Here is a 72,089-nt window from a genome sequence, read left to right as displayed (position 1 = left end):
GCAGGAAGTTGGGCAAACTTTGTCAAGTCATTAAATCAAAAAACGTTTCTTAAAACAACTGATCTCAGTCACTGCCATCTCTGGGAAGTTTGCTCCTGAACCACTTGTTTTACAAGGTGATGTATGCAGGTATCTAAACACCACCTGAAGACTTGCAAGGAGAAAAGGCTTCTTTCTAAGTGTCATGACTCTGAAAAGCTACAGTGATAGAACAATGTTTCAGGACTACTTAGGTAAGTGTCTCTGACAGCTTGCACCGGTGCTATTGCAAGGTGGTCATGTCACGGGAGTAACTGCGGTGCCCCTGACAGCACATTTATTGTTATGATTCTAGGAACTGCACTAGTTTAAATGTGTCAGTGCTTGCAGAGGCATTTGCATAGCATTTTCCCTTCTTGCCATTGTAATTTCTTTATTTTCGTTTTAGGGCTGGGGGAGGAGGGTGGAAAGGCTGGATGTACATTGTCAACTAATTTAATGAACTGTCATCTATCCAGCGAGTTTACTGAGGAGCCTACAGAAGTGTGAACAAATGGGATGTCACCAGAGCCACAGATGCTCAGGTAAGATCACACCATTTATAAAACATGCACACGCACGCACACAGACACACGGATCTGCTACCTCTGAAAGCCAGTTGGGCTGGGTGGGGTAGTACCTATGTACATATGCATAAGAAAGGTCTTTTCTTCCCCTCTTCCACCTGTTCCTTCACCTTTTCATAGAATCATTTAGGTTGGAAAAGTCCCTTGGGATCATCGAGTCCAACCATCAACCCCACTCTACAAAGTTCTCCCTTACACCACATCCCCTAACACCGCATCTAAACGAGTCTTAAACACATTCAGGGATGGTGACTCCACCACCTCCCTGGGCAGCCTATTCCAGTGTCTGACCACTCTTTCTGTGAAGAATTTTTTCCTAATGTCCAGCCTAAACCTACCCTGCTGCAGCTTGAACCCATTCCCTCTTGTTCTATTACTAATTACCTGTGAGAAGAGACCAGCACCAACCTCTTTGCAATGGCCTTTCAAGTAGTTGTAGAGAGCGATGGGGTCTCCCCTCAGCCTCCTCTTCCTCAAACTAAACAGTCCCAGCTCCTTCAATCGCTCCTCATAAGATTTATTCTCCAGGCCCTTCACCAGCTTCGTCGCCCTCCTCTGCAATCACTCCAGCACCTCGATATCTCTCTCGTATTGAGGTGCCCAAAACTGGACACGATACTCAAGGTGTGGCCTCACCAGTGCTGAGTACAGGGGGACAATCACCTCCCTGCTTCTGCTGATCACACTATTTCTAATACGAGCCAGGATGCCATTGGCTTTCTTGGCCACCTGGGCACACTGCTGGCTCATGTTCAGCCACTTGTCAATTAGAAGCCCCAGGTCCTGTTCTGCCAGGCATCTCTCCAGCCACACTTCCCCAAGCCTGTAGTGATGCATGGGGTTGTTGTGGCCCAAGTGCAGGACCCGGCACTTGGCCTTGTTGAAGCTCATACCGTTAGTGTTGGCCCATCAATCCTATCTATCCAAGTCTCTCTGTAGAGCCTCCCTATCCTCATGTAGATCAACGCTTCTGCTTAGCTTCATGTCATCTGCAAACTTGATCAAACAGGATCTTTCTGAAAGCAATAGGACTCGAGATAGTCCAAGGATGTGGAGTTCTGCTTTTAATTGATCCGAATCAGGATGGGTATTCTCCATCGCAGTTTTGTTCAGAATCCTAAATTCAGCAACAGAGAGTGGAGGAACGGCTTTTATGTCTATAATCACTGTGAGGTGGGTCTTTCAGCAAAACAAAAACCCAGCGTAGTTAAGAATTATTTCATATAAATAACCACATTTCTAGAAGTATCCTCTCTATCTAACTATCCACTCTAGAAGTAAAACCGGAGAGCTTAATGACTCAGGTCCAAAGCCATACAAATGTAGTCAATAATTATGAATTTTATTACATTTGTAGGAAGTTAAAAATTTTCCCCATCTTGTAGGAGTTGTGTAGACTGGACGCAATGCAGAAAGTAAGGAATCTTTTAATAGACACCAATAGAACAATGAGTACTGACTTAATCCCCAGGCAAAAAGATCATCAGGACCCAATAAAGGTTTATGGGAAGTCAGTGGGAGAAGGTTTGCATTGCTTTGCAGATAGAGGACTTTACTGCCCAGTACTTTGTCTCTAATTACCTTCCACTAACTCTAGAGACGTGGAAAGTATTGAGATTATCTTTCCCATTACAAGTTTTCCTGACAAAAAGGACCCCTGCCTTGTTCGTAATAAAAGGGGACATAATATTTTCTTGCAAAAGGAAGGGAATCAGGTTTTCCTCTGGCTTTAAAAGCATTCACAGATTTATAGCGGAAATGACAGGAACAGGATGTATTAACCGTATGACCCCAGCAGACTGAGTCTACACCCTTGATTGATTTAAAAGTTTATCTGTGTCCTCTGAATAGCCACAAAGGGTCAAGTCTTGGTCCTGCTCAAATCAATGAGAGCTTGACTAATGACTTTAATGGCTTCAGGAACGGGACCAAAGTTTTGAGCCAATACTCATAAGCAAATAACAAAGCAGAGCCTATAGCACGAACTGCAGACAAACGAGTCAGGGTAACTGGTACAGTGCATCAAGTTTTCTTTCTAATTCCTGTACCACACCGCTCACACACAAAGAGAGGAGCTCTTTTTTGTTTAATTAAGAAGTCTTTCCCAGGCTTCCCAAACTGCATGGTCTGATCCTCCCAGAGATTCTTGCCTTTAAAACAGGTGGGGAGTGAGGCAGAGGCACAGGTAGGACTGGGTAGACTCCGCCTTCTCATGCATGCTCCGTGGGCTTGGCTGCCTGGGCCTTTAATATGAAAACAAAGGACTCTGAGGTGGAAACTCTGCTGGACATCAAAGCTTGTATTTTCTTGAACTACCAGCAGCGCTACCTGATGGCAGCACCAGTATCACCCATACAGCTTTCCCAGACCCTCTTTGAATATCATCCAAGAGATGGGAAAGTTCAGCACACGGCGAGGAGGTGAGTATTCACTGAAACCAGTTTCCAATTTCTGTTCAGTGCTGTCAATCAATGCGGCCTCTTAGCATCCTTTGCGGGCTCTCCTGTGCCTCCATTACGATTTCGTTTCTTTCTTCTAGCCAGTTCTCTGCTTTGTTACAGCATGTAAAATGGCATCTTGCAGGATAGTGACAAAAGCCGATTTCAGCTCAGGAAGTCCAGTCTCCTTAGATTATAGAAAATGGAAAGAACTAGGATACTCCAAAGATTTACTTCGAGCTGAAAACACCCCCTAAATGCTGTGATTCGTCCCCATAGCAGGGACCTGGGAATCATAGACTTTGCAGGGTAAGATCAGTTTCTGAGAACATGCCTCCAACTTATTGCTCATTGGCACTTTGAACGAGCTTTGATAATTTTCCTCACTAAGCGTTACTAATTGCTTGCTCACATGATCATTTGCTACCTGTGAGGCTGTAGCCTTCGTGTTTTCTGTGTGGCATCATTATTCCTCTTTTTTCCACCACCTTCAATTTTGGCTTTGCCCATCCTTTTTGGCTTCACAGTGCCTTCAAACACACACTCCTGGGTGCATAGCATTTCCCCAGTGTGATCTATAACTATTACTGCCACTCCCCGGCCCCTGTTACCAAGCCAATTTTATATCCAATCGAGTATTTTACCATCAGTCCCATACTTGCTAACCTTATAGATTAATCTGTTATGTGGCACTGTATTGAGAGCCTTTTCTAGTCCAAGTAAATTATGTCTCCTTCTTCACCCCTGTCCACTCTCATTGTCACTTCCTTAGAGAAATGAATCAAGATTGTTAAGCATGACCTCCCTTTTGTAAATCCATGCTGACTATCTCTAACCAATCTATATTAGATTGATATTAAATCAGGACAGAGACTCAAAGGGGGCCTGCTATATAAATGCAAGCTAAGGTTGCTTCGTGTGGAGATGAGAGATGGGAATCGCTGATACGCTGAAGTTAACAGTAGCAGGCCTGAAGGTTTGCCGATAACTTATTAGTGGCCAGATCGCTCCCCAGGGTCGCAACCAGAACTCCTCCAGAGAAAACAAAAGCCTTTATCTGCACTTGCCTAGTGTCTTTCTATTGCAGAAGTGAATGGGATCACTGAGGATGAGGAGAAAACTGGGTTCTGCTTATATTCATCTATGTTTAAGTCAAAATCACATAGACATCGCAAAAAAATCATTTTCAACAGAATGCTATCCCACAACTTCCGAGAAGAGCTGCATCTGCATTGCCTAAGGCTCATGTCAAAAGGCAGCATGGGCGTTTGCTTCTTGTACGAGCACAGCCAAGAGATACCAAAAGAGTCTCCCACCTTGGCCAAGGTGCTGGAGAGCACGGGTGCTATGTCAACTGCAACAATTTTCCCTATATCCCATCAAGACTTTTGGTATCTTGCTTCCCCTGAAGCATGTGCCTGCTCCGAGCACCTGTCATTGTTGCCTGATGCCAGAGAAGCAACTTTTTCCATGGAGATTAACAACAGTGAGAGGTGGGCTCAGGGCCTGCAAGGTACAGCGGAGTGGATCCGGCACCACCACGTCCCCTTGGCTTGCTTGCTGGGGTATGAACATGGCAGCCTGCACAAGCAGGGTGAGGAAAGGGGCTCTCAGCAGTGAATCCTGGCAGCAGCTGTAGGTATATTTTGCTAGCTATTCCTCCGTGACTGGAAACATCTCCCTCAATGCTGTAAGCATAACTGAGGTCTCTTTAGTTTGAGTGGGGGGAAAAATAATTGATCCCGACAATCCGTCTTGAGCTTGTTTGACAACGTATGCCTCAAGCACACTGAGATCCAGAGGAGATTGAAGACATCCCTTGGAAAACTGACCTTTGGCCTCCTGCCTCATAGCACGCCCAAGGTGCACGCAGGGAGCCTCCTAATCTACACGCTGTGGAGGCTTATTGCCTATATCCTATATATACACACGCATGGTTCCCTTGCACCTTCAAATCAGAAATGCGGTAGTCCATGGATGGTGGGAGAGATGTTGCCCTGGGAGAGTTCAGCCCAGTCGGTGCTGCTGCAGGACTTAGATATTCTGGCAAACATCCACCGAAACAAAGGAAAGAGGCACCCACGTCAGTTTGGCTTGCGTTCAAGGCCTTGACCCTGTAACAGCCAGTACAGACATGCTCAGAAAAATAACTGGCAAAAACAGTAGGTACAGTACAGAACCCTATCTATAAAGATAAGGGTTATAAGGGTATAAAGAAATAGTTGGAGCATGTCTTCCCTGTTCGGAAGAAAAGATCGCTCACCTGCTTTATGATGAGAGAGTTCTGAAGGGGAAGTAAAACTATCATGTATTTCTTAGGCAAATAAAAAAGCAGAAAAGCAAAAAACCAAATCAAAGCAGTGTTCAAGTTGCTAGAATTACCACATTGCTAGTATCTGCTGCTAAAACATGTGGTCTTGTCTTTGGCATAAAGATACATCACAGCTATAGGGAGTCCCACAAGCAAATAAATATGGTTTAATATCAAGTGCATAATACGAAGTTATACAAACAATCCAAGTTACCTAACATCTTTAAGGAATCAGCTATTGGATAGGCTTATACCCCAGAAAGTTCCATCAGCCAGCAAGTTATATACCATACCTTCAAGCAGAAATTATATAGATATTTTTCTGAACAACTCGGATCACGGGTGACAGATCAGATGATGATAACCATCCCTTCTGATCGTAAGACCCCATTGAAACAGTGACTGTGCTGACACTAGTAAGAAATTACGGAATTACGGAATTTTTACAGAATTTTTTTTCAGAGTTGGAAGGGACCTCTAGAGATCACCTAGTCCAACTCCCCTGCTAGAGCAGGATTGCCTAGAGCACATCACTCAGGACTGCACCAAGGCGGGTCTTGAAAGTCTCCAGAGAAGGGGAGTCCACAACCTCCCTGGGCAGCCTGTTCCAGTGCTCTGTCACCCTCACCGTAAAGAAGTTTTTTCTCATATTCGATCGGAACTTCCTGTGTTCCAGCTTGTGCCCGTTACCCCTCATCCTGTCACTGGGAACCACTGAAAAGAGTCTGGCTCCATCCTCCTTAACCCCACCCTTTAGATACCTGTAAATGTTAATAAGGTCTCCCCTCAGCCTTCTCTTCTCCAGGCTAAAGAGTCCCAGCTCTCTCAGCTTTTCCTCATAAGGGAGATGCTCCAATCCCTCAGTCATCTTTGTTGCCCTATGCTGGACTCTCTCCAGTAGTTCCCTGTCTCTCTTGAACGGGGGAGCCCAGAGCTGGACACAGTATTCCAGTTGTGGCCTCTCTAAACATCTGCTCTATAAATGCGTAATTTGTAGAGTTAAGGATCGAACAAATTAGGAACAAAAAAAGTGAACAAAAAATGTGAAACAAAACCAGCAGCAAAATCGTCATATGTTTCTGCCTATGATTTCCAGTATATTTTTGTGAGCACATAGTGAAGTTGTGTGAAGGATCAAAAGTATCTTTTCATTATTATGTTGGCTCAATGTTCTCCTGCAGCAGGTGAGTTCTACTTACAGGAATCAGTAGTGCGCTTCAGAGAAAGCATCCCTGGGAGGAGAGCGTGGGAACTGACATTTGAGGCAGGAGATATCCTTTAACTTCAGCATTAAGTGTCTGCAGGGCATTTGCCTTCCCTGCTTCTTCGGTTCACGGCTTGAAGATCTCCATACACTGAAACTGAACTGGCTCCACACCACGAGCAGGGACTCACACCAGCCGGACGGCTCGAGCACCGCATGGCAGAGTCACGGCAGGGGCAGGGCGGGACACGGGACTCCACCGCAGGCCTGCCTCCCCATCAGCCATCACACTCTGCACGCCGTCCCTCCTGGTGGCAGGGAGATGATGACTCCGGTGAGTGTGGGCAGAGCACTGTATGTCTGAAGACGCCTGGGGCCATCTAAATTAAAATCAAGTTGCTTAGAATATTAAAACTCATATGACAGGAAAGCACACCATGAAAACAATTTTACCAAACCTCACAAATATTAACTGCACCAGTGGATCAACATCAGGCTCAAGAAAAAGAATACAAAGCTCATAAGTTCTTCTATTGCTTTAATGGCACGGTGCTGAGGTGTGCATCATGTCAAATATACACCACATCAGCTTCGTGGCGGTCAATGACAGACTTTGTCACCTAGCTATGCATTTATTCCCATTACTTAAATTCATCTCACGATACAGACAAGAGGTTTTTTTCAAACTAAATTAAATCACTACAATACCCTAGACCCTTACTTAGTCCATGAACACAAACCTTCCTTCCTCATAGAGACCCTCTGAAACTGAGCCACTGCTGCAGATGGAAAGATACCTTCCTGGAGTCCACAAATCCCCCTTAGAATGAGGAAATCCCAAATGCCTCCTTTGAGAGATTCTTGCTTCGGCTTAAAGTCTTCTCCACTGTTATTTTGGCCACGTCCAAAAGAAGAAAAAACGTTGGAGAGAGTGATAAGTAAATGGAGCTAAGAAAATGGACACTTCTAAGGAACTAAAAATGTGTAGAGATAGTACTTAGTAGTGCTACTTAGTAATGATACTGCTACTATTAGCAGTACTGGTTGCCTTAGCATCGGTAGTAGTGGTGTGGTACTGTAGTAGTAGTATCGCATCTTCTATCCCATAGTAATGTTAGTACTGGAGATTAAATAGCTAAGGTGTTACCAAGATAAGCTCAAAGTACTGCTGGCTTTTCATGTGCTTATGGAAGTGTGCTTAACTGGGAATGTTTACATCCAACTTCCTTGACCCTGTGCTTGCTTCTGCCCTTCTTGATCATTGATAGACTCATTTTTTCATTTGTGTATAAGATTATGCACTGTCAGAGATTAGCAAAGTAGGCAATTTGGAGGCTTCATTTTGGCATATTGACTGTTGACCTTGTAATCCTATCATTTGATAACTGCATATGATACCAGCTTCTAATACTCTGTCTGGGCTGACAGATAAAATTCAAGGCAAAAATCAGTAACTATCCAAAGACCCGATCACCATGAAGATGGCCTGCCTTTTTACGCCATGCCCAAACTAATACTGCCTAAAGAAATCTGCATGAGGAGTTAGAAGTGGTTCATCATGGTGGGTCACTGGCTCCTAAAATGATTCCCTTTACAATTTGCTACAGTGGGAACTTGGCAATCTTGTAAGGGGCATGCGAGCTTTCCTTCAGTTGTCTAAAATGGCTGATAAATGCTGTGGTGTTGTAAATAACAACTTTTTCTTCGATGATGTGGGTGAGTTTGGGGGCCTGCAAAGCAATCCTCTGCTCCAAACTATAAGAAGACGTTACAGACCAGGGCTCAAAGAGTACCAAAATGCTGATCACTATCTCAATACAGTATAATAATAATAATAATAACAATAACAGAATTTTTAAAGAGACTTATTTATAAATATTAGTTAGAACTGAAATCTGATTAGATCTTCATACACATCCCTTCGGTATACCTGACAGTGCTCTGCTCAGAAATAAAGGTGAGTGGCACGTGCTCAGTGAAGCTGACCCGTATGGCGAAATGGTTTATGAAAAATGACGATGTATGGTGAGAATACAAAACTTGATAGTAGGTTTATTTATTGATTGAAAATAAAATTCATGAACTGTGAAGCTGAAAACTGCACCAGAGGGAGCTGGTCCAAGAGGACACTGGGGGAGGGAGAGAGAGAGAGAGAGAAAGTATGTGTGTGTATTACATGTAAACTAAGTTAAAGGTTGCCTAAAGGCTTCTGATTCCACCAGCAGAGCCTCTGAGGATAGGATCTGAAAGCCTTTAATGCTACTAAGGCTTTGTCAGTAAGATATTTGCATATTTTGCCTACAAACCCAAAATGCTGTATTAATTCATTTTTATTTACCTTTCTGCTGCTTCCAAAAGAAACCTCGCAGGAAGCCATTAATGACACAGCTTCATAAGAGATAATTTTCTGAGAGGTTTTGCAGGTAGTGACTGAAGGGGGAAAAAAATGTGTGTCAAATTTAGGTTATTAACAACATAATCCTTAAACAGACGGTATCTCAAAGACTAATTCATCTTCAAATTTGACTGTAAAAACTGCGTGATCCTTCGCTCTGTGTGCATGTGAATTTATATTGCACGTCTTTTTTTCTTCATGTTTACTAGAAAGGGAAGCGAGAGAGTTTTGAAGTGCTGGGCTGGAGGCTGGAAAACACAATTTCATCTTCATGCTATCGCACCTTCCATTCAAATTCAGGTCCCTTTCTCCACAGTCCACCAGCAAAACCACCGGGCGAGCAGCTTTCTCTTGCAGCCCGTGTGAAAAGCCACGGCCCGTTGCCAGCAGCGGCTGCCTGGGGAGGGCTGTTTGGGCAGGCTGGGATGGTGGGGAGCTCCCTGCAGGACACCCCGGGTCCCCAGCAAGTGACATCCCAAAGGCTTTGCTCGCTTGGGGCGCATTCGCTGTCTCTGGCACCACGTGTGGGGAATCCCAATTGCCACAATGACCTGCTGCGAGCCAAATCATGCTGCTGTCTGAGACACCGCGTGGGTTCCCCCGCACAACATCGGACCTGGTGTTCCTGATTTGTCTGCGAAGCACAGCATTTGGGACGAGAATGCTGTATTGTGTTATAACTTAAATAATACTTTTTTTTTAGTTTAGTGCCAGGTTCTCAGTAGACAAACCTTTGGACAAACTGAGTAAGAAACAATTGCTCTGAAATCTGTGACCTCCTACAAGAAAGCGGGAGTCCCACTTAAGACAATTTTAGCAGCATGATTTGTTAATGACAATATGGCAGAAGCAGTCTCAACCCTTTCCCCACTTAAGCATAAAGTACCAAAACCTTTGTGAGAAGTAAGATCCCTTTTTCTCATGTGAATTTATAACATTCAGTACAAGCTTCTTTTAAACTTTCCTGTTGTTGGAGGTACGTTTTCCCTCCCTCCACTTGCATCCTTTTAAGATATATAATTTATTAGAGGTTTCCTCTTCCTTCCTGTACTTTTCTGCTCTGGATGCTCTATTTATAGTCTTTGTAATGTCAAAATTACCTCTGAGGAAAAACACAGAGAGTCATATATGCAGAGAACGTAAATGGGCTCTGCTCCACTGCCCAGTCCGGCACCTTTGCAACGCATTTGTCCTTTAAACAGAGGAACCATTTCTCCTAATTTATCCACACACTAATTTGTCTACTTTTAACCTATGTTTAACCGTTTTATCGACATCTAATTTATCTCCATACAGTAGCCCTTGTCTCCCCACATGTGCTGTGTAGACCCAGTCTCCCATTGCATCCCTTGTTGGGCTGGCACATACGTCGTGTCCCTAGGTACCAGCGTGTGCCTGTCACGGATGGAGTGATGCACTTCACTCGTAAGAGAGAAGCAGCAATATATTTATTGATATAAAACAGGGATTTGACAAAATTTGATAATAAATGGGACAGTTTAACAAGATTTGATGGCAAGGTACACTTGGTTATTTACTGCATAGAGAACAGGGTCAGACAGAACTGTCAGGGAGACCCTCCCATTGAGTCAAGGTTCAGAAAGGACCCCCTTGCTTTCTAAACTCCTTCTCAGAGAGGAGTCAACATGCAGCTGGATCCAATCCTAGTCCCAGGCTTGGTCAGTGATTAATGTCTAAAGGATTATATATGTGCAATCAATCTTTTATATCACTTAGCTAAGTATTCAAAGTTTAGCACACTATTAGTCACTTACCGAGGATCTGCTGGGGCAAGGAACCTCTGAATGTCGAGGGGTAACCTTGAGAGGCATCCCTACTCAAGGGGAGATCCTGTCGTGCAGCCCGCTGCCGTGCAGGAGAGCTCAAAGGGCTCTTGGGCTGTTCTTGGGGGTAAGATGATTGACCTATAGTCATATTTGCATAATGACCACAATACCAGCATTGCCCAAGTTAGCCCTTGGCTATTATGTTGTTATCTGTCTCCCCGAAACCATGTTGAGCCAGATGGAGCAATCATGACTAGATGCATCCATTATGACCAGCACGGGTGGTTACTGCTTGGGCAGGGTTATGGGAGATAAAGGTCAGTTTGGTGCCTGGGGAGGAGCACGCCTTCACAGTGCCATGTCCTGGTTACAACCCATCAACGGCTCTCAGAGCCGAAGCAAAAGGTTGTATACGTGAATCATCCAAGGTGCCGGCCACCTGGGCCCTACTGCCCTGGAGGCTGGGTGGAGATCGGGGAGAAGCAATGCATTCATTACACGACCACCATCCTTCCACCACCTCCTGGGTGAAGCCAGGGAGATTTTGTGCAACTGTGAGGCTCCTTTGGGGGGGCAAGGAGGAAAGAGAGACACTGGTCCTGCCCTGGCACCTCTATCCTCTGCTCCCCAATTGCACCAAAGTGGGTCTGCACCCAGATTTTCCTTTTTGTTCAGAAAAAGACTTGACCCATATTGCCCTGGAGGAAGACAGAACATCTCTGTTCCTCACTGAGCAGTTATTCCCCGGAGCAGGTGCTGGTGTGTTTTCCTGGTTTTTTTTTTCCCCCTGCACGAACCAAGGAAAAGTTGCATCTGGAAAACTGCAAGGTCAGCTCGTGCTGGTGGCTGTTGCTGGAGAAGCAGCCTTGTGACACCATTAAGCAGGCCACTGCCGTAGCTAATTAGTAGCAAACCTCACAGATGTTTCTTAGATCACGACATAGAGAGATAGTGGAGAAAGTAAGAAAACCAGATTTCTGGGTGGGGGACTTTAAGCTGGGACATTTCCTAAAACAATTAATACAGAGGAATAACAAAACCAAAAAGCTCAAGAATGTGTGAATGTCGGCCATTTCTTCCTCCAAATACAAGTGCTTGAGATGTCTTCAAAAACTAGCAGCAGCTCTGTGTGCCCACGTCCTTTCCTGCTGTGTGCTATCCCGGGGACGTGGCAGGGGAAGGGGCCCCAGCTGGGAAATTGGGCGTGAGGAAAGGGGGTTCTCCAACGTGCACATCTTCACTGAGCGTGCGCGGGTAGCGTGCGGAAAGGGCTCCCTGTGCTGATGTTCATGCCATGTAATTCTAATATGACAATTATTTTATAATCCCTTAATATATTTTTAACTAATTCAAAGTTTGGGGCTGACAGTAGATTAGCCATATAGCTCAATTATTTAAATGCTTAAGCCTTTTCTGACATGCCAAAAAAGAGGGGAGTATATGTATTTCAGCTTTAATGCCCCATTATAATTTTTCCTGTTCCTTCAAAAATGGCTGCAAAACAAACAAATAAATAAGAAGCGACACGTTCAGGGCCACAAACTGTTTCTCTTTGCTGCTTCTCAGAGGTCATTACCAAGGTTTAATGCTCACAGGTCCATAAAATGAGCAAACCGCAGGCAGGGACACAACGGGGCTTGGGCCTGGGTGGGCTGAGCTCGGTGGGCGCTCGCACGGCGTGTCCCCACGGCCTCGCACTGCCAGGGGGACGGGGGGATTTGGGACGATAGCCTGGTATTGGTCATTCACCTTGCTCACCAAAACATGCCCATGCTGCTCCACCAAACATACTTGAGGTTTTTGGGTTTTGTTTGTTTTTTGTTTCTGGTTTTGTCGAAGAGATACGGCACGGGTATTGACTAGAGATTTAACACCTTCAGTGCAGGCACTTTTAAGCCCATAAGGAAAAGTAGAGACAACCAGAAAGCTTCCTGGCCCTTGTAAAGTTTCAATAAAAATAAGATGGTTATAAACAGTGGTCAAATACCTTGCTTAAAACTGTTCTTTGACGGTGGACAGGGTTTTAGTTGAGTCAAAGAAAGTTGTCCGATGACTCCTTTGTGTTTCATTTTAACATGGTTTTATGACACTTTCTATTTATGTTTCTATCTCTTCAGTAAGATAAATAATTTAATAGAGAGGAAAAAAAAGTATATATTCTGCTTACGAATGTAGGTGCGACAGATACACAGCAGATCTAACCACGTACAAATAACTGTCATAAAGATTTGGCCTCTTCCACCTGCAAAACCTCACCGGAAAATAATGAAAATCTGATTTTGATATAATAACTTCCAAAATAATTACTTCATCTGCTAGTGAATTTATTATATCAAATTGTCTGCTTGATTTATCTGCATTAATTACTTTTTAAAGGAGTAGTAATAAAAATAAGAAGTGGAAGTATCATATGCAAATGTGATGTCTAAAGAGCAGTCATCATATTGGAAAAGAATTAGCTATTCATAAATGGCCAAGTTAAACTTACTCGGCATAATAGAGTAAAACTTAAGCCATTTCAGGCAAGTTCCCCTGCTCCTGTTAAGACATATTTGAAACAGATCTGATACCCTAATTTTAATCTTTTCCCTCTGGGTAACCATGTTAGGTGTTATTCAGGTTAACATCCCCCTTTTTACATTTATTTTCTTTCTCTTTATAATGTGAAAAAATAAAATTGAAATGTATTCACACTCACACTTGTAAGAGCTTTGGAAGTTATGCGGCAAGATTTTTGGAGACCTTTTCTCCCGTCAGGTTTCACTAACACACACATTTGCCAATTCCCTTCTAGGGGTTCCTTTCAGGAGACCAGCTGCATTAATTTAACTCCTCTGCTGTGATTTGGAGTTAGCAGCCACTACACCTGGGATAAAAGGACCTGAGTGCCTGCTTCTGCCTTTTGCCATCATTTGCTTGGTCTGAAGACAACGGTGGCAGCACCGACAACGTTAGGAAAAAAAATTAAAAAAAAAAAATAAAAAAAGAGGAGTACTTCAGGCTTTCACTCTAAGAAACAAAAGGCAATTATCCAAAGACAAAGAGGAAGGGAGAGGTTGTTAAAAGCAAGCTAAGAAGCTGTGTCTGCTGAGAAAAGATGTAAGCTTCGAAAAAGCATCTTTTTGACCTAAATCTTTCCTGTGGGGCTCCTGCTACAGGTGTTCAACTTATGGCTGTGGCCAACCCAGAGTGTGTGTGTTTGCCCACAAGTCTCTATATCCCTCACTTGGCCTGCCGCTGCCTCCTGTCCCGAGCGGCCCTGGGGAGCCCTGTCCCCATGGGAGAGGCACCTCTCAAGAATAATGTTTTGTGCCTCACAATATAAGTAACAAAGACACGCCTCAGTCTTGTCTCCACAAAAATTCTCTCTTTTCTTTGTTTTGTTTTGTTTTGTTTTAATCTGGGCTTTCTAAACAACAGGGAAGCAAAGGGCATTATTCAGCTCCTGCACAATAAAGAAAAACATGCGGCTGAAGTACAGCGTACTTAGTACTTTGGCTGAAAAACTAAACACCTCTAGCGCACACGTAAGTGCCATTGAAAACCATATAAATTTGCAGATGATTTCGAAAGCGTCCAAGTCACTCAGGAGGGGTGGGAATTTCCACTGCTGGAAATGGCGGGGTGGGCTGGGGCTTTATTCGGCCAGTGGTCAGTGCCCTGAGGGGCACGTTCCCTGTGGGTCCGCTCACTCCGCTCACATGTGAGGTTGCAAAGGGTGGGATTCGTTGCATCCTGATGAGACAGGGGACTGCGTTGGAGACGCCCTGAACAGTCCCATACACCCTGAACACCCTTCGAATTTGCCTTTCCACTCCTGGCACCTCCAGAAGAAGCTGCAAGAGGCGTATAATACACCCCGTGACTGCATGGAGACAGGTGCTAGTATGATCGTTTAACACTGTGGGAAGTAAAACGCATCGCAAAAGGAAAAAGATAGCTAAACAAAGCGAAAAAGACTCTTTTTATAAATACATCAGGGTGTCTCAGATTCATCTCTGTGATCTATAAATTATGAGCCATTGCCTAATACAGCTTGTACCACTTGGTGGCAACACTTCCATGTTTGATTTATTGAACCTTTCTCGTAATCCTTCTTCTGATACTTGAAAGGACAAGTGTAGGCCCTGATTTGTGCAATTAATTATGGCAGAGGATAAAAATAAAAGTTTTGAATGGCTTTGCTACTGTTTTCTGTCCAGGAGTCATACTAAATAATTTACAAGAGGATGTTGCTTTAGGTCCTGAGGCATTTCTAACAGAAAACTTTCACATGCCACAGAGACATCACTGAGCAGCCTTTTACAACAAGCTTATCTTCAATACTGGCAGAAAACAATTTCTTCCACTGGGCAACCAGAACTATGAAAGGAAGTGTTGACCAGCTGCTTGCAGAGCATCAGGTGCTCTGGAAAGACAGGGTAGACGGCTACAACTGTGCAAGGTTCTCCGTTGCAGCTGTGTTTTAAGACTGCAGGTCAGCACCTGAATGGCATTCAAAGTGACAGGCCTGGAAGCTGCAATCTTGCACGGTGCCCAAGCGACAGCCAGGCTGTGGCTCTTTCTTGCGACTTAAATTTGATCTGAGAGACTCATTCTTCCAGCAAAGACCACTCAGTGTCCCTGCCTGCTCACCTCTGTGCCTCCCCCCCTGCACTAAACCTGACAGGTAACGTCATTAACGTCAATAATTTCCAGAATTGCAGAATGTGCAAGAGAAATCTCATTTACTACAGGAGAAAGAGGAAGAGCCAGCGAACTCACCAGCGGTAGGCTTGTACAGCCCATTTGTGGCAGGCAGTTCTGCCACATGTCACGACAGTAAACATGCCACCCCAAGGCTATCAAGCACCAGGCAAGACAGCCTGGGAACAGCACGGGGTGATACTGAGAATGGGGATGTTCCTGGGTCTCTGTTCACTGCCGCGAGCAGATTCTGGGTAGTAAAGCAGTGCACAGCCAGTGCAGGTGAGGTCCATGTGCTGCAATAGCCTGCGGGACTGCTCTTCAGCCCAGACCACCATAGCCTCAGGCAGCTCAGGGACCATGCAAAAGGCATCGGCGTTTACCTATTCCTCACCTCCTAGGAGACAAAGCACAAATCTAACAGTCCTTGAGATCAGCAGCTGACACAGCACATAGAGACATCATTTGAGTCTTCTGACCACAGGGGGAAAGTCTCCTAGATACTCTCTTGCCCTTCGTGCCTGCAGCACTGGGCGATGCAGGTCATGGGTGCTCTGTCTGGAGGGGATGGCAGTGGGGTCCGTCCGCTCCTCCAAAGCTCTGAGCCAGCTTGGCGAGGACGTGCCATCGCAGAGGCTGGGGAAACCCCCACCTCCTCCAAAATGGCCTCGTCTACATCTTCTGGCCATGATTTGCTGACGAGGGGAATGAAAGGAAGCTGAGGCTCCAACAATTTTCATGTGCTCCCTGGGCACATTTTCAGAGACTAAGCAAAGGAAATACACTAACAATAAGGGGGGAAATGTTTGGCTTATGATATTAACATATTTATAGCAGCAAGAATACTATAGGTCCCAACCTTATATAAAATTTTGATGGACTGCCAGTTTTAAAAGCGAAAGAAAAGTTTGCAAGAACTACTCATGGTATTTAATATCAATAATAAATATATCTAGGCTCAAGTACTCGTATTGCAAGTGCTTGAATTTATGATCACATTAGTTAACTCAAGTTCTTTCAGATGTGTTGAAAGAATTAATGACTCAACTGAGAATTTACTTACAATATATTCAGAAATCAACACAGCTTTGCAAATGGGAGAAAATGTTCAACAGAGGTAGTAAATGCTGACTTGTGGACGGACACATGCACGTCCTCTTTAACCAGGACATGAACTGGGGGAGGGAGCAGAGGTTCCTGCCTTCAAAACCCTATATGGTCCCAAAGGATAACTTCTGATATCCCACTGTATATTTCTTTATCGTTCCCTCCCCCCCCGCCCAACTATTAGTTCTACTTGTAAATGAATGATTGAAGATGACCTTTAATTCAAGGTTTCCTAGAAAACAGAGAGCCCAAACAGCTGCACAGCTCCTCTGGATAGGAAGGAAAGCAGGATGTGGTCGCTGCTCTAAATCTGTTCTCAGCTCTACCTTGAGGCAAGATCCACGGGGGCACCAGGCTCAGAATTGCAATTCCTGATTTCTAGACAGGAAGAAGAGGAGGAGACTCCACAGCCTTAGGCACTAGATCAAAAGGTCTGGGCATCAAATTATAAGTGTAACCTTCATGAAGTATTGGACAGGGAGAGGGTACAAAAGGAGTTACCGCCACTGCGTTGCTGTGGAAAACGTGAGTTCAGCTCTTTGCTGCATGGGGAGAGGAGCGCTGTCGTCCTGGGGGTCCTCCTGAGGTATGTGATCACCATGCTAGACCTGCTGCACAGTGCAGGCAGCACAGATACCTGCAAGCGTATCGGGCCAGAAAGACGAGGGCAGGGGACAACCGCTCACAGCAGTGTCAGGCTGAATCTCACTCCTCGGGCCTAGTCCCGCCCCAATGAGTGTTAGTGGTCCCCATAACTGTTCACTGGAATAGGACAACCCCAAACCTTACCCTTCCACGGAGTACCTTGACCACTTAGGCTCCAAAATCACACTTATATTACCATGATACAGGGCATGTCATCTAGTCTGGTCAGTCCCTACTCACTGCTCCAAGAAAAAAATCACTTCTACCTGTGTCGCTCCTGGCAGACATTTCTCCAACCACAGCTCCGGTAATGGCATCTCCACAACTTCTTCAGGCACTCCAGTGGTTCAGTGTCCCAGCCATAAGAAAGTTCACTGGCAACTTCCCTGCTGCAATTTTATCCCATTATTTGTGTGGTGTCCATCACAGTTATACAGAATAAATTACTTCCTTATTCTTTGCAATAACCTTTCCTGAATTTTAAGACTTCTATTGTGCTTTTGCTTCCTCCTTCACTCCTCTCCTCACTCTCCTCATCCTTGGAAGAAACAATCCCAGCCTGTCCACACAGGTCGTGTTTTCTAGGTCTCAGATCATACTCATTTTTTCAAGTGGACTAACAGGACTTTTTCCCACATCTTTCTTTAAGTCAGTTGAGACACAATAGTCCAGTTCAGATAAATTTCCTCCTGAATCCATGAAAATGTATTTATTCCCTCAGAAACAGAACAGCTTCAATGGGTTAACCAGAAAGGTCATACTCCCTCACCACAAGGACACACACTGTATAGTCTCATACCCAGGATCTTCTCCTAGTGGGTGAATGAAGCCACCTTGGGTGGCTCCTTGAGTAAGCTTGGTGTCAGCCTTCAGCATCCTGCGTTTGTGCCAGATTAGGGCATAGGGGCAGCTCCCTACCTTCCTGCCATGGCCCACATGGGACTCAGGCCCAGAAGAATCATGTCTGCTCAGCGCTGGCAAGACTGGGGCAGCTCTTGACCAACTAGAAGGAGATCTGCTCGTGCTCTGAGAACTTTGCTAAAATGAATATAGACAACTGAGGTGGTAGGCAGGAGGTTGGAATCTCCAAATGTAGGTCTCTGTCATGCCGTGTAGCACTTGGGCACCCAGGGCCACTTGTATGCTGATTAGTTATTAGAGTTTAATCAGCTGAACTGCTCAACAGATGGTGGCTCAGAGTCCTCCGTCTCCCTGGCCCTAGGAAGGATCCACATCCCAAGCACTGTGTTGATAAGATTGCACCATGGATCACAGAACCAGCTTGGTTCTAGCCATGGCATGTCCATGTATTGGGATTGGAGCGCAGGGAGGTAAAAATAATCAGCCTTTCCCAAATCAAGGAAAAATATTGCAGGTGAGGACCGACAATGGGAGCTAAGTAGATGGGGAAATAAAACATTTGAAGACAGAGAAATCAAAACAACTTTCTGTATTGACACTTGTTTTTAAACTAAAGACATAATTATCCTGTTGCAAGCCTTGGCTACAGAGAAAAACATCTTGTTGGGAACTAATTAAAGAATTAGCCAGTGTTTAGCTTCTCACAGATAAAGGAGCATAAGCTTTGAAACAGAAGTGTTTGCAGTGAGCTTTTGAAAACTCTCTGAAGACAGCTGAGCTTAAGTCTGTTAAGCCTCTTCCTTCACCTATTAAATGTCAGTTCAGACATCTTTTTTTTCTTCTTCTTTTCTTTTTTTCTTCTTATAAGAGAAGCCCCCGGTACCTCTTAAAAGGCATTTTCTCCCTTGCCTGGAGCAGGGGGTGATGTGCAATGGTACATCACAGTGAGGAACACAGAGCATCCACTGAACCACTATAAAGGCGGGACAAGTATTGAAGTTGGCACGAAGTACAGTACTTAGTAAGTAAAAAACAGCCTGCTGTCACTGCATCCCTCCCAGGTTACGTCCTGTCCAGACCTTTCCCAGGCACAGCCACCTTGCCTGGCTCGCCTGGATTTGCACCATGTCCCTGACAGAGGGAAACTCTGGGTTCTATATGGGATGCCCAGTCCCTTTTAAGGAGCTGACCAGCTTCTTGGTCACGTGTGGAGCAACTTTCATCCAATTTTTTTCCTTACCTATGACCTCTTTTTCCTTGCTGGGATATGTTTTATCCGTGAAAATTAAAACTTTGCTTATGTAAGTGGAGAAGCCGAATGTTTTGCAGCCCAGTTCCAGCTACTGGTGCTTTTCTGACTAGCCTGCTGGGCGATTGGTGAACTTGGCTGTATCCCCTGTGCGCCACTGTATGTGCCAGAGAATGGTGATACTTATAATATGTAGATCCCGAAATCCCTCTGCCAGTTGCCCCCTAACCTAACACCGTGAGAACCTTTATTTTCTAAGTACTTACTTCAGGCATCGGGTCTGCACTTCTCCCAGTGCCTCTGCTGCCGCCTGTGTCTTGGCAGGGCCCAGCAGCTGACATCTGACTGAGCCCCTGGGAGCATTTGGGCCCCGCTGCCGAGGTGGTCCTCCCTTTGAGGGAGACAGACCACCCACCTGCAACCCACAGGCACCCTCAGTGCAGCGCCAGCTACGCACTCAAGGGTCCTATCAAATGCAGTGGATTTGCTGCACGAAGTTTGAAACAGCAATGACGTTGCCACTTTATCCCCTTTGTATACTGCGTATAATTATTTTGTATAATAACTTTCTGCTCTCTGTATGGACTAGCCACCAAGACAGGGTGCTTAAATGCAACATGAGAGCTCTAATTCTCTCCTTGCTTTAAGGATCCAGTTTCTCTCCCTGCCAGAAAAATGCCATTAAATCTTCTTTTCTTACTCATCTGGAAGTGTTTTCGATTCAAGTTCAAGAAGAAAACCAAGCCTTGATTAGTTTCTCTTTTATTTCACATGAATACAACATATATTGAAACACGAAGATATTTCCAACATAAACTGTGAATTATTTTCTCTGTCTTTGGGGGGAAAACAAATAGCAGCATTTTCTTCAAGTTATTGGGGTATCAGCAGCCACTAAGGAGGAAGGCAGGGGTTTCCCATAGCTGATCAGGAGACTTTACAGCACCGTTACAGGGAAATACTAAGCCCTCTTGGGTGCTTTGCATATGGTTAGAAATAGCATGATTGCCAGGTTGCTCAAGCCTGAGTTTTTGGCCAAATGCCAGTTTCTTTTTTTATTTTTTTCCTTTTTCTTTTTCTTTTTCTTTTTCTTTTTCTTCTTTTTTTTTTCTTTTTCTTTTGCTTTTTCTTTCTCCTTGTCTTTTTCTTTCTCTTTCTCTTTTCCCTTTCAGATTAAATATGGAAGTATTACGCAGTTTTCCTGGATTTCCAAAGTTTTTACGTTTTGTTTTCAGGTTTCCATGCTCATGGTTGTTTCTTATCTCTGCCATTAGGTCTGGCCGACACCTCGGCCACAGGCTCAGAAGGCTCCTCCAGCCCCTGAGGTCTCAGAGCAGTGGGGACACATTTGTGGTCATGAGGAACACTGCCTGGGGCTGCTGAATCTCATCCCGGGCCATTCATCTCATGGGGGCTCATCCCCAACAGCCTGGCAGCCGGTGGTGAGGGGTGGGGGGGTGACAGGTAGGTGGGCAAAGGCCTTGAGTCTCAGGTAAGAGCATTAAGCTCTTTGGGAATACCATTTTGGAGATGTATTTTTCAGAGCTATCAATCAGGTCCATCACAGGCAGCCTCTGTAAAACGGTCCGGGGCTGAGCTTTGCCCCACGGAGGCATTTGATGAGAGATGAGATGCAGCTGAGTTAAACAAATCCAGAGACAGCAGCCGTGCGATAACAGCAACGACAGCACCGATTTTATTTCCCACTTTGCCTTTTCCTGACAGACAAGCAGTAACGCCGTGTTGCAAAACAGCTGGCAGAGGACTGGGCAGGAGGGCTGGGGGCTGCTGTGGTTCACTACAGAGCTGCAGACCAGCCTAAGCCTGCTCCGTCCTGAGGACGGCACCAGTAAATTTTAGTTATATCATGAGCAGACGCTATACTTCTATGTCTTTCTAACCGTCTCTCCTTCAGTTTACTTCAGAGAGAGAGAAAAAAAAAAAAAAAACTTCAAAGATGCACCTTTCAGGAACAGTAAATATTTTAACTATAGATCCATTCCCATGTCAATCCTGGCAAAGGGAATGAGTCCCTTCTGTACACTGGAAAATACAGCATATCTTTTCTCCAGTAACAGTGGCGAGGGAAAGAGACTGAGAGGTAAGCTGAGCCATAATGAAGGCTTGATGGTAAAATTACTGCTGTCTAAATTATGCCACTTTCATAAGTAGTTTCATTTTGCAGTCCTTTTAGGAAAAAGAACTGGTTTATATTACCAACATTAGTTGGTAGCAGGGAAGCGACTTGTCAGTTTTCTGAAATTAATTCACACACACACACACACACATGCCGAGACCAGCGGAGCCTCGGATGCTTTTATCTTCTCCCTTCCCACAGGCAGCGGCTGCTGAGCCTCTGATACAGCACCACAGAGATGTACCTGGATTCTTGTACCGGTATCAGAGCAAGTGAGCGGGAACAGTGGCAGTAATGGCATTTTTCATAAACTTTAATAGCTCCACGCCCTCTGCCAGGGAAGGGACGACCCAACCTGAAGACTGGGGGTGGTCGGCCTCCGCGCAGGCCCCCGGGGTGCTGTGTGTGCTTGGCGCTGGGCGCTCTCCCCGGGAATGGCTGGGGCTTGGCCTCAAAAGCAGCTTTTCTCCACTGTGAACACAGAATTCATCATTAGGACTGTCCCAGCCTGGGCAGCAGCCACGGCGGTGGTGATGGCAGAGCTGTGGGGCAGCCTCGCTCTGCAGAAAGGATGTGAAAATAACATTGGGCCAAAAACCCAGCTGTTTGTTGTAAGAAGTTGGGACGCAAGTTACAGACGGGGTGGCCAGTGGGAACTGGGTGGTCCTGTGGTTCACCCTGTGGGGGGCGGCAAGTCTGTTTTGACAGAGGGATACCCGGGGGAGTCTTTTGTCTCACCCAGTCTTCTGTAAAGCTCACCAGCACCAGTGATGCTATTGGCACCCCATGTAGCTGGGTCCAGGATGTATCTGTGCTCACAGCTGAGCGACACACTTGGGCACCGTCCTGGGAGACAGGAGATGTGTGAATGACTGTCCTGTGCCAAGGGGGAACAAGATCCTGCTCCTCCCCACTCCAGCTGCGAGGGCTGCTGTGGAAGGGGCAAGGGCTCTTGCCAATTTCCGTATGCAACACCATCCTAAATTCTTTATTTTTTAAAAAAGCGTATTTTTTTCACTGCTTCCATGCACTGGAGGGATTTGAATCTTTAAGCGCTCACAAGTTGTGGGCATTACAGTACTGGGTGCCCCAGCACCCACAGGTTGCACCCTCAGTTCCCAGAGCAGTTCCCTCCCTAACACCCACACCTAAGAGACAGGCACTTCTGAATGCTACATCAGCAGCCTAGGCATGCAAACACCTCAGCCAGGCCACCACTGATGCTGAAGATGGGGTAAAATACCTACTTTTTGCACAGCTCCAGCTCAGCCTGCAGTTCTCAAGGCAGGTGCTGCTCCAAAACTGAGATTTGTTACTTGCCAGGGCAGGGTTTTTACTGTTGTGCTGCTGCCTTATCCCTCACAACAGCTCCCACACCTATCTGTGTAATGCTCTGGTTTGAAAAAGAAGCCTGGATGGAGGATGGATCCGCTGCCTTCTGCCCAGCATCCTGATGGGAGCCGTGAATTCAATCCCCTCTCCCAGCAGCAAAGCCAAAGCCTGCGGAGCATGGTCACGGCTCCACGTCGTAACCCCTAAATGCATAAGTGTTTGGGCTCCCACTCTCAGCTTTCTGCACCAGGCTCCCCAGCTGATGCCTGGGCTCCTCCACACGGGCAGGATGATGTGACTGGTCATGGCACTCGCTGGCAGACGGCAGCTCAGTGCCAGCGGACGCTGCTCCCAGGGTGCTGGGCAAACATCCATCACGCTCTGGAGCCCACACCACTGCCCTGTGGTCAACTCTTGTGCTAGCCCAGGTCTGCTCTCACCTATTGCTGGCCTATGTCCTGTTAATAGATAAACATAACAAAACCAGCTTGTCACAGCACCAGCAGCTCTGTAGGGCAAAGGGGGCTTCAAATAGCTTTTTCCACCACTTCTGAGGAGTGCCGCCCCTTCTGCTGCTTCTTTGCGGTATTGGATGATGATTTCTCAGTTGAGAAATCTTCCGTACTGCGTACAGCATTATGGTGTTTGAAAGACCATGCAGCAGCAATGCTTCATGGATCATGGGACAGCAGGGACCAGGAAAATGCTCTAAGTCCACAGTTCTGGAAGTTACTAAATAGTACCAGCTGTATCAGAGAGGCAAGGCTTGTAAGGGGAGATAGTATTTTTTATTAATCAGACTGACACATTTGGGAAAAAAGGGACACATAGAGGCACAGAAACCCTTCTGTTTAAATGCACTGGCTCTACTGTTTGGGAGATCTCTTTCTCCTTAACTGCCCTAGTTTAAACCTCCGCTCTGATTTTGCTACTCTGAGGTGTTTTAGCATAAGACACTCAACAGCTACGCGCTGAGAAAATGTCAAAATTAAGGGACCTAAAACCAGCTGCATGTATTCAGAAATGATCTTCAGAGCTCTGTTAGCTTGGACTACAAGGTCTTTCTTTCCATGCCTCTCACCTCCATGGCACATGGGTAAGACTACCCATATAGGAGACTTTAAAGAAGTAGCCAGATTAACACTTTCTAGGCAGCCACATTGTGACTCCCCTTCTGCTAAATCAACCTCCAAGATGTTGGCTAATGTTGGGGAGCACAAACTGCCCCTTCTCTCACCTTGAGCTGGAAGATTTACCACTGTGGGTGTCCAGCAAAGGAGCTGGACCTACATGCTGGCACTGACCAGGTTTGCCACCACATGAGAACTGTTCTTGACTGCGGTTGGCCTAGTGTGGTTTAGTTAGCATCTCCAGCATTGTTTAAAATAAGCACACATGCAGATGAAATTATTCCCTCTTTCCACAAGACAGATTTAAAAAAAATAAATTATATCTACGCTTTGTGAAAGAGGGTGGGTTTTACCAACTCTGCGAAGTGGAAGTACTCCACAGAGACAAAATTATGTGGGAAAGGGGAACCAGCTTTTACTAACCTCTCTTCCACTGTCATGCTACTTTGTAATTTTCAGTGCAACCTCTGCTTTAAGATGCATTCTCAAGAGTCATGGGAATTGTCAGTACAAGTATATTTAGCCATATCCCTTTGGGTAGGTGGGGGAGGAAAGAGACCCCTAAATAGCTGTAAAATAACAATTACTGCAAGCATATTTGCTTAGAGAAAGTTTAGTCAGAGTTCAGAGAAAAGACAAGTCCTTGGCAGCTGGATGGCCAATGGCCAGCTTCTTCTCAGGCTGTCCCTGCAAATCTTTACTCGGCGAGGAGCATGCTCAGATGAGAAACCCCTCCTTAGCTCTTCTCCATGAGCTCTAAGCACTCCTCAGTGTAAAAGAAGTGCTTAAAGTGGCAAATTATCTAGAATTCTCTCCCCTCTTTAACCAAAAAAAAGAGTCAAATCCAAGCCCTCCCCAATAGCAAGTGTCTTTTACAGGGGGCGGGGGGGGGGGGGGGGGGACACAGGGGCGGAAATTCCCACTATTCACAATATTGCAAAGGAATCAAAAAAGTTCACAGCACTTTAATAGACGAGTGAAAATGTCCTGGCTTTCATTCAACTGCAATGTTAGTGGGAGTGGGGAAAAACCTACGCGCGGCTACAGGAGAAAACTGTGGGACTCAGGCTGGAAAAGTAGCAGGGGGAGGATGTGAACACTGTTAAAAATAAAACTAATCAGACGACAATTGAATCATGAGAATGTTATCTGGTTCAACAGGAGTGTGAAAACAAATAGGCATTTCAAGAAGAGGGTCGCTAACAAGGTAAATGACTTCAAAATAGCAGGAAGTGACCAAGGAAACGTGCCAAGCAGATGGCAACAGATAGAGCTCTCCCCAACAGCAGAGGACAACGGCAGCCACGAGTTACGGCGTCACCTCCGTGCGGTGCCACCATCCTTCATCCAGCTGTGTGGCACTGCACCCACCTGCCACAACCCTGGCCGTGGTAAGACACAAGACTGAAAAGATTTGCACAGGACAACGTTTAACATGACCCAGTGTTTATTGACTCCTGCCACATTATTATTTTTTTTTTTTATAATAGTAACAGGAACACAAAATGTGATGTATGGTAAAATACTACTAGGGGTTTCTATGTCAATCAGATGCAAAGTGCCAGCATTGTTGACCAGCATACAACCTGACAAGAGAAGATGTAGTCATAACTCACTCTCAGATATCTGCTGGGAGTACAGCACAGTCAAAGTAGAACTAGTTATTTGCCTGCAAATAGACACATTTTCTTCTAGATGCAAGTCGTGTTAGAGCCAGCTATTTTGCAACAAAAACAAATACATATAATATATTCCAACATTTTAAAAAACGCAATAGGAAAGGACTAAAACCGTTTAAAGAGAGAAGGAAAAAAGAGTGGATCTTTTTAGACACTACTTTGCAGAGGCCATTCCTCATAGAACCAGAAGTAATCTAGCAAAAATAAGATTTATTAGAGGCTACTTTGCTTCAAAGGCCAGTGGTTACAGGCTTAAGAATAAAAATATTCTCTTGATTTTCAGTACTGTCACCTGGCCTTTCTCCTCCCTGCACAACAAAAATCACCTGTCAGAAATCGTGGCTTGGTGGGTCTGCATATTTTTCAATGCAATTGCATTTAGAAAGGCAACAATATCTCTTCAAGACCCATGAGAAACTTGCATGACGCACATGTAGCACGTAACATCTTCACAGGTACGAATGATGAAGGCACATTACCTAGAGATTGAAAAGACCCAATAAAACTTTTGGAGGACTGAAAATTAAATGCCTTAGAGAAAACACTCCTTTTCACAACTGGGTGTTGTGAAACGCAACTGTTCAGACATAGATGGTTCAAACAGTTTGCCATGAAGACAAAACACAAGGCAAGAGTCTCCTTGAAATGCCGTCCCTTCTGCAGCAGCCTGCTTCCCCCACAGTTCTTCAGACAATTTCATTCTTGCAGAGCAGTTTGCAACAACTCCAGAGACAGGCAAGAGAAATCTGTGTAGAAAACATCAAGCCTGTGGATTCCTACATGACCCACAGCCCCAGATAAACTACAGCACCTTCAAGGAGATCATCCCACTGATCTGGAAACAGGGTAAAGGCCTGGAACAGGACTGAGGAATTGGTTTCAAAATCTTGTACCCTCAACTTTTTTGTACTTAATGATACGTGTTAATAAAGAAAAAGATAATGCTCTCTGCCACAGAATAATTGCCCTCTCCTCTATCTAGATCAGGAAGATATTGGTTAAAATGAAAATATGTACTTTATTTACAATAAATGCATCGATACTGCTCCACGCTCCATCCACCACACGCGCGCTGCTGACCACTGCTGAAGCCCAGCGGTAGCAATAGTGGTAACTGAAGTACCTTTCTTTTTCAACTTTTCCACAAAGCCTTTCGCCTCTCACCCCATCGTTTTTCCACTGTTCTAGGCTCCAGTGAGATGTGTACTAGCATCTCTTTCTAGTGCATTTTTTTTTTTAAGGTTACAGTTTCTAAAGGCAAAGCAAGACTTGCTCTGCTCCTTTAGCTGTCTTTGCTCTCTTTAAAATCACGTAGGAGTTTCAAATTTACGTGCCATTATCAACTTTGCATAGCAATACAACGGGTTGGGTCCCTCCCCCTTTAATAATCCTGTCTCCCCCCTTTTTCAACACCTACCGTCTTTCAAAGGGTTACCTCTCACTCTCAGGGAAGAGCCCTAACTCTTTCTCCTCCCACATGAACATGAACAGAATGAGAATTTCAAGTTATTCTTAAATAAGTTTCCTTCAAGTCTATGTTGTGCTACTTAGAAGCAACTGTAGTGGAATAATGTTTTTGCTAACATTAAAGGACATTTCTCAGATTATTTGTCTTTTTCTAGTCTTGAGTTATAAGAATATTTGTCACACGTGTTCCCTCATATTCCTCTCTTAAGGTGCACAGTGGTCAGGCTGAACAAAGTTCAGCCCATAAGACTGTAGGCTGGATCTCTGGGAGAAGCCAGAGAGAATGAGGGGTTTCTTAGCACTACCGTATTTACATTCAGAATTCAAGGACGGGCTGTAGGATGCTCAGCTGTTGGGGGTTTTTTGCCTTTTTTTTTTTTTTTTAGAGACAGAACGCTTAAAAAAATACTCCATTTCTATTACCATTTTTAATGTCATGAAAGTTACCTTTTTTCTGTCCTATTCAGCTGTTACCCTTCTGTCGCTGGTGTTTAATAATTGCCATTGCACACTACCTTTTCATTCCCTAGCTCGAATGCAGCAGAGCTGGCCCACAGACCCACCACTAGCCCAGTGTGGTGGAACTGGTGCGGGGGCTGGTGGCTCAGACAGACCACCACCACCTTCACCACTGCGGCCAGGTGGCACGAGAAAACACGGGACACAGACGAGGACACCTATTTGGAACATTTAGTAGGGTCTGACAGACACACTGACGGCATGAGACGAAAATGCATGCGAGTGAGTGTATTAGGTTGAGAACAATTAGTCTGAGTGATAAACACATCCACCGCCAGCTCCCAGCTTCATTAAGAGCTATTCTGAACTGCATAGTAAGTGCTGGTTGTAGAAGCTTAGGCAGATTGGACATAGTTCGCCACTTACTCATTGAGTCTAATAAGTTTTTAAAAAACAATGGAGAAAAAATAATATGTGCTTTGCCATTTGAATAACCCTGATCTCACAGCTTGGGCACAGCAGCAGTAGTTACCTGGCGTAACAGATCAATTATAACCGAATCGCTGTTTCATTCAAATTACATACACATGCAAAGTTAAACAAGTGTGTTAACTAAGGATAAGCAGCATAGAAATCAAGTTTAAGTTACCCATTATTTATCATACATTTGTCAGACTGCCAGACGTATCTTTTCCTTTCAGATTCATATCTGTCATACAAAACATAGTAGGTGGAGAAGTCACAAAAATAACGCTTAACTCTACATATCATAGGCCTTTAGTGCCAATGCATTGCATACCATCAGCCTTCAAAGTTTACCAGACTTTTGGGAGAAAACAGCTGCTTTACCAAACCATGAAAATATAAAACGTAAAACCCATCCCGCTCCGAACAGAAAGGACATGGTTTTACGAAGTTGTGGACAGATGCATAACTATATTTCCCCCTCAGTCCTGGGGCAGAAAGGGCAGCACAACTGCACAGCTAGAGATTGATTCTTGAAAAGCAAACAAAATCCAGGAAATGCGATGACTGTGTAGACAAAAAAAAAAATCTGTTTGGACGATCGTGCTATCAAAGAGCTGAGCCAATGCTCTACGCAGCAAAGCGATGATCAGTACATCAACAGGCCCATGTGGGACAGACCATAAGATGACACTCTATAAAAATCCAGTTTAATTTCACATTTCCAATATCTCTCCTTGCCCATTAGCAGTCTGCCACAGATTTTAAACTTGTAAAGCTCCTTCCCATTGAGCTAGATTATTTTTTTCTCCCCATAAAGTGCAAATAAGACTCAGTTTTTTACCACTAGTTCCAATGATCATTATCTTGGTTACAAGAGTGACCAAAAGCCAGTTGGCTGAGCCACTACCACTAGGCTTAGTGATACTCTTTTTTTTTTTTTTTTTTTTAAACCCTGGTTACTTTTTCCAGCAAAAGGCCAATAGAAAACAAGTGTTCCTTCTGCCAGATGCAGGCATGACAGGAGGCTGCCTTAAGTACCATCAATATAAGATGCACGTGCTAGACACAACCAGCGCATTCTTGTGCACAACAAGAATTTGCCCTTGTTTGCTGGAAATGGAAGTCATCTTTGGGATCTTATTTCCTCACAAAGAGTTCAGGAACAGTTGATTAGTCTTCATTAAGAGGTGCTTCTCTCTTCCTTGCATCTACATGGAAAAGATGGAGAGGAGAGGCAGTTAAACCAGAGGGTTCTGGCAGCGTTCGTCTGAAAACTTAGGAACAGAATAAAGTTGGTTTGTATTCAATGGACCGCACTTTCCATTTCAGACTCATTATATGAATTCACTACATGGACTGAAATGCTGTATGAAGCCACAAGCATGTTAACGAGACAATCACACCAAGGTTTTGTGCGTTTTGTACATTTGCCCTGTTGAAACTGAAGACGACTCATGCAGTATTTAAGTAGCCCAGAAACCTTTCACATCTGTGATCCTTTTCTCCCCACCCTTGGCCCCTTGATCATGATCCCCTTTAAGGGTGAAGCCAGTATTTGCGTTACATACCAGCTACATAGATGACAATAGTCTGTTCTGAAAAGCATTTGACTAATTACAACTTTGCTGGTCCCCAGCTGCATAGAACACATTTTAAGAAAAGAGGAATGCTCTCCACACTGTATTTTGAGGAACTGCCTGAGGTACTCCCTGAAGACCAGATCTTAAACTGCTCCGAACAGCAAACCTTTGAGCATGACCACAGGTAGGGTGTTGGAGCACATCTGGACAACTCAGTCCATCGCTCGTATGCCATTACTACAGTAGCAGGAGGTATGGCTGCTGTTCGGAAAGCTGGGGTCACCTCTTCCCGGGCTTCTGCAGAAGTGTCTCTGGGCTGACTTTAAGCTATCTGTGAGACCCAGTTGAATGCAGGTAGCTCTCGAAGTGCACCATGACCACAGCTACTCTAGCAACTGCCTGCCAAAAGATGCACTTATATATATTTCTAAATGTAGTTTCTTTCCAACTCATGATTTTTACATTCCAGGGTCATTATGAATATCCCCACTCAGAAATTACTTGCAAATTAAAGACAAATCCTTTTTGCGTTACTGCAGGCCCCAACTGCCCTTTCATTAATACAGAAGATAGGCTCCATTCGGACAGAACATTTAGAGAACATGATTATGAAACTGTTTGTGTAAGTCTCATGACATTGTGCTAAATGAAGTTTGGAGGAGAAAAAAAATATACTTCCCAAATAACGAAAGAAGAAGTTAGAGACCCCCAGTGACTGAAGCAGTCACCTGGGGTGGGACAAAATCTCAGCAGCCATTTGGGAGAGAAATCAGAAACCACCTCTCCCATATTCCCCACCACACTTCATCAGAAATACTGAGGCCAGGCCTGAATCTTCTTCTGTCACAATTTCTCCACTTCACATAAAATAGCTGACTAGTGATTAGAGATGAAAGAGCTTTCTAAAAATTAATGTCATACCCGTCTAGCTACAGAGTTATTCACAGACCGTCCCTGACTTTGGAAATATCAAAATGCATTAAATTCTCCCTGGTGAACACTTATAAAAGAATCATACCGGTTAAATTCCTGAACTTTTTTTTGGCTTCTGCTCTTTCTTCGGCATCAAAATACCACACAGTCATGGCATATCTATAAAAGAATGAAAAATTTGTGTTTGTTTCAACTTTTGCTATTAAAATAGAGCCCTGAAGTTTTATGCTCATGGAGAAAGCAAACAACAAGACTGGATTAGTAGATAAAAAAATAGGATGCGAATGACACATCTTTACAGACAAATATAGACGGTATTTTAAATGTGTATTTTATCAAGTAAGATAGAAATATAGGTGAGAATTTCTGCTTGGAGGCACAAAAGAGTGCACAGCCCCTGGCAGAGGGCAAAAGTAGCTTACAGACCTTTGCATGTTTTTCTGTCCTGGGATGCCTGCAGGCAGCTTGGGGGTTGCCCTGCATCACATCAGCTTTTCGTAGCCTGTTGACAGATGGTAGCCCCAAGAATCCCTCTAGTGTTACGAGGGCAAACGTATAACCCAGCATCTCCCAGCTAAATAGCTATGCCTGGCTTGGGTGATTTCTCCTGTCAATGGTAAAAGGGCTTTTTTTCCATCACACAAGGAATCTTATCAGTCAAGCTTGTTCTTCCTCATTTGATGAGAGAATTCCCTGTGACTCAAAAGCATAAAATCCACTCAAAATCCAGCCATCTGTTTTTTTATGCATGTGTGTATTTAAACAAATACATAATGGCCCTAATTTTAGATACAAATATTGGTAGAAGGGATGCTTTGCTTTTTCCTGGCCAAGTATCAATACCAAATACGCCACTTACTTACCTGGTTGCATAAGAAGGCTGGACTTCATGTGGATTCCTTCGATCTGACCAAAAAAACAGTAATCGGTCAAAAATTGGCTCAACATCTGCTACGTAGGACTTTCCTTCTGGGAATATCCGAAGAATTCCACCATGCAGCTGAAAGAAAAGTAAAGGTTGCTTTTTTACGCATATAAACACCCACACATTCATGCCAACAATGACTTATTTCTCCCTCCTCAGCACCCAACAAATGGGGAATAAACATCTAACGATAACCAAGGCAGCTACATGACAACAATGGAAGACCGTACGCTGAATCTCTTAGCCACCTTGATTTTCCCAAACAGTTTGAAACAGTCATGGTTTTAGCGTAAACATCTGGCAAAAGTAAATGAACCACGATAAAGACAACACTGGCCCTGTAACAAACACTGGGAAACTTCTGAGGTCCCAGTCACACATCTCTAGAACCAGTGAATACCACAAGGGCAGGTAAGGGGTGCTCCACTGGACCAGCCTGAGATCAGACTCTCCTCCCAGCAATCGCGAGATACTGCTTGTGGTATTTCAGAGCCTGCATCTGATCGTATAGGAGTTAACTTTTACACCCTGGGGAAGAGTGAAGTCTGTTCTATTGTGGGATTTGTAATAAACTTCTCTTAAATACGTTATCTCTCCCAGTCAGTCTTTTCCCTACTTATGACACAGCCTGGTTTCTCTACCACATCATTTCTCTCTTTCCGCGTGCCACGAGTTTCAGGGAAAAAGTCTGGTGATCCGCATACACTGCAGAAAAGATGCAGATGAACTCTGCCTCCTCCCTGCTGCTGTTAGAGGGCTCTCTGGAGGCTTCTATGCCGCACCACAGAGGAGAAGGGTGCACCGCAGGGATGATGTTGTCAACCCAGCACTGACCTGACTTAGTACCTCCACGTGGCATGCAAACCTCAGTAAGAAATTAATAGGGTTCCTCAAAGCAACATGGTTGCTTTCAAAGGCCAGCATGTTTATATTGCATCTCCTCCAGCACACATTTGCCTAAAGTTACCATCACACCCACAGAATACTCTCCACCAGTGTCCTGGATTTCAGTTAGCTCTCTTAGCGTCCACTTGGGTGCTTCTTCACTATCAGAATAAGAGTGCAGTGCACAAAATAAATTGGATATTTGCATTTCCTCACGCATCTCCTCCTTCATTTTATTACATTGAGATGTCTCACTGCCATACTCTACGTAAAGGAATGTGTTTTTCTCCAACACTGCGTTTCTCGGTGGCATTGCCTCTAAATCTGAACTCACTTTTGGGGGTTCATAGTATTTACGCGTGGTTAAAGAGCATCCACCTGAAAAGGCCAAGACAAGTCAGAGAGAAAAAAAATTTTGGGCAGTTTTCAACAGATAATCCACATGAATGGTTTGTGCTGTATTATGACAACAGAAGGGTAAACAGACATCCATATTTTTAAAAACCCTTATTTTGTTTCTAACTTAAAGGTATGGTAAATTCAAGGCTGACTTTATTGCCTTATAGTAATACAGGCAGAAACAAGAGCAACGTCCTGGCAAGAGACCCACTGGTGGAGTCAAAGATGGAGAGGACAAACCAAGCCACGTGCTCGTTCCTCTTACTAAGCCCCATCACTTCATAAGTAAGAAAACCCCAAAGTCAACTGCCTGAAGATCTTCTGCAGGAAGGAACAGTATTAAGAACACCAGAGTCCCAAATTTGGGCTGTCATTTTGTTCTGCTCCCAGAATCCACTTATTCCTTAGTGGATTATGTTTTTCTTTCTAGTGCTTCATTGCTCTTTCCTCTAAACAAAGTGGAAGAGCCAGCAGCCCAGTGCTTAGAAGCTTTATTCTACAGCAACAAAACAGTATGTGTGTGGGATGGGAGAGAGAATAAGGAAACAGTTCAGATTCTTACTTCCAAAGGGTTGCCATAAACACCAAAAAAATAAATGGAGAGATGAAGAATGGACCAGCTGTTCAAAAGTTCACCGGAGTTCACAGAAGCAACTGACAGCCCCAAAGCTCTGTTTCTTAAGTAGTTTTTCCTTCACATTCTGCCTCAACCCTGTGGCTTACTCACCTTGGAGTCCCAGTTCTTGTTCAAGTAATAAATACAGGTGATGCAGCGCCCGTCGCCATTTGGATTGTCCACATGACGAACATACCCAGTTCCATTTCCAGGATAGCAAGCGACCATAGCCTGAATGAAAGATAAAGATTGTTAAAAAAAAAATAAATTTCTACAAGACGCCCATCTTCAGTTTTTCTTCGCTAAGCATCCTCCCATCACCAGTTTGGCTCAGCATTTTTCAGATGATCAATCCAAAACCTACGGCAGACACCACCAGAAGGTGTCTTTGCACAAGCTTCTTTCACTGGGTGAGTCAGTGTGAAATTCCAAACTGAAAATAAGTACCCTTCACGTTTCACAATACATACACTAAAGTAGGAGGGAAAAAAACTGAATTAAACTAAAATGCTGTTACTTATGGTACAAGTCTGTTGTTCTCTACAAGCTACGTGACTTTGAGGCTGTTTCAGCTAAAGTTTGCTTGGGTTTCTAAAGCTGAGCAGTCATTGCAAAACCGATTTGCCTGTCATAATGAAAGTAGAAAACGATCCCAGGCTGTCATGCCTTACTACCACCATTCTCCTCTATTCATATCTTCCAGTCCCTGTCATATGCATCCCTATGGTCCAACACAAAGTGAGGGTCCCCAGGAGGTGTGGGTGAAAGTCCATAGAGCAAAGTCTGCAAAAATCTGAAACTCCTTTGTGCTGTGTTTGCACAGGGCAGTGCGTGTTTGCTTTCACGGACTGAGCCACAGAACCAACCAAACAGCTTTCAGAAGCATATTTCTCTCTTTGATCATCCCCAGACTTGCTGATACAATCGCTTAATTCAGCCTGTTTAAATTTCACCTTGAATGATGAGATACGCCTAACACAAATTACTCCAAACCACACGACGGTCAACAGGTCTTAAAAGGCTCTTTACAGCAAAAATGTATTAGACTTGAGTTGACACCATTAGCAGCCTAAGCAGGATGCAGGGAAGAGCAGGCGAGACCGCTGGTAGGGTACCAGATCTTTGTCTCGGAGTCACTTCTTCACTATTGGGACTACCTGGTAGTGAGACCAGTCACCTTCCATGGAGTTTTGTCCACTAAAGCTGTGGCAACAGAAGTCTTGTTCCCACTCCTGACACCTCCTTTAATCGTTTGCCAGTATTAGCAGCAAGAGTGACGGGAGATGATGGGCTAAGTTCGGTTGGAAAAGTGGACGCAGTATCTAGATGTGCTCTCCCTGGGGCTGGGGAGAGGGCAATAATCTCTCCCTTCAACCTACTGGCTGTGCTCCTGTGATTGTTGTCCTGGATGCCGTTGTGCAGGGGCACACTGCAGGCTCATGTTCAGCTCACTGCCCACCAAGACCATCAGGGTCCCCAGGCTCCCCTGTGGAGCAGAGCCGCTCCCCAGCCTGGCAGCCCCCAGCATGCACTGCTGCAAGGGGCTCTTCCTTCCCAGGGGCTGGACTTCACATTTGTCCTTTTTATAGAGGTTGCCATTGCCCTGTTTCTCCAGCCCATCTGTGTCCCTTTAGGTGGCAGCCCTGCCCTTGAGTGCATCAACTAGTCCCCCTCACTTTGAGGTCATCTCCACGCTTGATGAGCATGCACTCCATCATCTGCTTCGGGTTACTGATAAAGGCAGTTAACAGGTCCATAGTGCTCCATTTGTTATCAGCTTCTAGGAATAATAAATACAACTGATTAACCAACGCCCTCCAAGCCCAACCATCCAACCAGGTTTTTTACCCATTTAGTTTTCCATCCATCCAGACCATAACATCTTAAGTTTGGATACAAGAGTATTGCACATGTTTGTCCCACAGAATGAGGATGTGATTGTGCACCACTTGCCTGACCTGCCCCCAGTAACCTGCCAAGCACAGCTGATAACACTGAAGACTGACAGTATAGGCTTTACCAAGAGCAATTGAAATTTTTAGCCAGGAACAGAGGTCTTGTTTTCTGCTTCCTAGCACATGCTAAAGCCATGTTTTTCTCATGGGACACATAACCATCTAAAGTATAGCACACGTTGCTTTAATTACAAAGGTAATTTTATCGTGCCAACAAACACTGGCACAGAAGTTGCCACCAGCAGCACAATGGATGCTCTTGACCAAGAACAAAAGTCTACTTACAGGAGTCAGCCAGGTTAGGATGGGTATACACATACAGCTGCAGAAATACTGCTCTGCATTTCAAGTCACGTATGAATCGACTTTCCTTCCTCCCCACAAGCACCAGCAGAACAGTACCTGCAGGCAGCAGTAAGTCACCAGAACCCGCTCCTCGCCCCAACACCTCAGGCCACAGCTGCTTTGGGGCTGGTGGCCCGCTGCGGCAGGAGATTATGCTGAACAAGAGTGCGTACCTTTAATTCCCAGTAATAAGCCCTCTTCCATCATGCCTGGCACTTTCCTAGATGCCTTGCCATAGGTTCTGTCTGTCCTGTTGTCATTCTGCTGTTACAAACAGCTCCACAGCTGAACTTAACCTTTCACTATCAGCCGGGAGAGGGAGAGGGGAGAGGGGAGAGGGGAGAGGGGAGAGGGGAGAGGGGAGAGGGATGGCAGCAGACAGGCAGGGAGGAGGGATGCGCCAGGGGCTCATCTCATCTCTGGAGCCAGCGGAGCTGCTGCCCAGAGGATGTGCGGCTACACCACCGGCGCGAGCCCTGCCTTGATGGAGCTCTGCTAATCATACCAGAGGGATGATGCACAGTGGGAATAAAGCTTTATTGACTGATAATACCTCATTTTTAAGTCGACATCCAACACAAAATTATGGAAGTCTCTCTTTGGAGAGCAGACATTACTCCAAGAGCACTGAAATGCCTAAAAATCAATCCAATATTACTACTATTTTTTAATGCCACAATCAAAAAGCTGCTGAAGAACAATAGACTGCAGGCCAGATCCTTAAAGGGATTTAGGTGCTTTCCTTACTACCGAAATCTGGGCAGGAGGCCAAAGTTCTCCCTGGCCTCCCCCACATAATATGTTCTCTTAGCAGAACATGCGCTTTGACTCCAAGACATTGATGCATTATTTATTTATTTACAGCATGCACCTTTCGCAACCACAACGCACAGAGTCCCTGGGGATGAAGAAGTAGAACAATTCCCACAGAATCCAAAAGCATTGGCCACATTCTAGCTTAACTTTAAGAAAAGAGGAAAAAAAAAAAGTTTTCTAGCAGCAGTAGCAGCGAAGGGAGAAAAGCAGAAGTGAAATATCCTTTTTCCTGGCAAGGCGAATATTTGAATGAAACCTTAAACAATGAAGGGAAATCATTCTGGTCCTCCTAGAGCCTGTTGAAACGATATCAAGCTTTATCAGAGCTCTGGCTGGAGCAGCTCCAGAGCAGATCAAGCTGGCCTCAGCAGGGATTCCAGCTGTTAGCACTACTTTTGGATTCGTTCAAAGCAAACAAGAAACAGGAGATGAGATGCGTGACCTAGACTTAATTTCGGTAATTGGTGAACACCGGTATTGGCCAATTTAGTGCACAGGCTGGCTACAAAAGCCGGAGGCTGGATTTTAATAATCAAACCATTTACTAGGTGGGCAAGTGGAGTGTCAGTAAAAAATATTTCCTATACTTTTTCAGCTTTTGCGTCCAGAAGAGCTCACTCCGTTTCCGGAAGCATCTCCCTTCATTAACCAAGTCCAAACCTAAACTAGCTATAGCAGGCAGTAATGAACAGGAACGTACCTAACCTTTTCCTTTTTTTTTTGCAATACAATCCATTACAATGGCTGTTAGTTGGCTTAACTTCCCCATGGAAGTAAATTTCAGCAACACTCCCCCCCCCCATTTTAAGTTAAAATAGAGGAGTTTGTCTTAAACAACAGCTGAACAGTTAAAAACTCCGATATACAGATGCATGCCTTTGCAGTGGCACACACGCACACCATACTTTAAGGACCAATGCTCTGGTGGTCTAGTCGACAGTCGTAAATTAAAGCCTACAAAACTTGGAAAATGAAAAGCAAATCATCAAGACTGCAGTTTCCGCACTGTCGTTTTCAGAGGTGTTAGGTTTCCCAAGAGGGTGCAAATCAACCACCAGTTAAACAAGCAGTAATTACCAGCTTTAGTAAGGAGCCAGGAATCATCAGTAAACTCCGCGTTGCACAGAAGCTCGCAAAAATAAGTTATTCATCATTCAGTTTTTAAGTATTACGCTCAAGTCAGCCAGACAAATCTGCAAGTCAAACTGCAAGACACCAGCTAAGTTTGGAGGCAGATAAAAAAAAAAAAAAACAACGGTTCCACAGAGAGGATTTTTCCCTGCCTCCCCGTGCTTCTAGCAAGGGGAGAAAAACAAATTCCCTTAGCTGATAGCCAGGACCATGCTGTGAGGCATCATTCTGCTACATTTCATAAAACAGGCAGCGCTGGAGCGGACTGGTACTTGGAACAAAAAGCTTCGGAGAATACCTCAGCTAGAAGATGCTCGTAAGTGGAAACGAAGACTGCCTAACAGGAAGCAGAGATGACAGCAGGTCAGGAGATGTTCTCCGTGTCTGCTAGCACCAAGCCAGGGCCCCAGTGTACTCCTAGTGCAGCCTGTATAGGTGGTATTGTAACCCTATACTCATCCTGTATTTTCCTCTCAGAACTCGTATGACCTTTGCAACCAACAAAAAAAACATTCTGACCTGCGTAACTCTATCCTGCCAACACCAACCGCCCTTGCAGATTAAGCTAAAAGGACTAGACAGCATGCTTTTCCATTTTCTGCACCAGATTTGTCCTGTATATTGTCGAACAGCCGCTGCTTTTGATCTCTAGCGTAGATGATCTCTGCATACAGCTTATACATCAAATAGTTAAATTCAGATATTACTTGTCGATTTAATGAAAGGTACTATATAGACACAAAGCAATACTGATCTGAGGTATCACTATGATGGTTACCTAGAAAACCAAGGTATTATTAAGAATTAACGGTGCTATAGCCACTGCAGCTTTCAGAAACGTTTTTATTTGGCTGCATACTTCCCAGTTTCCGAAATTTCAGTCCCAATATGTGGTTCTTAGTCCTGAACTGGAGCACGAACAAAAAAAAAAAAAATCACTTGACCAGAGTTTAGGAAATGAGGACTACCAGGACTCATTTGATTGACTTAGGTCTGAGTGCATACTGTACTCAACCTGATTTTAGTTTGTAGACGCGTGCAGTCTGTAGAGCCAGAAAGGGAAAGGCACACAGCTTGCTCTACATTAAAAGAACATGAGTAGTCTGACATTTCATGATCAAAGACAAGAGATTCTCAGTTGAGGCTTGTCTGACACACAGGCGCAACGGGATGTTTCTTAAGTACTTTCTTGTTGCACCCAATTGCGCCCAAGTGTTTTCTACCATGTAGCTTATAATAGTTAAGAATAAAATATTCATGAACATTATTAAATATTAGTTTGTTTGAATTTATGAAAGTTAAAACACTCAGCTCCAATACTGAAGCTTGAACTAGGAAAATCGGTCTAATTTAACAGTCTGTAGAGATGGGAGGGAACAGAGGGAGGAAAATTATGTTAAAACACCCCAAAAAAATATCAGAAACATTAGTTTAGTGCCTGTCGGAAAGGGAATTGCCACTCTTCACCCAAGAGGGGGTAAAAACCTCCCCGCTTCAGTCATGCAAAACATGAAATGGGCTTCAGTGGCAGTATTGCGTGAGAAACCAGCTCCTCATTTCCTCACCCATAACTTGATTATCAGTCTTCAATCAAACAGCTGTTGGATTTACAGAGCTAAGCCTAGCCACCTCCTTGTTGATCGGCTTCTTGCTCCGACACGGAGGCAAGAGAGGGGAAAGGCTGTGTGAGGAAGGAGACTATTTTTAGAAATTAAGAAACACTGGGGAAAGTGCTAGGGTTTGGCAGGGCAAGACACCTGCACCTTTTCACTTCACCTTTCAACTTCATACAGAGGCCTAAACCAAAGCCATACAGAAGACATCTAAAAGGCAAAAAAGCCAACAGAAATAACCATAAAAACCCTGGGGCAGTTACCTTCTTTGACGAAACACAAAGCAGATCAAGCTCCACAAACTCAGCTACAAGCACAGTTTGCTGAATACTTCCCTCATTAGCTTGCAGAAGTGGTCCTACACAATGAAGGTACCTTGGATGCAGGTGACAAGCGCCTACTGAAGGACCAAACAAGCCACAGCAAACAAGATATGAAAGACTGATAGGACCCTGTACCAGCAGGTGACTCATCTCTAGAGCACTATATCTTGGGCAGACTGACATGATCACAGCTACTTTTGCTCCTTGCTTTTCTTTTTTTTTAAATACCTTCCTGCTGGGCAAGTATTTATAATTGTACAAAAATCCCATTTTCCGTGGACAGCGTTTTAGCCAGGTGGTCTGATACTTTCCCTGTATGTATGCAACCTTGATCATCAGATTCAGATTTTCCAAGGACTGGAAACCTCATCTCTCCCTTTTTATTTGATTTGGTTTTTCATATGCATCATTGTAGCTTGATTATTGTTTTCAGGTGCACAGAGGCACATTTTGGAAATTTTTTTGAGGAACAGCCTGAGAGTGGGAATTGTGGGAAAGACTACTGCTGTCATCTACAGGAAAAAGATGCAAAGACACTGGTTTACCTTTGCTTATCAACCAAAAGGCTATTATTACCTGATATTATTCTAATTACCCTAAGATGGAAAACTGTTCCTGATTATTAAATTTCTTCTAGAACTAAGGGTAGAAACAAAGAACTATCCATGAAAGCTCTGTTCATGGATTATCTCCATGCCACACGGCTGCTGATAACCAGCACGTTATCTAGTGGTAGTGCAAGGAGCCCCTAATAAGCTTTCAAATCTTATGGAATCTGCCTGTAAGGAAGACAGATCACAGACTGACACTGCTTTAAAAATGAGCTCCCTATTAAATGAATCTGTGATGGGGCTTAGGAAGCTTTTCTAATGATTGGCAACAAAATTTAATTCTTCATGGCCTGAAGAGTCCTATTAATGTGAAGGACAGCTTCAGCTTGTGACTATTTTTTTCTTTTCTTAGCAGAACACCCACTTAGAGATAAATCTGGATGCCCTTCAAGTTCAAGCTGGCTGCCAAGGCAGTGCCACTGTGAAGTGGGAAGGCATGGAACAGCCATGCCTCGTGTCGGCAGAGGCCGTCTGCGACTGCCAAGAGAACAGGGAGCATTAGCGAACCAAGCTTTGGAGACAGTGGTGAGTTTTGTTGAGCTGTCCCGGCAGCTGGATACTTCCTGGGATTCTAAAGTGAAGAGGCAATTCAGGAAACCGAGAAAGGAGCCGACCGAGGGAGAAGTCCTCCAGGGTTCCGAGGAGAGAAATCTGACTTGTGGTTTCCCAGGCAAAAGAGTCACAGACATTTATCTTCCTCTGGATACTGTCTACAACACTATATTTTTTTTTTTTTAATTTTTTTTTTCTTTAAAGCCAAGTAAAATAACTTTTTGCTGTCAGACCACGACCCAAGTTCTCTGCGTTCAGCCTCTGGGCTTGGCCAGGAGAAAACATAATACTGAAATTTGAGGAAACAAATCTAGAATTGCCATGGGATCACGACTATCCTTGCAGCGAGCATCGTTGTCTCTTCTGATAATGAAAAGTATTAGCCTCCTCCTTCCCTGTTTGTTCAATTAATCTACATATTTCTGCATTTATGTCAATTAACACTTTTCTCCAGTTCCTCAGTGCCTCTCCCATCTGCTGCAATGGTAAAATCAGGTGAGATTTTTATTTTGCATCCTCCTCTGACCTAAAACTACGTGTTAGGCTTCAGTCGTTGTGCTTTGCACGCACACAGAGACAACACAGTTTCCGAAGAGATTACTGTGCTGCGAGGAGCAGGCGTGCCATCACGGCAGGACCCGAAATTCAAAAGGCTATTGCCAGTGGGTTAGTGCAGCCAAGGATATTCAGATTAAGCCTCCAATTAGCAGCTGCAAACATGTGCAGTCCATCAATGTATCAATAAAGGCTGCTTCAGTTCAGTGAGACGGGCCGCCCCTGGGCGGCGGAGCCCTGGCGTCAGGCCAGCGAGATGATGGCTTAACGACAGCGCTACGTGCGGAGCGTGAGGCCATCGGCCACCGAACGCAAACTTCACTCCAGAGAACACTTCACAGAGACGCTGTGGAGGGAAGAGGGGGAAACCCACGCTTGCAGCACGCAGATGCTCAAGGCGCTTCTCTCTTCTGGTTCTTACTGCTCTCCCTCCCCCTCCTGCACACACACGCTTATTTCCCACACTTTAAAAAAAAAAAAAAAACCACACACAACACAAAAAAAAATGCTCTGTTTAATTAAATTTTAGGATTATTTTTGCCTGTGCTTGAAGCCCTCTTTCATCACCAGAAAACTCTTTCAGTCCCCTCTTCTCCCCCCAAGAGCCAAACCTGGACGATCTGCACTAACGAGAAAGTATCGCAAGCAATCAATGCGGATAGAGAAAGCGTCCCCTGTAATGAGTCCCAGGGGACACGGTGACAAGCGCCACCCCTGCAGAAAAGCAAATTCGTAAGTAAGTGCAGGCTCATTAAGGAAATCTGTAAGGACCATCCCTGTATGTTCAGGTTCTCAGCAGGGAATCAAAGGCATGGTAACCAGCACAGGCATCCTCTGCGGAATATCCTCATCTGTGTGGCAGAAAGATAATTTCACAGTTCCTTAGATATTCCAGCCTTTCATTCTTTGTCAGCACTTACGACCTTTTCAATTCTGCTAGTAATCACCCAGAAGATTACACCACTTTTTTTTTTTCCTGCAACATTTAAAGTACTCTACATATTTTGATGCTCTTGTGGGTACGTTAATAAAGGTCAGGAGAGACGGCCACAAGACAGGCAAACTGTGTTTTGCTGGTGTCGGAGTTGCCCGAGCTGGCCAACATCCCTTTTTTTACCCTTATTTATTTTTAGCCTGTGGGCCCAGGGTGAGTGAGCAATGCTGCCCACAAGATTTTTTATCAGATCACACAGGGTACACAACACCCAAAACGCTTCCTGTGAATGTTCCCCTTCAGAGGCTCACAGGAGGCACTCGCAGGCAGAGGAGGTGACAAGCCAAAACCTCAAAGCAGATGTGCCAAGGGACAGGGAAGCCCAAACCGTGCAGCATGGTCCCTCCTTGGGACACCTCTCGTGGCCTCGCACGCTCCCGCCGGGGAGATGGGGGTTTTTTTATCCCCTTTGGTTCAGTGGAAGTCTCCCTCCCCTGACAGAGATGGGAGGCAAGGTTCAGATTAACGTCATCACACTTGGCGGGTACCCCAAACATCCTCCCCAAAACTGTCTGAGCCGTCTGGACTTCTGAGGCTGCTGAGACATTACTGCACTACATAAACAGAGAGAAGAATGGTTCTCAAGTGTTTGTTATCACAGCAGTAGCACCAAATTAAGGCTAATTGATGAGACCAGTTATCTGCTATGTTAACTTTGGAAGGCAGCCGCCTCACTCACACCCCCCCCACACCTTTTCAGAGGACCTCGCCCAGCTAACAGTACAATTATTCCTGCAGAGGGTTTTGTGTACATGAATACTTATGGATAGAACTCAAAGTTACCGATAATAAATTACCATCAGAAATAATTTCTGCTATGCTTAGACAAGGCGTGTTCTCTTTACCTCTAAGGCTCCGCCTGCACATAAAGTTGTACTGCTCTGACTACATGTGTACGTTGCAACAGCACAATCTCTCTAGTGCGGGTGCAATTAAAGGCGATGACTGCGTATAGAGTGACACAGCATCTTTCCACACACGAAGGGAAACAAGTTATTCAGATTCCAGGCAATTTTGTAATAATATAGTTATACACCTGTTCTAAGGTTAGGCAATAAAAATGTATTTGGGGGGAGAAAATAAAAAAAAAAAAATCTTTCTAAGTGTTGTGGTGCCTGCCCTCCCCACCATCTACACAGCCTGTACCTGCAGCAGTAAGATGTGTGTAGACAGGAACTAGGCAACTCTGAAGAAAGCAAGCGTGCTTAAAACCAGATATGTATGCACACAACAAACTGAGCTCCAGTCTTACATTTGCACACCTTAAAGCTAGTCACAAAGGCTCTCAGAGAAGGAAGCCTGGCCCGAAACCCAGCTGCGGGGCAACATCGGACTCCGCATTTCAACACAGGCTGCTGAATTCCCACTTCTCCTTTTCCACTGGTCAAGCCTCTCCCGCGGATTTATGCTGCCACCACCCGACAGAAGGGACTGACCCTACAAGGCTGGCTGCCTTGCGGCCGCTGCCACAGCCTTTGACTCGCCGGCCAGGGCGGTGGCCCTGCAGAGAGACACGGCCATGTCTGAGGAGCTCCCTCCCCACCTTCCCTCGGCCCCTTCACGCCTGCTGCTCTGCTTCCCTGCACTCCCCTCTGGAGCCTCACCCAGCCATTCCCACCACAACTCACTGAAGCAACAGCCCTTGGCAGGTTTCTCAAGAGCCAGTTCAGGACTGGGCCTTAAAGTAGTAACATTCTTCAGCATTTAAGGCAGTTTTTGCAGGAAGCACAGCAACCGTTGAGCAGGGAGGTGGTCTCTCTGGTGTGGGTTCAGGATGCTTCCTGAGGATGCAGAAAGCCTGGAGTGGTCTTTCTGGCTCTGTTCCCTCCTTTTTCCTCTTCCTCTCCAAAACCTTTCCTCTCTGGCAGCCAGTGTGAGGAGTGCAGCATGTACTCGGAGCCACCGCAGGGGCGGCTGGGGGTGAGCCAAGCTGGAGGTTGGCCGGGGGCTGCTCTCCCAGGGTGCCAGCTGGTTGGGCAGCCAGAGGAAGCAGCTCTCATCCCTGTCTCTCCCGTTCCCTGGGATGGAGACGAGAGACGGTGGCTGCACAGGCATGTCAGGGTTGGGTAAGAGACCCCTTGGTGAGCGGCTGCAGCTGGCTTTGATGGAGGTGTGGGGCACAAGAGCTTCTCTGCAGTGGGGAACGCAGCACAGATACGTGATGGCAAGTCAGAGCTATAGGGGTATATCCGCATACTGAGGCGCGGGGGTGAAGAAGGTACTCATTCTGCCCATAGCTACAGTCACCACTGGCACAACCAGTGCCTTTCCTAACTGCAGCCAAGACATTGTACTAATACAGCTCATAATTAGCAGCAACAGCTTCTATGGATGGTGAGCAGTGAAACAGGCTTTTAACCAAGCACCACCAAAAGTAAACTAAGAAAGAAAAAAAAATGGTGTCTGTTTCAGTTGCAGACATCTTAGGTAAGTGTAAAGAAAGAAACAAACAAGAAAAGTCAACTACACTTTCGTACTTGACAAGAAATTACCACAGTGAGTGTCAGACTGGCACTGAACCTTTAGGTCATCAGTTAGACATCAAGTTTTGCACTGAGAAATATAATGGTAAAATGCACAGCCTCGGCAGTTCAGCATTTGACCACCATCAAATGCTGAATTATAGTAAATTTGGCAACGAGGACCAGCATTCACAAATCCTCTCATTGCTCCTCCGTGAAGAGGAAGTTTGTAAAACAGTTAACCAGGCTGTGACCCTTCCTGTTGGCCTGCTTCAGAGACACCACGCACATGCTCCACAGACAACGGAAGACGGAGGACAAGTTAATTTAGTGAAGTGGAAAGATCGGTGAATACTGTAAAGAGCAGAGTTATCCATACATCCTGGGGAACCCCGTTCTGTTTGTGCACATCTAGTCATATGCCATGGTTTATATGCCTTAACAGCAGGACATTTTACAGCATGTACAGTGAAGCTTCTCCTTTTTCCGCTTCTCAAACCACTTCTACCAGATTCCCTATGTGAAATCAGAAGGTGCAGTTGCACATACAGTCTTCAGCAGCAAGCACAACACCCTAAGACTGTTAACAATCTAGGAACAGGCAAGTTGAGGACTAATTGACACTTCCCACCCACCCCACCTCCCTTTTTTTTTTTTTTTTTTTAAATATCTCCTCCCCAAATTTTACATATTTTTTCTACTTGCATGGTCCAGCAAGGGACTCTGTGCAAGAGGACTTTCATCGCTCCCTGGAGCCTTGGGAGTCCCATGGAGTTGGGAGGCTCCATGCTGGCATCCACCACCTCGGAGCCCATTGTCCAACAGTGCCCCGCATCCCAGGTTTTTCCCATTCAGGGTGGCGTTCCCCAACCTGCACTGACTAGCACCCATCTCCCTGCATGCATTACTGGAATAACTGCTACCCTTAATGGTGTAAGACAGGTTTGCCACAAGACACTCAATTGCAAAGGTCAGATAAAAATCATAACCGATATCTATAACTTCCATCAAGTAAGGCTCCTTGCTCCCTCCCAAGACACCATGTAAAAGATGGACCATATTTCAAATCTAAGACAAAATGTAGCCAAAGACTGGGGACGGCACAAGAAATCACTGCAACTTTTCCTGAAGTTTGGTAAACATACTCTAGCATAGTCCAACCCAAGCACCAAAAGATGTGCTTTAGTCCCATTGATTTGAAAGAGCTTTTTAAAAAAAGTACTTAAGTGAATTGCTGAACTGGGGCCAAAACCTTAAAAGCATTTGCCTTATCAATTTGTATTAAAAAATTACAGTGCAAGAAGACATAAGCAATGATTAATTATTATTATTATTTACAGAAAAGAAAAGTGCGAACATTTCTTGTTTGGATTTTCAGGTCCAAAAAGAAAGCACAGAAAAGAGTCTATTGTGACCAAAGAATTCATATGAACTAGATATATACGAGACTCAAAATGGTTATCTTTTTGCTACAAACAAGGATGCAATTCCCTGATGTTTGGCAAAAGACACCACTACCCTGCCATCTCCAGCTGACAAATCTTTGGACAAAATGTTTCCAGTCTGTGCAGACAGTGTGATATGCTGTACTCCTGCAATTTATACTATTCGTTTTAAACTGGGTGGCTGGTGGCATGGACATCTAGTAAGCCTGCATGGAACGATTATGGTCAGCAAAATCTATTGCATCACGTTATTTGTGAAAAATCAGAGCAACAAGGAGCTTGTTTAATCAACCGCTTTCTATTAAGTGCTTTGCATGGTGGCACTAAGTTTCTTTGTCTACTAATCTTATCAGGACACAATGACAAGAGAAAAATGACTGTAGGGAAAAGCTCCTTTCTGTCACTGAGAGACAGTAGATGCCTACGTGTGAGTGAGTGACGGAGGGGAAATGGGGCTTATGGCTCCCTCCAAATCACTTGCAGGAACGGTCAGGAGTGGTGTGCTGATGGGATGACATGGCTGTGAATAGTTTAAACAATAGGAGATAGATAGTCTACTTGGCATGAGCCTCCTCCATCTGTTTTCTTCCTTCACCTCATTGCCTGAACAGCTAGAGAGACGATCTTCTTGCTTTTCTGACCAACTCCCTGTCATCCCTTTTCAAAGCAATAGAAGGTTCAAAACAAATTGCTATGTAATGTCATGCATCAAGGTCTTTTGTAAAGTCCTACCACAGTCTGTGCCAATGCATCAGTTATTCACCCTGGAGCCCACCATGGGGGCCATCAGCTGCCCTAGGCTCAGGTACCAGAAGCAGTTCCCAAAACACCTCTACCCAAGAGCTCCTCTGCTAATCCAATAAAACCTTTTCACGGAAGCTTAGGGAGTCTTGTGTTGCTGGCAGCTTTCTAACAGTGTTGTTTCAGTCTTCAGCTTTGTGACAGAAGGATTACAGTCATGCAAAATCCAACCCAGGGCTTCAAATTCCCTCGAGTTGGTATGCACACATCCTCCTTCTCCATAAATCTAAAACCGGCAACACTTACTCGCAGGCTTCCTTTCCTGACCCTCATTCTCACGAGCCATCCACTGCAAGATCGATGAGCACTATGTGGCCCACAGGTGCCAAAGGACCACTTGCCCTTGACCTATTACACAACAGGAAAAGGCAATCCGATTGAAACAGGAGCAGGAGAAAAATTTTTAAAAAGTTAATGCCTTAAAAAAAAAAAAAAAGTACTTTGACTTTGTAAAAGTCATCTTGAAACATTTGATAAAAGTATTGATTTATTCCAAGTGTGTCCAGCCTGTTCAGCAAACATTAAGATTTCATCTGATTAAAAATGCATTCATCTTCGGGTCATTTTGGTTTTATCTTCTTCCCCTATCCCACCCCTTACACATACAGAAAGGAATTGCTGAGGGAGTACAGACACTGTTGAACATCCCCATCAACCCAGGGGAAAAAAAAAAAAAAAAAAGGTAAAAAATATCTGTGCGGCACAGGAGAAAGAGGAGGGAGAAGACACTTCCACATACCAAATCAAGCAAATTGCTTGGGAAGCAACATGCAGGGTAAGGCTGTATTACATTGAGCCACCATCCAGATAAGTTTGTAAGTCAAAGAAAGAAGAGTTTACCATGAAATCAAATAAAGACACTGGGATCAACACAGACAGCTGGAATCCTTAATGCAAAGAAACAAGTTCATTTTTACTGTGTATCTGCTGCCCTGTGTCAGTGTCATAAGCATCAATGCATCTCCATTTAAACATATACTGTTATTAGCAGTAAGCTGTAATGAACTGAATTATTCATTAATAATTACCTTTGGGAAAAGGCTGTGTACCAATATTAATGGCAAGGACCAGCTCCTCTCCCTCCCAAAATGCCAGCTCAGCGGGAGGGGGCACTGAACTCTGAATCTTGCTGTTTTCCCCGGTGGCTCTCCCAAGGATACCGAGCCTTGCAATGCCGTACACACCCCCGCCAGTCCAAAGGACAAACACTCCCCGTACCCAGAGGCATTAATGCCACCTGTATTACAGCGTCCTTCCCCACACGGCTGTGGAAGGTTTACACTGACATTTAACAAGCAATGAGCCCTCGCACAAAAACAAACTGAGAGGCACATACTTACTTAGGGATTGCAAGTAATAGGGATATTGGCAGGCACACCAGGAGGGCTATTGCTGCAAGTCTCTGGCTTTGGGAGCTGACGTAGTGGTGCTGGGAAGGACTGGTACCAGAGCGGTCATGGCAATGGATAAGAAGGTACTGAGGAAAATGCACTACCACTATGGGACAGATTGCGGAAAACTTCCCTGCTTTGCCATCATTGTGTAACTCCAGAGTCTAATAAGACTCATGAAGCACTGCTGGACTGCAAAACCACAGACAACGTGAAAAAAAGTCAAGTAACCTGCCCTGATGCCACAAACACGTGCACAAACTCAGGATAAACAGACCACTCTGCTCTTCACGTTGCCTGAGAGCTCAGACTTACTTCCCTTCTCTTACAGGATTAGCCACCTTCTGCCTTCCTCTGCCACTACGACTGTAAAGCACATGGACGGGCTCCTAACGCAGTGTAAGAAAGGTCGCTGGGTGGTTAGACTTCTCCTCCACAAGGAGGGAAAGGAGGACCAATCGCAACCACCTGGCTGCCAAAGGCTCTGGTGTAACACACACTGAAGAATGGCACGTTTTTTCCACTGCCTACCATGGAATAGATCTACCAATGCACTACAGCCAGGTTCTTAAGAGTGATGACACGTAACAGGTAACGAATTCAAGCTGCTTGTAACTTCAACACCCAAGTAGGAGCTCAAACACCATTCCATAGAGACTCCCCATGCTTCTGAACCCCCTTACAGATACATGCATCACTGCCTGTAAAATACTGACCCATTTCTCCAGTACCCTGTCCCTGCTGAGTGAAGAAGCAATCTGAAAGATTCTCCAAGTGCCTCTTTCAGAGTAGTATCTTTTGAAAGTTTCAAAAAGTCATTGAGAATAATTTGATGAAGAACAAAAACAAGAGCTAATATTCCCAGGTTTATACTCATTTAATGCTCTGATTGTCAAGTAAAAATTATACATTCCTGTGTATAATTAACCAGGCTAACTAATCTTGCTTGACAAACACAGATATAAACATCAGCTTTGACATCAAGCCAAAGCAACCACTCTAGGATCTGTGCCAATGCTGAATTCCTCAGTCTGATATCATAAAACGACTTGTCTGTTGTATTTACAGTTCCAGTGGCTCTGGACTCTGCCGGCAGCTGGCCAGAAGAACAGATTTGAACTTACCCATTATGCCAGAACATGTGCATTTGATTAGAAGAAAGGGAAATTATGCATATTTCTTCTGGATGGTGGTATTCATCAGACCTCCCATTGTAAACTAATTGCAAGGCATGCTGCTATGCAAGTATCAAAAATCATTTGTAACACATAATAAACCAGTATATTTCTACAGGCAGTACTGCTCTTCAGCTCTATAGCCAGTCTTCTGTTATCCTGCTCCTTACATCCACATCTCAAATCAGAAAATGCAGCATTTCACTCTGTTTTAATTGCAAAGTATAGACTTTGAATGCTATACAACAGAACTTTTCTGTCTTCATTCATAAAAGCAAAAATACCTCACCTCATTACCTGAGTTATGAGGGACTTGGTAAAACCACTCAACCCAAGACTGTGACATTTCGTGCATTTCTTCAACCCTCAGGAACAACCTGCTAGACAGACCATGTTTCAAAGCCTACCTAAGAACACCCCATCGCACAGTAGGTAGGCAAAAGGACCCGCTCTGGTTTTCAGCAAACGCTGGCTAGCCATGAAGTGGCACCACAAAAGACCTGCTTCTCCTGCGACAGTCAGAGGGGGCCCACCAGGGTGGGCTGAGCAGGGAGGTGTCATGGCTACAAGCGACGGATGCAGAAAACATCCCATAAAAAAAAAAAAGTGAAAGGCCCACAGAGATTTTGAAGCAAGTTTTCAAGAGGGTTAACGTCCCACAGGGACATCTAAATTCATTAGTCTCATATTGAAAACTTTTTTTTTTTTTTTAAACCTCAGGCCATATACTTGACACCGAATGCAAGCAGTTGGGTTCTGAGATAAAAACATCAGTCATGGGCTTCCTTCAACACAGGTCAGCTCTTCAGATAATAACTTCTTGCCTTATTTTCTAACCAGTGGGACTCACTGGTGTCCAGCAGGCGCAAGATGAGCTCGAGGTCCCCCAGAGGCAGCCCCCACATGGATTTCAACCCCTGACGGCACGCAAGGGGGTACCAGTGACTCGCAGTGGGACACGCTGCTGTCAGGACCGGGGTGCAGAGTCCACGCAGGGCGCAGCCACGACAGATCAAAGTACCTTCCACCCCTCGCCCGTGAGGACCAACACGGCCCGCTGGCAGAACGTCAAGCGCTGACGCAGCCGAGGTGGCGCAGGGCAGCAGGTGCTGATGGCATCCCTCTGGGACCCTGCCTGACCACGGGAGAGGTGCCCTTCTCCAGCAGGGGCAAAACGTGAAAGGGGAAATAGCTACAGCCTCTCAGCAGCAGATCAGCTACCCAGGCATCCTGCTGCAAACATCTCTTTTACATTTCCACACCCGGTTCCTGCCAGCCCCTGTCCACTGCCTCCCCACAGGATGGCCTTCCAGGATGCCGGGCTCCCCAGCAGCTGAGGTGGCCAAAGGGACAGATATCCCAAACTCCACAGCACCTGGCACATCTGCAGCTTCTAACTTCAAAGAAAAGTAAAAAATCCTTTCTTATGTCTTGAATGAGAAATTTCTCAAGTGGCTTCTCTTCTGGAATATTTTCCTGCCGTGTTTTGGGGAGGTTTTTTTTAATGTCGTTGCTTTGATTTATTTATAATACAGGGATTACTTTTCTACAGGGCAGACATTTCACCACCTACAAAGTTTTGCAATTGCCCCCCTGGAAAATTTTACAATACATGGCAGGCCCCTGTGCCACCCCCACAACTAAGCAATATTTATTTGCGAGTAGGCTCAAACATTTTTACAGACAGCACTATCTCCACCATCTCCTCAAGCCCCCACAAAGCCCAATGAACCCTTTGGGACCCGAGGAGTCAGAAGCTCCAGCACATCACCCTTTCACCCACGGTCCCCGGAGCACCACCTGACCTGGGGGCACTCCAGGGGACTGGCCACGGAGACCGAATTGTGGCCTCACTTCCCAGCGCAAACGACCCGGCCAGTTCTTCTCCACCAAGCGTCAAAGCTTTAGCAGAGTAGAGACAGGTCCTCAAAACCAGACTGACCTCTGTCCTCAGGCCAGAGCGTCCCTCTGCACAAGGATGTGAATCTTCTCACACTGAGGAGAGGACTCAACCTGGGTCAACGATGCCTCGGTGAGATCCTTAGCTATTTACCTACTACGAAAGGGGAATCGTGGCTTTATTTTACTAGAAAATGTAAACTCTAGTTGAGGAGAATACAGAAGCCAACAAGCAGTGCATTGAGTCTGTCAACAGAAGAGACCTTTAGAAGAATGTTACCTGGTTATTTTGATTTAACCATGTCAGCTAATATTTTAAAATATGACTTATTCTAAAGATAGATTTGGATCACTGGTCTGCAAAGATGAAAGGTTACATTTCATTATCAGCCCTCAAATGTCAATCAACAGCTCTTAAGAGTACCCAGTACCCTTGTAAAATTTTACCTCCATCTGTTCTCTTTGATGCAATCTTAACTTTCTGTTAATGCTGTTGGAAGTCATTTGGAAACAGCAAAATCCTGACTTATTTCTCTCATGTAGCTACAAGGATAGCTTCCTTTATTGGACTAAAGTCATTCTTGTCTTCGTATGTTTGTGTAGCTACAAAAAAAACCATGAAGCACATCACACAAAGCAGACAGTAAGCTGACAGAAGTTCATTTACTAAGCAAATCTCTCCCTCTCTTCCAACACTTAGGCTGAAGATTAAAGTCATGCTATTGTTTTAAAAGCATAAACCTCTAAAGAATCGTGAGGCTGACATTACATAAATTCATTTCCATGACAAGAGGGGTTACCATGTAGCCAAAGGCTTACACTTTCAAACTGCTCTGGACTCTTAGCCCCATCTAATACCTATATTCCAAAACAGGAAATTACAATAGCACATGTCCAGCTAAGAAGTTCTGGTCCAGTTGCTCAGAAACACCCCACACCCCTCCAAATATTAAGCCATGGAAGTTTTCTGGGCATCTGTTTATGTCTACAAATTTGGGATTTTTGTGTAAACATTCATCAAATTTTAGAAGAAAAGCAAAATTCGCAGGTTTAATGGTGGAAGGGAAATGTCTATAGGTGACGTGGGAACCTGCATGCGCTGTTGTAGTCAGTTGATTAGTCACAGGAATAATCTTCCTGCTGAAGGCGTCCCACATCTCAGTTACAGATGGCAGCTGTTATTTCAGGGCCTCACATATCCATGGTACTTATTATAATAATAAGGGATTGGTTACTATTAATTTCTGATGGAAATTCCTCTGCATTTAGTTTTACAAACAATATTGAGTCCCTTTGAGTCCTGGACTGTTGTGTAGCACTTCCATGCACTGTTCAGAGTGTGACACTTTCCACACTCAAGAACACGGGCCAAAAGTATCTCTTTATAGCAAGTAGCTTGGTATCTATTTATAAAACAAGTTCTGCCCTGTCTGTTATTACTATTTGTACAAAAATGACTGCAAGAACACTACAAGTAAGTTTTAAAATTATCTCTACAACCCAAGGTCACTCCCCAAAAGACCCTTCACCCCAGCTAGTGCCAACAGCCTTCAGGCATTCAGTTGACTTTCTGCAAGTATCTCGTACAAATGCTAGACCACCTCCTTTCACTCCAGTCCAACTTTAACATAAGCTCCTGTTTTTCCCCCCTACAGGTGGCCAGCAATGCACTTTCATCAGTAATCAGGCAAACAGAAGTCACCCAGAGAAAGAACTAGGATGACCTTAAAGGCATGCCAAAGCAGATGGTTATTTATACCTCCTAACACCAGGCTCCCACCAGGAATAACTGAAATCCAGTCTACTCACATTTTAAACCAAATCTACCCAAGCTTTAACTGAACTAATGATCAGTAGTTCAGTGGAGCTATGCACAGGAGCAACGTTTCAACCTTTTATTATTCCCACCACTGTGTGGAAGTGCGGGGGGGGGGGGGGGGGGAAGGTGGAACATGCACAGGTTTTAAGGTGATCCCAAGCAACTGGTAAACATCACCATACTGTTTTCTTCAGTTTCCGGGGAAAAAAAAAATATATATATATATATATAAAATCTCAGGACCACTCACACATCCTCTTAGTTCAGGGCAAGTTAGGACCAAAAGAAATGCCTAAGTTTTCACTTTCGTAACTTTTTTTAAAGTTTAATTCTTTATATTCCTGGCATATCTCTAGAAGAAGTAGATGTTTTGAAAATGTGCTATATATTATAGAATTCAAGTCAGAAACAAAGAAATGGGAGCATTTTCACAGCATTCGGGACAGTGAAGCAAACTTAGTTCCAAACCAGTCCACTCTGCCACAGCAAAGCAGACAAGGAAAGAAAAACCAAGTTACCCCAAAGTGAAGTAATGACATTGCAAGTGCAAATAAACTTCATTGGGAAAGAAGCCTATAATACAGGTGTCCTACAATAGAAGTGCCCTCTCCATTTCTGAGCAAGAAAGCCTAGGGAAAAAAAAAAAACCTCACCCCTTCAAAAAACAAAAAGTTTGCTGTGCTCAAAACTGAGCATCCCTTACTTTGTGCCGCATACTCAATACAATCACGAAGGCCTCTTCAAGCTGGACCACCAAAACTACTTTGGCTAACACTATCACATGGGCGCAAACAAACAAATAATCGGATCCGAGCCGGGTACGTGCGCAGGGAGGGGGGATAAGGAGCTTTTCCCTCCACCTGAAACAATCCTCCAAAGGAAAGTCACGGTTAAGGCCGTCCCCTCTCTCCGCAGCTGGGGCGAGCGGCAGCCACCCGCGGGGGGCAGCCGGGGTCCGGCCCCCCCGCCGGCGAGCGGGGTGCCGCCTGCAGCCCGCCGGTGGTCTGCCAAGCGATGCCCGGTGGCGGAGGCAAGGACCTGGCCGCGGACCGGCAACCGAGGAGGCCGGCGAAGACCCCGCACGGGGCACGGCGGTGCGCCGCCCCGAAGCGCTGCCGGCACCGGCGGGGCGAGGGACCCGCGGCGGGAGAGCAGCCCCGCTGCCGCCTTTTAAGCGAGACCTTCGCAGCCGCCCGCCGCCGGCAAGGGCTGGAGAGCGGCTGCCCGTCGCGGGCATCCCCCGGCGCCTCCGCCACCCGGAGCCGTGCTGAGGGGACAGCCCAGCGGGGCTGCCTGCGCCACAGACACCCGCGGAGAGCGAGGAGGAGACACGGGGTGGGGGGGTGGGAGCCCGTGGAAACTTTTCCGCCAGGTCCCACCAGCAGCTGCCAGGCGGGTCGGTCCGGCCGGGAGCCGATGCCGGGGGGCGGGCGGGCCCCCTTACCTTGGATCGCTCCTTCACGTAGTACTTGCCGAGCCGGCTCCCGCAGTACATCACCAGCCGGTCTATCAGCGTGAGGAGGAAGTTGATGGCCTCGCAGCCCTCCTCCGTGCCCCCGATCCACTTGATCTGGTCGCCGCGGAGATGCCGCTTGGCGACGCCGCGGCTGGGGCCGGCCAGCTGCCCGTCGGCCAGCTCCCCGTCGCGGTGCATCCGCTTCACCCGCTCCAGCACGCAGTCCCCCACCACCTCCCCCAGGAAGTTATCCAGGTAGCAGAAGCCGATGTCGTGCAGGCAGGGCACGACGTACTCCAGGGCGATCCTCTCCAGGTCCAGCCTCATGATGTGCCCCAGCGGCATGGCGCTGCGGGGACGGGCGGCGACGCTACCCTGCCGGCCCCCGCGTCGGGAGGCGATGCCGGCCGGGCCGCCGCCGGCTCCAGGCCGAGCCGGGCAAGGGCTCCGCGGGGGGGGTGCGGGGCCGGGCGAGGCTGAGGCAAAACTTTGGGCTGGGCTGCGCGCTCCGCGGCGGCGGTGCTGCCGCGGCTCCGCGATGCTGGTGCTGCCGCTACCGGAGCCCGAGCGGCGTGCGGGAACCCTCCAGGTGCCGTGCGGGGACCGCGCCCGGTAGCTGCCACCCGGTAAATGGACCGCGGCGACAGATGGCCCCACCGCGATTAACACGCCGGCTACGTGCGGGATGTGTGCTCGCGCCGCGCCGCGCCGCCGCACGTGGGAGGAGCCCGCCCGCCGCGCGCCTCGCCCCGCCCGCTCCCCGCCCGCCGCCGCCCGGGCAGCCAATCGAACGCCGAGGGGGGCGTGGCCAGCCGGAGGGAACCAGCGGCGGGGCTTCCACACGTGCGCGCGGGGGGCGGGGCTTAGGGTCGCCGTGAGCCCCACCCCCCGGGAGTGGGCGTGGCCAGCGCCATTGAGGAATTCTCCCCTCGCATGTCGGCGGCGGTGCCGTGTGTGTGTGTGTGTGTGTGTCCCCCGCCCCGCCGAGCCGTCCCGGGGGCACCCGCACCCCGCATCGACCCGCTCCGCCGTTCCGGGGCGGCAGGGCTCTGGGACTGGTCCAAGGGAGGTTTGGAAATGTCCATCCCCCCCCGCCCCCGGGCTTTCCCCTGCCGCGGCGGCAGTTTCAGCTCTTCAGACAGAAGTATTTCATTGGGCGGCAGGTGCAGCTCTTCTGGGCGAGGAACGCACTATTTTTGTTAAAAAAAGTTTTAGATAGTAAAATAGTACCTCTCCTAGTTATTTACCCCGAAGGGCCCGCCGGGCTGTTTGGCTCTGCCGGCAGGTAACACCTCCCGCACTGTCAACTGCCCGAGACAACTTGAGTGACAAACCGTGACAAACTCCGTTCCTCCCTTCCCAAGGAAAACCCGCCTTTCCGTGGGGTTTTTCGGTAACTCCGTCCGGCCACGAAATCCCACCCCGCTGTCGCTCTTCACTCTGTCCCCGACCGGACACCTCGCGTTCAATTAAAAATGCCTCACGAAAAGCAAAAAGTAAATAACTACTCCGCTTCCCTCACAACACGCAACGTGCCCACGGTTTGCTAAACAAACAAACAAACAAATTCTCCCCAGAAACCAAAACTAAAGCAAAGACACGGGGCTGGAAACCCTGCGGGACACCGTCACCAACTCGGCGTCACCCAAGTTACCCACCATCACGCCCCACACTAATTTTGCCGCCCCGCAGCCGCCCGTGTGACGCGGGCATTCACCCCGCACGGCGGCCACCGGCGGTGTCCCGCGGAGCCCCGCGCTACCCGCGTCGTTCCCCCGCCCCCCCCGCCCCCCGCCGCTCCGCTGCCGCCCCCGCGGGGTTCGTGTGTCCGTGGGGGGCGACGTGCCCCGCGGGAAGCCGTCCCGCACCGGCGGAGTCCGTGCGGCGGGTGCCGGGGTTGCGGCACAGCGGCAGGTCACGGCGCGGGAGGCACAGGCGTTTCGTGCTGGAAGCCGGCACATTTCAACCCCAAAAAAGGCAAAACCCACGCTGGTTATTTTCTTCCCCTGCCAGGATTACAAGCAGCCCGTGTGGCTGATGCTGCTTGAGCTGTGAACTCCAGGCCCCCACACATGCGGGAGCGGGTCACGTATCCCACGTTTGTTCTCCTTGAATCCAGCAGGATCTCCCCTCCAGTGCACGGCACTAAGCACAGGTCTCCTCCGCTGGAGTTGTTGCCTGACAGCTCTGCCGAGAGCCAAGCAACACTTCTGCATCAGATAAATTTGCGTGCAGTGAGATACGGATTGTCAAAGGGCTTTTATTTGATTTAGGTACGCACTTCACATTAAAGTGTGGTTATAATTAATAGGATATAATTCTGAATCATATTAATCCCTTAACGCTTATCTGAAAAATCAGTCAGGCATGGTAAGCTAAGAGCAGCTATAATAATCAGCAAGGGATGCAAAATTAATTCAACTGCAAAATGTCGATGTTATGAAATTTGGACACATTAGGAAACCTCATTGCTGCATTGTTGTACTGTTCACACATTTTTGTTCTGTAAAAGCCATCATGTGCCAAAATCCTTTGATTTTTCTTGGATTTCCCCCCCCCCCTTTCTTGTTTACATGCACGTGTGCACACAGTCCCATGCCAGAATCAAGTATCCATAGATCCTGAACATCTAGCCTTTTTATCAAGTGTAATGCTGCCACTTTGACAAGTCCAGGGCCGAGAGGGATATCTTCTGGCTGTAGCTGAGGTTGGTCATTACAGCTTTATTTTTCTCCTTTCCAGAGTTTGAAATGACGAGTTAGGCAAATCTGCATCAGAAAAAGACACCTTAGAGAGTTAGAAATGTGTCTTTAAAAGCTGCTGAGTCCACAGCCCCACTTGCAGAGTGGTGTTCACAGAGTTGTAAATACTTTTATTCCACAAGCATCGATAAGCCATGCCTTCCTCAGGAGGGCATCTGCTGCCCTTTATTGGCAGATCAGGTTTTCTGGTGGCCAGCGTGATGTGTTTTTCACATCTAGCATTTGCAGTAGCAGTCAGACACGTTACTTTTCCAAATGAAGATAAAACACTGGGAGGAAAAAGCCCCAAGAGTAGTGATTTTATTTATTTTTATTTACTATTTTACTTCATCTGTTTGCCCCTGGCTTTTGTGGGAAGTGTGATGGTGATGAAAGTGTGATAGAGATGGCGATTGCTCAGGTTAGAAACTCTTTCCCCACGCATACAGGTTGCACCCAGCAATAGTCTCCGTATTATTATACTGGAACAAGTTTGTAACCAACCTGAGCAATCACAATCTCTGTCACACACCTCCACCACCACCAAGGAAGGGCAAGTTCCTGCCTGGCCCACGGGCACTCTGCAAGAGCTCTCTCATTCCCCTTTAGGGTACCAAAGCTGAGTGGAGAGATGCTGGGCTGCAACTGCAGTAACTCCCAAGCTAAGCCACGAACTTGCCAATACAAGAGGCAAAGCAGTCCTCAACACACACTGTCCCGCACAAGGACCACCCGGAGGAATAAAAGAGCCACAGCAGGACCAGACGTTGAACCTTTCTGAGCACTTCTTGTGGCCCCTCCGCAACTCCCCGTTGTAGACATTGTACACAATGTAAGTGTTGCACAGGTCATGAATAAAGACATGAAGGCGTGAAATAAGGCACTTCACTATGTCACCTGCACCTTCGGACACGCACAAAGTTTGTTTACAGTGCAGTGTATCACAGGCATGAAAGGCGTCACCACATTTTAATTAAAAATCCTGCATCATTCAATTACATATGAGCTAACCCTCTGCCGTGTAAAGCTCTGTTTATCCTTGCACTGTAGGAACTTTTATTTTCCCTTCTAAAATTAATTCTATATTTTCTTTATTTTCCACTCCAGAGTCTCATTTTCAAAACTTTTGAGTCCTTCATATCTGTTGCTTACACCTGCCTCCATGGTACCTATTAATAGAGTTCAGTAGACTAAACAAGGACATTAACATGCTGGCAGAATGATTTTAAGGAGATTTGTTTTAGAGGATGAGAATAATTGGTGTCTGTAAAGCCTTGATACCTGTTACTCACTAATGCATTTTTTGACAGCAGAGTTTACAGATAAACCGCTTCACGCTTTTTTAGAGCAGAGAGTTTTAAACATTTTGAGTCTTGTTTTCAGATTCATGCTTTCGGAAAGCCAGTCCCCTTCAGGGCCAGGAGCTGAATTGCAAAGGCCCCAGCAAGAGAAAGGGAAGAGGGGAAGAGTATTCTTTCTATCAGTGAGAAACAGAAAATTACTATTTTTAATACTTTACAATGTGATTTGTAGAGCTGGTGTCTCACGATCTAGTTAGTTAGACACTAATCGAAGCCCTGCCTACAGAAAGAAGTTTTCTGGCGGTGTTGGTACGGTTATACAACCCCTCTCGCTGAGGGGCAGGCAGTGTTTCTGCAGGGGTGACACACCAGCTCTAGCACACCTTGCCACGACTCCTTGAGAGGCCGCTAACCCCACCTGCCCTTCCCACCCCTCTGCTGGAGGTTTCCACCTCTCCTCCCCAGGGCTGACAGAGGGGAATGTGTGGGTTTTGCCTCCACCACTTCAAAAGTGCAAAGTCCAGAGCCTTGAACCCACCGTTAGTGGGGGCTTAGTTTTACACAGAAGCAGCTGAGACACCGGTACCCGCCCGTTCCTCTGCCTGCTGCGCAGGCAGCAACTCCTGCCAGAGCAGCCATATTTTGGTGTGGTGCCTCCTCCGACTACAACAGCGAGACTTGACGGAGCTCCTTTGTCAGCACCCTTAATATTATGTCATACTGAAAGCAGGTGTGAGGGCAAAGGTATGTGTTACGGCTTGAGCTGATCTAGCAACTTGTTCAACACCTTCTCCCGCCCACCCCCTTTTTGCACTTGCTTTGGCACACTTTGGACTCCTCCACAGCTGATCCCGTTTGCTAAGGTGGCAGAAAAGAAATCCCAAACAAAACAATAAAGAAAGAGTCATTGTCTAGCAGGTCGGTGAATTGAACTGTTTTGGGTCAGGTGCCACGAGACCCGCTGGAGGGACAAGAACCATCGGGACTGACGCCTCTAGGCAGGGCTGAAGGTTCGATAGCGCAGCCCTGGCTGGTACCTTTCCTCCCTTGCCACAGTTATCTGGCCTGCACCAGGGTTCAGAGTTAGTTAACGTGTGATAAAACTTCAGGGTAGGCTTTGACTCACGATTGCCTTGTTTGTAGTAGGCTGTTAACACGTGTCAACTTGCGGCACCAGTAAGTAGCTTCCAAATCCTGCTCTTGGGGAAAACCAACACTTTATAAGTTGTTAGTGCTAAGGGAGGTCAGCTAGCATCGGTGACAACTGAATGCTTTCTCCAAGCTTTTCTAAAGCTTGCTACTGTACTCCCTTTAGGGAGCGAGATTCCCAGCTTCCTGATGGGATTAAGTGCCCCTATCTTGTTCCAGCAGTCCCTGAGATATTCCGAATCTTAAACTTGCAGCTTTTCCTGGCTTGTTGTGCATCTCTTCTGTAGGAATGGATGTTTGCGGCACGCTGTCAGCTGTTTGAAGAGCTGTGGGGTGTTCACAACTGTCCTGCAGGGAGTTAGCAAGCGAGCAGAATGCAAGTGGAGCAGTCAAAGTTGCACAGTAAATGCAATTAATGCGCAGTCTGACAATATAGCACTTGGCAGTTAATTTCATGGCTCTCAACTATCACACTATCAAGAACTTGGAAGTAAGTATGGCTATAAGGAAAAAAGGCAACTATTGAAACTTTCATTATGTAAACAGAGAAGTCCGATGAGTTAAGTAAATAGTGCAAACAAGGGAAAGCAGTAAACTTTGCTAGTATAATATTTTTCTAAAACAAAGACTCAATGATTTTTAAATTGTCAACATCTTTTTCGGAATCTGACTGTACAGACATTCACATATATATATTTCCATGTTTAAGAGAGGTTTGTCTTACCTTTTTGATTTGGAGTGATAAATTAAGAACTACATCTAGGGCAAGTACTTACATTTGAAAATAAATAGAAAATTACCATAAGTAACACTATCATTACCTTAAAACTGATTTCCCTGTTAAACAGATATTCCTCCCCAGAAACTATATCCTTTGCTACCAACCGTATCTCTGTGTTTCTGAGATTAAACAGTAAATCCTGATGACAGAGAAATAAGTCTGCCCCAAATGGTGCATTGTAACAAAATAGAGAATCTGTCCAGGAAAGCAATAATCCACCGATCAGAAGACTGGAGCCATAGCTGAGTTAGCTGCATTGCCAAAGCTATCAAGTCGGAGAGCCCTCAGAAACATAAATTTTGACAAACCAGAAATCAAACTTCTCAACATTAAAGAGATTTCTACTGAAAGGACCAGGCTTCAAAATCTTTCCTATGTCTTTTCTTTCTCAAAGACATTAACTGGTCATTTAATATCAATATAGGTGAAGAAGAAGAAAGCCAGAAATACAGTGTTTAAGTTATCTTCCCTGCTGGTTTGCAGTTGTTGAGTTTTCACATTTCTAGTTCTGCCACAGCTTAAAGGAAAAGAAGAAATAAGTATACGATGTAAACAAAAATCCACTTTCTCAAAAAAAAACAAAAAGAAAGAGGATCTTTGGTGATGGACAATTTTAGGGATCAGACTTTCCACTTTTCCAGTTCTATTAGTATGAGCAGTAGTTTATTAGCTGGATTTTATAATTAAAGCCTCCACTGTGCAATTGTCAGTTCAGGCAAACTTCATTTCTGGGAAATGTCTAGCTGGCAATGAAAATTGCAGTTGGCTTTCAGCAGGTAGTGTCCTGCTGAAATGCCAGTAAGATAGTGGAGTCGTCTGGGTTGGTTTGTTGTTGGGTTTTTCCTTTGTAGGTTTGGTTTTTTTAAGTTGCTGAAACAGAGAAGCAGTGAAAGACCATATAAGGGAAGAAAATCACAATTCTGGTTCTTCTTACATCTTTATGATCAATACAGCTACAAAAATATTGTCTTCGATATGGATGGGTGGTGAGATAATTGCTTTATCTTATTGCATCTCTTTGCCTTTTTATTTAGGAAGTGTCTATTTTGAGGGGACTCAAATTTTTGAGGGTATCTTATTGCATCTCTTTGCCTTTTTATTTAGGAAGTCTCTATTTTGAGGGGACTCAAATTTTTGAGGGTCTCAGTGATTATACATTTTAACTTTAGAATGCGGTATAATCCAAGTTAAACAAACAAGAAGAAACAAGATTTTTTTTAAACTGCCTGAGTGAGAAGTCAAAATGTCTTCCTCTAGATTGCTTAAGACAATTAAAGCAGTGTATTTCTGCTCTTTCTCTTCTATCCTACAAGTATTAGTGCATTCATATTCCTACAAAGGTGCTTTATACTAGTATATAGACTTTCTTTGCATCAGAAGGAGAATAAATCCTATAAAATATAAGGCACGTTCATATTGCTGTAATTATATCCACACCAGTAGTTGTACCAATACTATTATTCTGTCAAAAAAGTTCTAACAAATACTGATTATACATGTTGTGTATAACCGGGACATAAATAATGTGGTATCTGTATCATAAAGATTTTGTTGATTATGTTAATGAAACTATGGCATATACTTTGCTTTTTAAAATTTTATTAAAAATAGATTCAACATTTTTGCATAAAGTTCACAATAAAATATTTTGGATTTGGGTTTCTGTGATACAAAATGAATACTAATGTAACCTTTTTCTATATTCTGAATTTGATGACTAGGAACAGATGTTCATGGACTTGGACATCTTATTGTATATATAATTACTAGAGCTGTCCTCCTAATCATAGCATGCAGAATTGATCACTTACCATATCTAATTAAAGCAATTTTTCCTCCTAGTGCAGAACCATGTAAGTACTGTTCCCTAAATTCTCTTCTAAATGGCTTGCTAATAAAACTTACATCAAAGATTTGTTTTTCCTCTCTTAAATTAATATTTCTAATAAAATTCATCTGTTTTGTAGGACATTTGCCCGATGTTATTCTGAGCAAGTACTGCCTGAGTATTACTTTGGCTGCATAAAATGTAAAATGCATGTTCATATCAAGTTATAAAATTAATAATTAAAAATAACACATATAAATAGTTGTAGTGCCATCCTTAAAAGAAAATTGCTGACAGTTTGTCTTCCACACAGTTCCAAACACCCTCGTGGCTTTTTTGTGTAAATAAAGTTTAATTAAGATCTTGACACTCATGCACTTCCGAGGATGCATGCACTCATGCGCTCTTGGTGGTGGCTACCTCTTGTTCACACATTTGTTTTCCTGATAAGCAATTTTTTTTTCCTTTTAATTTTTTTTTCTGCCTCAAGAGCTGATAGCAAGCTATCCAGCCACATAATAGCAACAAAAATCAATGTTATTAGGTGATTACTGTAAGTTAAAAGTTAACAGCAGAATTCACAGTAGCTATGAATCATGCCTGCACAGCTTTCAGCTCATGTTGGGCAAATGCTACGTTATTCCTCCTAAACCTCAAAGTCCTTGTCCTGATGTTTGAATAGGGTGGACACGGTTTTACCGTTTCTGCCATGGGGCTCCCACTCTCTTTGCCGGGCAACTGACGTCATATTTCACAAAACACATGCAGCTCAACAAAAAAACCCACTACTTGTAATTAAAACCTGCCTTTTCAAACATATTTTGCTGTTTCCAACTAGCCAGTAGTATCTTTCCCCGGTGAACCTTTCAGAAGGCACTGCAGAAAAGAAAATCCAAGATTTCATGTAGTGTGTAAAAGCAGACTCTTTAAGTATTGTGGAAAAAAGATACTGTCAATATTTTTTCTCGTAAGTATTCAAATTATTTTTTTATTGTGGTTTACAATGGCCTGTGGGAAAACTGAAAAGGAATCTGTGTGTTGCGGGGAGCAGATGGTGACTTAACTGGTAGATAAGGGGGTTTAATGGAGAAAGACCTTGTGGAATGACTGTCTTGCCTAATTAGTTATAAAAGCAAAAGGAGTGAAAAATATTATAACCAAAGGATGTCACCATTTATTTAAAATGCTGATTTTTTAAATTATTATTTAATTCATATACATTTAAAGCATTTTTAGTAGACAAGCCGCTGTTCCTACAACTCATCTTGTGGCCAAAGCAAGGTTCCAGTCACTCCTAATTCATTGTCACAATGGATTAGTTGACCTTAATTCATGTTTTTCATCATCTATCCATAGAGGCTGATGTTAAATTATTTCTTTCACTGCCTGTTTGACCATGAAATGTTAGCATGTCAGGATGCTGATATGTCCAAATAAACCCCCTAGAGATGGTGACCATAATCTGCTTTTCAAGAGGGACACTTTTGTCCCACAACATAAACTTTTTTCCATGAAGGATCTTTTGAGCTGCCCTTCCTGAAGAGATATTGCAGTAATTAGGCTCAGTGCAAAAAGTCATTCTTACTTAATAATCAGATCAATCTCACTTTGCAGTCCCTTCATTGCCTTTCCGGGGATTTACAAGTCAGAAGGTAAGTAGTTATTTACTGCCAAAATCCCAACAGAGGTTCGATAGCAACCTCAAGGGAGGTCAAGCCTGGAGACCACAGAGCAACACCACTTCTGGGAATGTGGGTGCCCAAACCAGATGGAGGCAGCGAATATCTTCAGTGAAGACTTACCTTGACTGAAGATAATTTGAGCAGATACCAGGTAATTGCCTTATGCAGAGACTGGAGCAGCTAGGCACACGTTCACGGCTTTACGACTATGGTAAGTGAGCCTCTACATGATTCATTCTTTAGCAATTTTCAGAGAAAAATATCTGTTTTTTCTGTGTGTATGGAAGGAAGAGAAAAACACTCAGAGAACATCCATGGCTAAGCCTGTTTTCCCATTGTGTGGTGGTGAACGGAAACTTCATCTGGGCTCTCATCTGTACTGCTGTGGTCTGACGTTATGACATGAATAAGAAAAAAAAAAAAACCACAGCCTTAAAATTGTTCCTTTTCTCTCTTCCCTAAGGAAGAAAAACTTGTTTATGTTTTGCAAACAAAGATTTTAGCAAATGACCACACCCTCCCTTAATTAGGAATTATTACGTGATTATGCCTTCTGGCTTAGAGGTGAGGGATCACCTGAAGAGATCTGTGCCACATTGCGCTGTAATTTGAGAGGTGGATTACACGGGTGGTTTTTAGGCTTGCTCCTCTAGGTACGAGTCTATCCTGGAGGCCCAGGAGTCCATCCTTGAGGCCATGTTATATCCCAGGAGCTACTCCACTTTTTAAATGTAAGAACAAACCACCTGATGAAAAGCCCATTGAAATCTTCCATGTGACCTCAGTAAAGTCTCAGGAAAAACAAGCATATTTCTTCTGGCAGAGTTATTGCTTCTCTAGAGGCCAGAATCCCAATAGATCGTAACATATTGATCACAGAGTGGATTGATTCATGTTCATTTTTTCTTGACGTTTCTGTTAAAAACTCTCATGCCTTTTCCATGAAATACAGAAAAGATAAATTGACATTTGTAAGATCACCTTATAAGTAAGCTGCTGTTTCAGCAACAAGCTGTCTGAGTGTATGTGTATTATTACATATGTGACCAGGGGGAGTTACAGCATCGATGGTAAGGATAGGCTGATTGTACAGAGAAAAGAGGATCATCCCATTAATCTGTCTCACATCAACAACACACGTTTTAGTGCAGGTGAATGTAAACGTATGCACTAAGAAGCAAAGAACATATATAAGATCGAGGTCTCTGTGTGCATGTATATCTAGACATATAATGGCTAAACAATATATTCTTTTGTGCTTTGAGATCCACAGTCATTTTCAAAGCGCCTTAAAGGTCAGGGAAAATAAGTTTGCTTTGCAGGGTCACGGCTGAGAAAGCGATGCAATCGTGAAGAATTGTTGGTCTAAGCACAGGAATTACACTGTGAGAATTTACTTTGCTCTAGTAGAGACGTGCGTGCACCATGCCTGTACCTACCTGGCACTGACATGTCCTGCTAATAATTTGGTATACCCTTTTCTAGTAGTGCAAACCTTTCCCAGTGGGCTACATCAGAGCAGTGGAAATTGTGATTTACATTGATACAGCCACCTGAATGCAGGTCTTCTCACATTCAACCGTCAAGTCCCTGGTAAACTTTCTGAATGCTGCTATCCATTACCCAAAGTCACAATGATATTAAAAGGCTTTTTATAGTATAAGCTGCTACACTCCCACTTCTGTTCCCTGTCAATGAACATGAACTACGTGGTCAGTAAGGTGCGGAGAGGAAGCCATGGATTGTCTTGGACGGAGAGGCAAAGAACAAGTACAATGAATTGTCTGAATGCCCAGCATTGGTCTTGGTCCAATCCTAACACGGAGCCGGAGCCCAGAATCTCACTCAGACGCCTAAGCTTTTATTACTGCACAAGAAAGGAAACTCAGCTAGACATTTGATACTCACACTAATCTCTGTCAAATTCCTGAACAACAACCTTGAATTCAAAGTAATGTTTACTGTACTTAAATTTTGAGTGAGCATCTCTGGACATTGCCTTCCCAGCTGATGAAGATGGGATGAGTGAAAATGTGGGGATCCTGTCTTTCCTCCAGCTCATTCACGTGCTTAAATCATCTTCCATTTCCTCTCTGGCAAGCTTTTTTTCTGATTCTCCACTACCTAAAAAAAACAACCAAACAAACAAACTAAAAAAACCAACCCCCTAACAGTTTCCTGAAAATGGATCATAAGATTCTTCAAACTCACTAAAATCCTCTTTTAAAACAGTTCAGTAATTTCCAGCGAGTGGCCTCCTCTATCCTCACATAACCCTAAAAAGGCATCTTTATTATTGCCAAAAGCATAGGCTGAATGCAAGAGCAAAAGACAGCGCTTGGGGATGGCAGCATTTTCACTTCAGTGATATAGTACACAATAATTCGTTGAACTTTTTAAAGCGTGTGATTGAATTCATTAATGAAACATAATTAAACCATATGAAGTGTATTATGCAGTATTTGTATGACAAAAATAATTTACTGTAATGCCACCATATAGAAAAGTAGAGGAGTAAATTATATGATAGTTGCACACAAAACAAACTCATAGAATATGTTACACAAATGTATGTGTGGTATGAAATATGATACACACATATAAGCAACTGAGGGAAAAGACATCTAAGATAGCTTACAGAAATGAAATTACATTATTTCCCAGCTAATATATGTGGGTTTGAACTAGAACAGGATTTTTTTTTATTTTCTTTTTTGCTGCTACAAACTCAGGCACAGATACGCAAACTTTCCTTGTGTGTGTATCAGAAACCCACCTTTTTTGTTCAGACACTGAGGTCACTAGTGGACTGTGCCATGCAGATTTCAGGCTACGCTCTGCCTACCTTGCCACGCGATAGAAGAACGTGGTATGATGGCAGTATTTATTTAGGGGATGGGAAGCAGCGGCACATCTATACTGTACTGTTACAGTGGTCTAAGGAGCTTGCCACGGCCACTGAGGCTCTGCTCTGACCTGCCAGTGCAGACATACTGTGATGAGCCACCATTGGAGAGGCAGAGGAAGGGAGGGAGCCAGAGAGGTTGCTTGGCAGAAGCCTACTGGAGGTAGCCACATTTGGTCCTGTGGTTTATAGCCATAGAAACCTGTTCCATTCACGTATTTAAAGGCAGTATTTTACAGGATGCTTAACGCTCTGCCAGCACAGCAGAGGAAGAAACTGAATGTAGCAAGAAAGGAAAACACTTCTCATACTATTCCACCAGCCCTTCTCAGAAGGCTGTAAAAGATATTGGCTGCATTTTTTCCCAGCTTGTCGCCTGCCACTTAGGGATTCCTCTTGAAAGATATTCCCTTTAGGATTCTGTCTGGAATAGTTTAACATCCTTCATTAAATACTTCCTCTGCTTACCCTTCCCTATCCCTTTACCTCAGTATTCCCAGGAGAAGTTTTACAAGGTGCTGATCTTGCACAGTATGGAAAAAAAAAAATACTCAGCACCCAGGGCCTTAAATGGAGTGGTTGCTTCAAGACTCTAATTAAGGTTTAAATATATGTTTTTAAGTGGGGAAATAAAAGGACTAGGAGCAATTATCTGTTCTTTGTTTTTTCAGTTCACCTGTGACCTCAAGGAGCAAATTTCTGCAATATCTTTCTACACCTCTGCAAAATTTCTGGTAAATGTTTGAACCATAGGGAAAAAAAAGAGTGGTGAGTGTGCATTTTGTGAGCATATGTCCAGAGGCCAACAAAACATCGACAGAAGCAGGAAATCCTATGGTGTTGGCTGTGGCAAGTTAGGATGGTACACCTGGGAAAGCATCCCTCCCGAAGTGTCTTATTATTAGGGACTTTCCTGAAGCATCGACTGCAGCCACAAGGAGGATGGTAAGTAACTGGGCTTCTGCTCCAATCTAGCATGGCCATCCTTCTGGGAATGGCAAAGAAGTACTGAAAGATGTGCAGCTGTAATGCAATCCAGACAATGAAACACAAGACAGAGACACTGGAAACAATAGTAGGGAATACGCCAGCAACCACAGCAAATATAACCCAGAACTACAGAGCTGAAGGCACGCAGGCCATTGCCACCAGCCCATACATCACACTCCAAGTTGCCTCTTCCTCCTTTGGAGCTCTCAATTGAGTTCTTCATCCCACAACACCACCTTGTTAATAAAGCTGAAATGTTTTGTAAACCAATGTCCTTTTATTGTGATAACCGTAACAATAGACAGGAGATGAGCAATAGAGACAGTAGAGATAAGCACCAGGGTGTAGCCTTACAACCACTAGGAAAAGGAAACACTATATCACCACCGCTTACTCTCAAAATTAGTACTGCGTTCCCCATCATCACCCACATGCTAAAAGTGAACGTCGCAAACTTTATGTACCAAAAACAAAATAGGAGATATAGTCTAGTGTAGTTTTCTTGTTGAGCTTAAGGCATATTATGAGACATTTCCGCTTGCCTCTCGGCTTTCCACAGACCTAATCCACACCCTCTGTGACTACCTGCCACTTCTTGCCTCCTTTAGCAGGAAAAGCACACCGCATTTCATCAGCCTGGAAAAGAAAAGATAGGGAGGGACAGTTAGTATCTTGGTTACCATCAACTAGGTGATTGGGGAAGGGAGAAGCCCTTACTAACAGCTTTGCCAAATGTTTCCTGAATTGCCCAACGCCCTTCTCTAGCCCAGGATGATGGCACTGGCATATTTCCAGTGGGAGTTATTAGCTCCCAGTTATCTCCCTGGCAGATGGGTGAGGGTGACAAAAAGTAGCACCCCCAATCAATTAGGAACTTGGAATGCATATGGGGATTACAGTCTCCCTATACATTTTCTCGCTGAAAATCCACAGCCCCAAGGACATGATGTGCCCTGAGGCTTTAGTTTCATTGCTGGCCAATATAACAACCAGATTCACCAAATTGCACATCTGCCTCGCAAACACAGCACTCCCAAGCTTCATTCCTCTCACGTATGTTCTCCACCCCTGGGCATAGGCACTTCCAGCATCCTTCCCATTGCAGCAGGGTATATCCTGATCTGGCAATGGGAAAGGGCTTAATTACTCAGTCTTCATCCATGCAAGTGATTATAGGCTCAGGAATGAGACAGCCGAATAAATTAATAGATTAAACAAAGCAAAAGTCAGTATTTGAACCTCTGCTCCCGCTATTATGATGATAGCTGGTACACTGCCAGGGCCCCAAGAGCATCCCTGCTCCCGGAGGTCTGTCTGTGGGGTTCAGGGTCCCTTTGGTGGCTGTGCAGAGAATCTGCCCCGCAGCGCTGCTGGGATCCTCAGCAAGAGCTGACCCCCCTTTCCGTGGGAGCTGCTTTGAGACAAGCCTCTACCGTTTGCCTTCCACCTGGGCTTGACCATCCGAGGGCTGTCTGACCCTGGTTCCCCTCACTGGGCCTGATCCTGGCCCCTATTTGGTGCCTGACATCTCAGCCTGGCCATATCCCTGTCCGCAGTGCTCCCCAGCCTGCCCTGGTCCCTGGCTGGGGGCGGTGGGATGGTCCTGTCTGCCTGCTCCAGGGGAGCCCCGGCTGCTCGCAGCACCCTGATGCACGGCGTGGTCACACTGCTGATTTTTCTAAGAGGACACAGCTGCAGCGAGTAAGATTGAGGACATTGGTCACATATATATGATGCACTTCCACAATGCCACATGGAGAGAAGAGCTGTGACACAACAAAGGAGCTCAGAGTCAGCCATCCCACCATAACATCTTCCGGGTGAGCAAAATCAACCACCTTGTACCTCAACAGTTTGCATTTTTAGCTAACTTCCGGGTAGATTCGGAAAGACAGAAGCATTAGTATGTGGCTTGTGCTAGTACAGGTGTACCTGATGCCACCACGTGCAACAGCAGACAGATCATGGCTGGAATAGAACAGCCCAGCGTCCATATTTTAAAAGAAAATGTAAAAAAAAAAAATTGAAACATGCCTCAAGAGAATGATAGGAATGGCAGAAAACCCGCTTTACAGGGAGCCTGAGGAGACTGTATTACTTCACAGTGAAAAAAAGTCTTTAATTTGGTATACAAGCATACAAACAATCCAGTGGCTAGAAGCCAAAGCTTCAATTTCAGATTAGCAATAAGGGGCACAGCAAAGGGAATAACTTACCAAATGCAGAAACAAATTTTCCACCATTTGAAGTACATAAATGAGCATTAGAAATTTTCCAATGTCCTCTGTCTTGACCCAAGTTAGGGACTAAACGAAGCACCACTGTGAAACTTCAATGGTTTCTGCTGCACCTGTGGGCTGAAAAGATAATTGCAATGGGCTGCTCCAGATGTCAATCTACAGCTATTAAATCATTTTTTTTTCCTAGGAATTTGACAAGAAAAGGTTATTTTAGTTTTTTATAAGAGTAAATATCTTTTACCAAATTGGGGTAAAGATGTTGGAAAGTACAATGCATTTGATCCTAGTTTAAGGAAGAAAACAGATGAGAAAGGCAGTGGGAGGTGATCCTTGCTCTCTACTCAGCACTGGTGGGGCCACACCTCATCACACACTGGAGTACTGCATCCAGTTTTGAGCTCCCCAGTATGAGAGAGACATGGTCATACTGGACACAGGCCATGAAGATGATGAAGAGACTGGATCATCTCTCCTATGAGGAAAGGCTGAGAGTGTTGGGGCTGTTTAGCCTGGAGAAGGCTTGGGGGATCTCATCAATGTGCACAAATACCTGAAGGGGTGCAAAGAAGACAGAGCCAGGATCTTTTCAGGGGTGCCCAGTGACAGGACCAGAGGCAATGGGCACAAACTGAAACACAGGAGGGTCCATCTGAACACCAGGAACCACTTTTTTACTAAGAGGGTGACTAAGCACTGGCACGAGGTTGCCCAGAGAGGTTGTGCAGTCTCCATCCTTGGGATATTCAAAACCCATCTGGACGTGGTCCTGGGCAACTAGCTCTAGGTGGCCCTGCTTGAGCAGGGGGTTGGATCAGATGACCATCAGAGGTCCCTTCCACCTTCAACCATCTGTGGTCCTGTGATTCTGAGAACTGACAAGGCTGATTGGGTCATGAAGTGGTGAAACAAACTTGTGGTAGCCACCAGTATTGCTTGCATATATATTTGAGAATGGTATTACATGACTATTTCTTACTTATATCGCAGATGGTTTATTCCCTCTAGTCTGTGGAGCTAGACTTTGCTCTGCATTTTATCAATAGAGTCTGAAGCCAGATCATTCCAAAGAACCTGTAATCTGGTGTCCTTCTGCTAATCAAAGATCCACCTTCTGATACGGTAGCGTTTGGCCCTGGGGACAGAATGAAATGGAGCCTATGTGAAATTTCCAGACAGTCTCTCCCAAATCTCTTTCCAAGGGAAAAGTAGTAACAACTGGAAATGGATGAAAACACTTAATATAAAACATCAGACCCTGTTCTAACACTAAAAGGGTTAAGCCTTCTATTCTGTTAAATTAACAAAAATGTTGTTACTATTTCCTCCTTGCTTGCCAGTGTGGTTTCCTCTGCAGTAACATCTGTGACACCACAGAATTTTTCGAGACCTACTTCATGATGCTAGAAGAGAATGTTAGTTCACCAGGCAGTTTGGGGAATAATGTAATTTTTATATATATGTGTGTTTGTTAAGCATCTTGAATCTTCCTCACGTCCCCACGAATCTTGTGTGGTAGCAGCCCTGGAATGCAAAAATCATCTAGGGAATTCCTCATTGCTAAGTTTAGCACTAAAGAGCTAATGGCTTCAGTATGTTGTATTGTTTAGATGTGAGGTTATATTCAGAGATCAGACTCGGTTTCTTCTCTAGAAAACCAGTCTAAATACGGTTAGGGTGTGCAAGTTCCATTTTTGACTGCCTTGCGTTGGACCATGGAGGCAGGACCCTGGAAAGTGCAGAACAATTTGTTTAGCAGAGCAGTAGCTTGGGTAAGAAAGAAAAAGACATTAACTCAGTTTTTCATTTCTAATTCTCTCATCACTAAAACGTT

General features: G+C 45.0%; 1 protein-coding gene across 1 annotated transcript; it reads right to left on the bottom strand.

Annotated features, from left to right (window-relative positions):
- Positions 1–24,656: 24,656 nt before the first annotated feature.
- Positions 24,657–55,123, bottom strand: EGLN3 (egl-9 family hypoxia inducible factor 3). The gene is made up of 5 exons (XM_054200663.1): positions 54,630–55,123; positions 33,410–33,529; positions 31,337–31,473; positions 30,559–30,632; positions 24,657–29,168 (listed from the first exon to the last, which is right to left on the bottom strand). Exons 1-5 carry the CDS (start codon positions 54,984–54,986, stop codon positions 29,131–29,133), a joined length of 726 nt encoding a protein of 241 aa, XP_054056638.1. The 5' UTR covers positions 54,987–55,123; the 3' UTR covers positions 24,657–29,130.
- Positions 55,124–72,089: the final 16,966 nt, after the last annotated feature.

The sequence above is a fragment of the Rissa tridactyla genome, chromosome 4, assembly GCF_028500815.1.
Source record: "Rissa tridactyla isolate bRisTri1 chromosome 4, bRisTri1.patW.cur.20221130, whole genome shotgun sequence".
NCBI lineage: Eukaryota > Metazoa > Chordata > Aves > Charadriiformes > Laridae > Rissa > Rissa tridactyla.
Note: the sequence above shows the minus strand (reverse complement) of the source record. Positions and strands in the feature narration are given on the sequence as shown.

Bases quoted from the DNA above. Each gene is read 5' to 3' on its own strand.
- EGLN3 (XM_054200663.1), bottom strand. From the start codon at position 54,986: ATGCCGCTGGGGCACATCATGAGGCTGGACCTGGAGAGGATCGCCCTG. The intron at 33,530-54,629 runs GTAAGGGGGCCC...TCTTTCATTCAG, and splicing joins ACGTGAAGGAGCGATCCAAG to GCTATGGTCGCTTGCTATCC. The intron at 30,633-31,336 runs GTAAGTAAGTGG...ATTCTTTTATAG, and splicing joins CAGCCTTCTTATGCAACCAG to ATATGCCATGACTGTGTGGT.